This window comes from Quercus lobata, chromosome 3, assembly GCF_001633185.2.
Source record: "Quercus lobata isolate SW786 chromosome 3, ValleyOak3.0 Primary Assembly, whole genome shotgun sequence".
NCBI classification, from domain to species: domain Eukaryota; kingdom Viridiplantae; phylum Streptophyta; class Magnoliopsida; order Fagales; family Fagaceae; genus Quercus; species Quercus lobata.
The window spans coordinates 10594163-10661136 of record NC_044906.1 but is presented as its reverse complement, the minus strand read 5'-3'; the positions used below and the strand labels follow the sequence as shown (position 1 = coordinate 10661136).

Genomic DNA, 66974 nt, shown 5'->3' with positions numbered 1-66974 from the left:
TCATATTTTGAAAATCTAGCCGTTGGATTACATTTTCTATATGTTCTTAACATGCATGCCAATTTTCATGCCAATCGGATGTAGTTTACAATTTGATCTTTAAACTCTATTTTTATGCATTATTTTAAACTACAAAAACTTGAATTTAAACAATTGACTGATGACATGACTATTAATCTTCGATCACCTTGAAATTTTGTAAGCATGAAAAATATATGAAGATAATGTAATCTAACGACAGATTTGTCAAAATTCACATCGAACTAAGAAATATAGGGCTGGGTTTAAGTTACACCTGATATAACTCTAAAAAATGTTATACCACCCAATAACTTATTATTGAATTCATATTTTGAAAATCTGGCCGTTGGATTACATTTTCTATATGTTCTTAACATGCATGCCAATTTTCATGCCAATCGGATGTAGTTTACAACTTGATCTTTAAACTCTATTTTTATGCATTATTTTAAACTACAAAAACTTGAATTTAAACAATTGGTTGATGACATGACTATTAATCTTCGATCACCTTGAAATTTTGTAAGCATGAAAATTATATGAAGATAATGTAATCTAACGGCAGATTTGTCAAAATTCACATCAAACTAAGAAATATAGGGCTGAGTTGAAGTTACACCTGATATAACTCTAAAAAATGTTATACCACCCAATAACTTATTATTGAATTCATATTTTGAAAATCTGACCATTGGATTATATTTTCTATATGTTCTTAATATGCATGCCAATTTTCATGCCAATCGGATGTAGTTTACCATTTGATCTTTAAATTCATCTTTTATGCATTATTTTAAACTACAAAAACTTGAATTTAGACAATTGATTGATGACATGCCTATTAATCTTTGATCACCTTGAAATTTTGTAATCATGAAAAATTTATGAAGATAATGTAATCTAACGGTAGATTTGTCAAAACTCACATCGAATTAATAAATATAGGACTAGGTACAAGTTACATCTGATGTAACTCTAAAAAATGTTACACCACCCAATAACTTATTATTGGATTCATATTTTGAAAATCTAATCGTTGGATTATATTTTCTATATGTTCTTAATATGCATGCCAATTTTCATGCCAGTCGAATGTAGTTTACCATTTAATCTTTAAACTCATATTTTATACGTTATTTTAAACTACAAAAACTTGAATTTAGACAATTGGTTGATGACATACCTATTAATATTTGATCACCTTGAAATTTTGTAAGCATGAAAAATATATGAAGATAATGTAATCTAACAGTAGATTTGTCAAAATTCACATCAAATTAAGAAATATAGGGCTGGGTTTAAGTTACACCTGCTGTAACTCTAAAAAATGTTACACCACCCAATAACTTATTATTCAATTCATATTTTGAAAATATAACTGCTGCTATATGTTCTTAACATGGATGCCAATTTTCATGCCAATCGGATGTAGTTTACCATTTGATCTTTAAACTCATCTTTTATGCGTTATTTTAGACTACAAAAACTTGAATTTAGAAAATTGATTGTTAACATAACTATTAATCTTTGATCGCCTTGAAATTTTGTACACATAAAAAATATATAAATATAATGTAATCTAACGGTAGATTTGTCAAAATTCACATCGAATTAAGAAATATAGGGCTTAGTTCAAGTTACACCTGACGTAACTCTAAAAAATGTTACACCATCCAATAACTTATTATTCAATTCATATCTTGAAAATCTAACCATTGGATTACATTTTCTATATATTCTTAACATGCATGTCAATTTTCATGCCAATCGGATGTAGTTTACCATTTGATCTTTAAACTCATCTTTTATGAATTATTTTAGACTACAAAAACTTGAATTTAAATAAATTGATCGATACCATAACTATTAATCTTTGATCACCTTGAAATTTTGTAAGCATAAAAAATATGTGAAGATAATGTAACCTAACGGTAGATTTGTCAAAATTCACATCGAATTAATAAATATAGGGCTTGGTTCAAGTTACACCTGAAGTAACTCTAAAAAATGGTACACTATCCAGTAACTTATTATTAAATTCATATTTTGAAAATCTATCCGTTGGATTACATTTTCTATACGTTCTTAACATGCATGCCAATTTTCCTGCCAATCGGATGTAGTTTACCATTTGATCTTTAAACTCATCTTGTATGCGTTATTTTAAACTACCAAAACTTGAATTTAAACAATTGATTGATGACATGATTATTAATCTTTGATCACTTTGAAATTTTGTAAACATGAAAAATATATAATGATAATGTAATCTAACGGTAAATTTGTCAAAATTCACATCGAATTAAAAAGCATAGGGCTTGGTTCACATGTTATTGAATTCCTAATATAACTCTAAAAAATGTTACATCATCCAATAACTTATTATTGAATTCGTATTTTGAAAATCCAACCATTGGATCACATGTTTAATATGTTTTTAACATGCATGTCAATTTTCATACCAATCCAATGTAATTTACCCATTATTATCCATTTAACTAATTAAATCTTATCCAAACCTAACTCAACCAAATTATTATGATTAAACCCCAACCAACCCAATTACCCAATAATCAAAATTACCAAATTGCCACTAAAACTTGCAAATAACCAAAGTACTCCTAAAATCCTCTAGAATTGCCGAAATGCACCCTAAACCTAAAAAATGATAGAAATATCTCTAAAATCATAAAATTACCAAAATACCCCTTAAACTTAAAATATTACCAAAATATCCCCGGAAACTATAAAAATACCAAAATACCCCATAAACCTAGAAAATAACCGAAATACCCCCGAAACCATTAAAATGACCGAAATACCCCTCAAAACTTAAAAATGACAAAAAATACGTCCTAAACCTAAGAAATGACTGAAATACTCCCCAAAACCTAAAAAGTACCAAAATGCCCATGAAACCTAACAATGACCAAAATACCCTCGAAATATTAACATTAACAAAATACCCCCCCTAAACATAAAAAATAACTGAAAATACCCTCAAAACCTTAAAAAATGACCAAAATACCCCTTAAACCTAAAAAATGACCAAAATAGCCTGAAATTATGAAAATGAGTATTTTGGTCATTTAGGGGTATTTTGATCATTTTTAGGTTTAAGGGTATTTTGATCATCTTTTAGGTTTAAGTTATATTTTTATCACCATATAGGTTTTAGGGCCATTTTTGTAATTTTATAAGTTTCAGGGGTATTTTAGTCATTTTTTAGGGTTTGGGGGGGTATTTTGGTCATTTTTTTAGGATTAGGGGTATTTTGGTAATTTTCAAGCATCAAGGCTATTTCGGTCAGTTTTTTTTTTTGGAGGTATTTTGGTATTTTTTTTTTTTTTGTTTCGAGGGTATTTTGACCAAATTTTAGGTTTTAGGGGTATTTTGGTCATTTTTTAAGTTTCGTGTGTACTTTGGTCATTTTTTAAGATTTGGGGGTTTTGGTCATTTATTAGGTTTAGGGGATATTTTGGTAATTTTTAGCGGTTTTTGAGCATATTTGGTAATTTTAGGGGTATTTTGGTCATTTTTGAGGTTATTTCATGGGTATTTTGCTCATTTTAGAGATTTTGGGATATTTTGGTCTATTTAGTGGTTTTTTTTTAGCATAATTGGTGATTTTAGAGATTGTAGGAGTATTTTGGTCATTTTAAAGGTTTCATGAGTATTTTTCTTATTTTAGAGATTTTGAAGATATATTGGTCATTTTAGTGGTTTTTGAAAATATTTGGATATTTTATAAAAATTGGCTTTGGGTAGAGTATGGATATCTATGGATAAACAGACCGGGTAACAATTGGGTATGAATACTAATTGGGTAAGGTAATCAGATATCCATGGATAAATTAATTGGGTCGGGTATATATGGGTATACCTTGCCCATGACCATCCTTAATAGGTGATGAACACTTATTTCTTCACCAAAAACACCTCCGTCTTAATATTGGATGATAAATTTGGAATTTTGTCACCCTCCAGTTAGTCTTTGGTTAAACAATAGGTGACCAAAATTTAATTCATCACCAAACACACCTACATCCTAATATTAGGTGACGAATTTAGAATTTCGTCACCTTTGGTAAGTCTTTGGTGACATGAATATTTCGTCACCCTATGTTTGCCTTTTTTTTCATGACCTATAGTGACGAAATAAATATTTCATCACCAATTTGTGCATCTTTGGTGATGAAATATTGATTTCGTCACCAATTGGTACATCTTTGGTGACAAAATATTGATTTCGTCACCAATTTTAAAATTTTTATAATATTTGGTGACGAATTCTTCTTTTCCTCACTAAATGTTATCATTTGGTGACGAAATTGTTTATCCTCACTAGATTTCGTCACCATAGCCCACTTTTGTTGTAGTGTACTTATACTTCTATGCATATATCAAAGGCATTCCTTTGTACAATTTGATACACAATTCAACATTTAGTCTTTTCATTGTATAAGAGTCTGGGCTCTAGAAAAATTTTCTTCCATCTCTCTGATGTTTTGCCATGTCAAGCACTGCCATCGCCATTCCCATGGTCGTTGTTCCAATTATATATAGACTAATTCAAGCCAATCGTGTATTGATTTGATTGAACAACCACTCGAATCAACAAATTGGAGAATAACAAACCCAACCACATCGGAATCACCCAAAAAGGCTTTAGTTTTTTTAAAAAAAATAAAGATGTATTTTATTCAAATCAGCAATGTAGCTTTAGTATTATTCAAACTAGACCGAATGGACCTAATTGAACTGGAGTGGATCGAAGTAAACCAAAATGGACTGAAGTAGAATGAATTAGACCAAAGTGGATGAAGTGAACCCAAATAGACCAAAATGAACTGAATGTCGATCTGTAATTAGCATAGCCAAGATTGTGTTTGGATATAAACTCAAATTCTTACTTCCAAAATTATCAAGTATTAACTTAAAAATAAATAAATAAATCAAACCTAAGAGAGAGAGAGAGAGAGAGAGAGAGAGAGATACTACTTGTATATGGGGAACTAAAAAATACAACACCAAAACATATGAACCCAAATTAGAGATTATAAATCACAATGATTCATCAGTATAAAGTAGAATTGCAAGAAAGAATTTATTATTATTTTTTTAAAATCAAGAGAGAAAGAATAGTTACTTTTTCAAGAGAGAATAATAAGAAATCTACAGAAAATAATATGAGAAGAAAAAGGTAAAAATAAAAATATATATATAGTAATAAACACTAAATTATCCAAATCAGGTTATGTTATGTAATGAAATAGCATTATATTCTTATATACTATATTTATAATGCAATATGATAACACCCCTCTATGAAATCAGAGAGAAGAAAAAAGAAAACAACTTAAAAATACAACTTAATCAAATCAACCCAAATTAGAATTCCAAATAATACAAAATTTCATTAACCTAAAGTAGAGAATCTAGAGAGGCAAGAAAATTATAAAAAAAAAAAAAAAAATCCACCGAAAAATGGAAAACAAAATTTTGAGAGAGAGAAAGAGGGAGACAACATTTTGTCTGTAGGAAAACTATATATAGAATGAGAGAGATAATTGTAAATTTATAGTAAGAAAAAGGGAATAAGATAAAGCCAAAAATAAATGAAGGTAAAGGGAAGGTAAAGGGATAGAGGAAAAGTGATATCAATGGTCCGTTTGGATACCGCTTATTTTGCTAAAAATTGAAAACTGAAAACACTATAACAAAATAATTTTTAAATGAGTAAATAATGCTGTGGGACTCATTTTTAATGAAAGTTTTGTTGAAAAAATAGGTTTGTGGGTCCCGTGAACAGTGTACGGGACCCATTGGAACTCAATTAACGCTATTCTCATCAACAACAACAAAAAAAAAAAAAAAAAAAAGGTGAAACGCTAAGCGTGGAACGCAAATACAGTATCCAAATAGGTAATAAGGTAGATAGTAATAGGAAGATGAAAATGTAAAAGGGAGGGAAAAAGTTAGAGAAAGTATAACAATAATTTGGGAAATTAATATGAAAAAAAAAAAAAAGAAAAAAAAAAAGAGAGAATATGTTGAAAATGGGTGGATAATGTTGCTGTTGATTTTACTCAACAGGAGCATAGCAACAATAAATACTAAACTTCAGCTTTTAGACGTATATAGATAGATAAATATATATTTTTTTAAAAAAAATTTACTTGGTTTTTTCTTAAAATAATTAGTGACAAATGCAAATGTAAAACCCTTTATCTGTGGGAAAGTTTCATTAATGGAGTAACTATTTTGAAACTCACTTTGACCCACTCAGGTCATGGTTATCCCAAAGCTATCTTAACATTCCTCGAAAAGCCTTTTATCCCTTACTATCATAACCCTAATCACACCACCAGCTCCCTCTGGTCCAAGGCCTTACAAGGAAGAAACACGAGCTTAGGATGTGTACTACTTTATATTCCTATCACTAGTAAGAGGAAGGTTTTCTCAAAACCAATTTCTAGACTCCAAGGAATGAAACTCCATTATAGCATGTCATAAAATTTCACAAAACCAATCTTGATCGACATTTGGACTTGCTTCCCATGAATTTCACAACAGCCTTTTGGAATATACAATGTTATCTATTGCTCTTCTGCCGAAGATGAAGCTCGCCTGAAATGGATTAATGAGTTCATATGGGAAAGGCTTCATATGTCTGGCCAACAGCTTAGTAACAGCGTTGTAAAGCATGTTTAATTAACCAATAGGCCAAAAGCGTCCAACATTTTCTGCTTTCTCTTTTACGTACTTATCAACTAATAATATAGAAATACAAATTATTTTATAAAAAATTTTACAAACTGCTGATATAGTAAGTAATCATTGGTAAATAAAAAAGTTATATTAATTGTGGACCTTAATGAAAACTAATAAGATATCAACATTTTGTAAAAATATTGCCAATTAGTTTATCACTATAGCATTACTCCTTATCAAATTTTACATGTTGGAAAAAATCAAAGAAAAGTCTATATACAGTGGAGAGAATATTAATCCAAAAATTCCTTTATTACAGTTCAGAAATTTCTACTCTTCCACAAAAAAGAAATAGGAATGCATAATGAAATCTTTTTACAACTCAAATTAAACAAAACTTCTAAATTATTTCAACAAATATTAATCCTCATGGCCTATAAGCATCTCTACTACCTGGTTCATGCTAGGTCTCTCATCCCTGTCCTCTGCCACACATTGCAAGGCCACTTTGACCAAAAGTTCCATCTTAACCTTGTCATATTTGCCAGACATCATGGGATCTATAATTTCTTCGATCCATGACTTCCTTGTTGCAGCTCCAATGTTTATATACTCTTTTACCAAAGTGACCAACCTCTTATGCTCTCTTGTCTCTCCACTGTTAGAGGTATGCATGCCACCTGGGCTCTTTCCAGTCACCATTTCCAACAACACAATTCCATAGCTATAAACATCTACTTTAGAAGTAATGGGAAGATTATAAACCCACTCAGGAGCCATGTAACCTCTAGTTCCCCTCATCCTTGAGAAGCTTGAATGATCACTCATACTTCTACTTACTAGTTTAGACAAGCCAAAATCTGCGACTTTTGGTTGAAAATTCGAATCTAGCAATATATTCTGAGGCTTTACATCACAATGTAAAACCCACTCTAAGCACTCTTCATGCAAATAAGCTAGGCCTTTTGCAGTGCCCACTGCTATTTCAAACCTCTTCTTCCAATCAAGTGTATTAGAGGTAATATTTTCAGCCAAAGATCCATGTTCCATGTACTCGTACACCAGAAGCTTATGCTTTCCCTCTGCACAATATCCCCACATCTCTATCAAGTACATGTGGTTCAACATCCCAATGGTGCTTACTTCAGCTAGAAATTCTGCTTCTCCTTGTTTAGCTTCATCAAGTCGCTTGATTGCTGCAACCCGCTGATCAGGCAGTACACCTTTATATACTGTCCCTCCTGCTCCTCGCCCAATCACTTCTTTGAATCCCCGCGTTGCCTTTCTAAGCTCATCAAAGGTGAATCGCTTAAATTTAGTTGTGAGGAGATATCCTTGTGAAGTAGGATCTGGGTTAGGATGTTTACTAGTTCTTAACAAGAATAACCAGACCAGAAAAACACAAGTCGCCTCCAAGCCTCCCACTGCTGTGGCAAACCAAAGCAAAAGCCTTACCGTCTTATTTTCATACGTTCTTATGATTTGCTTGGATAGTTTGGCAGAACATTGTAACTTGAATTCTTCACCAGGAGTCTTGCTATGAAAAATACCTGCTTTTGGTAGTCTTAAATAAAAATCTCCAACAAAATTTGGTGATTGGTGTCCGTTCATTAGTAGATACTTGGGGTAACAATTATAGTAACCACTACCCTCATCGAATTTATATTGGAAGCCATTGCAATCACACCTATTCAGGCACTGTTCTTGACAAAATTGAAAGGTAACATTCTGATAGAAGAAGATATCTGAGCCATAGAATTCAGCATGAGCAAGTTGGACAAAGCTAGACTCATCTGTATGGTTGCAAAGGATGCTGAATTCTGGTTCGCACCCATAAGACCAATCAGTCTGATCTAAAGTCTTGAAGCCCTGCAAGCAAGAGCATCTCCTGCCAGAAACATGATCATAACTGCAAAGACTGTTAGGTCCACATATGCCATGAATCCTGCATGGGTCAGAGAAGGCTTGCCATGTTACATCCCAACTCCCATTCATCTTTTGTAGGCTGTATAATCGAAGGTTGCCATCAGGGTCAAGTGTTAATCGTCTGTGAGTTACCACACCAAAATCTGTTGCATTGAATTGAAAATGATCAGATGACTCAAAATAACCCGAGTCGTGTAGTAGTGCACGTCTACTAGTATTGTACATAGACCTTCCAGCTTGTCCAGGGTTTTCAAGCCATGGATCCGGCCAGTAGAGACTGGACATTGTTGGACCTTGGAAAAGCAGGTGGAGCACATTATCATTGTCAAAAAAGAGCTTATAGTTGCCAGAAGAATAGTCATCTTGGCCTTTTCTTGAGATAAGGCTCGACATCATGGTGAGTGCTTGTTGAGGTAGAAGCGTATCTGATGGTGAATCAAAGCTTTGCCAGATGACATCTTTGGAATTATGAAGAACGAGATTGCCTGTGTTTTGGAGCTGTAGTTGCAAATTGGTGACCTCTGGCTCTAATGAGGTCAAGTCTGCTGCTTTAGTTGTCCAAATGGTGATACCAAGTGAATTGGTTAGTATAAGCTGGCCGTCTGCCAAAATAGAAAGCACTGAACCTCTTCCATTAACAGGTTCATCTCGGTTTGCCATCCAAACAACTGTGGGAGTTGAGGACTTGTTTAGCCATATGGCAAAGCAAAATGCATTATCTCCAACAGGGAAAAACCCCGCAGAGAATTCACCATTTTCTGAAACCAATTTGTCACTTGGTTTCTCAACTGATAGAGATGTGCCTTTAAGAGTGTCTAATGTATTAGATGAAGATAGAGGAAGAGTTTGTAGCAGACATAAAAGAAGGAAGAAAATTGAGATATCCATAAGGAAATGCAAGAGGTATTGCACGATCGAGATCTTTCTTCTTCATCATATATAATTGAAGAACGAAATCTGAACTGCCCACTTGTTGAAATAATCTTTCTACTTGTTTGCCTGCCCACTAGTTGCGCACACCAAGACTTTTTATGATGTATTGCCAAGAAAATATAAACAAAAAATAAATAAATAAATAAAAAAAGGCAAAGGACTCTGCATATGGACCAACTTCTAAATGAAGATTTTCTATACGTGATTTAAATAAATAAATAAATAAAACTCTAGTTTCTGCATACCGTTTTTTTTTTTTTTCTTTTTTCTTGAATATTTTCTGCAAACCGTTCATTATGATGGCTGATTGTATTCACATTCCAGCAAACATTTAATATTGATTTGTTGACTCGTTACATGCTTGGTCCAATTTGGATAAGCAGCCTGAGGACATTGTTTTATATACCAAAATAGTATATAAATACCTCTCCAAGTTCTCTTTCTGCAGTCTCTTTGACTCCTTTTTTTTTTTTTTTTAAATCAATATGATGATATAATGCAGTATATATTAGTATGTACCATTGATATGGAAAAGGCCTTGAGGGATTTTTTTTTTTTTTTCCCTTTTTAATTCTTGAGACTTTTAGATTCAGAGTTAATAATTTCTGGAGTGTTGCTCACAATGATGACAATGGTACTATCTTATCAATGTAGGATGAAGTTTCCATCAACCATAAGAAGAGTTGAAAATGAGACGTGTTAGTAATTTAGTATTATTATTCCTCTAAATGCATTTATCTTCAATTTTTTATGATATTTTTTCCAGCCAAAAAAAAAAAAGAAAAAGACAGTATTGACCACATATATTTGACCCTTTTCGCTAAATGATTTTCTTCCTCAGTTGGTGAATAATGAAAAGCTTGTAGGTGCAAATGACATAAATTTTCTCTAGTTTTAAAAAAAATTAATTAAAACAATAAATTTTCTAATTCATTTGTGAATATTTTCATATATGTTTGTGAGAGAGACATTTCAAGGTTGCAGTATTTTATGAAAAGATGCATTATTGTTTTGACATCTCTTCCTCCTTTGTGACAATCCGAACTCATTCCGAAATAATATATTAAATTATTTTTTTTTAAAGGAAATAATATATTAATTTTGCCAATATTTTATAGTCCAATATGGTTGGCTAGCTAGTTCCTCCAAGTAGCAGCCGGAGGATAATACAAAGAAGGATCTTTTTTTTTTTTAGTATAAAATATTATCCACTTGGGATTCATGGGGGGACCCAAAAAACTTGGTGGGAAGATTCAGAAGGTTAGAATGCAACTCAACAAGATTTCACGTGGGGAAATAAAAATAATAGGGAGGGACCCAAAAGACTTGGTGGGAATGGACACAAATATAGGTTGGAATGCAACTCAACAAGATTTCACGTGTGTTGACTAATTGAATATTTCTAGATTTAGCGTGTGTATATTAGGAAAGAGCTCTATTTTAGAGAATAGTATCTTACAGATGGTTTTATTTGTAAATGGTAAGACTTTTTTTTATCACGTTGAGTTCAACAATCGAATCACCCAATAGCATAACAAAGTCTTCGTTATTAATAATAGTTATGCAATGTTTGTTTACACTTTCTAGTTTCCATCTTGTGTTTTGGGTTCCTGAAATCTTATTGATTCTCGTAAGAGTTCGACCTGAACACTGTCAAACAATATTCACTAGAACCAATTAAAAAAAAAAAAAAACAGATAAATAAAACCAAACCATATATTTTATTTAAACAACGCCATATGTCTCATCTTCTTCTTCTCCCTCCCAAGCTAACTCTTCCACTGAAAAGTAACAGTGGAAAAAGTAAATATTGAAGTAAGTTGCAAGGACAAGATCTACAAGAAATTTGGTCTTTAGCGACGGCATATAGTCATCACTAATGCTTTAAATATCGTCGCTAATTATATTGGCGACGAAAAATGTCGTCGCTAACTTTCGTTAAACGAATTTGGTTACAAAAAAGTTTTTTAGTGACGATAATAATGTCGTCACAAATACAATACTATTAACGACAACAAAGTTGTCGCTAATAGTGACAGTTGTCGTCATAAATAACTCGAGACCACAAGACGAAATGTCGTCACTACTATCTCATTAGTAGTGACAAATTTTTTTGTCGTTGCTAATAGATTATTATTAATGACGACATGTTTGTGGTCATTGATATATCTTTACTAGCGACAACGCTTGTTGTCGTCACAGATAACGATATATAAGTGATCACAAACATGTCATCACTAAAAATTTCATATTAACGATGATATTGTTTGTCATCACTAATGATATGATAAAATATTAGTGATGACAATGTCGTCGCTAATAATATTTTACATTTTTTTTTCTTTAAAATTTACATTCTGAAATTTACATGGGTACCTAATGAGAAATAATAAAAAATCATAAACCACAATCCCACACATCACAAATCTTCAATCACAAATACTCATGTAAGCTTAACAATGGCTCAATCAATAACTACTAATAAGGAAAAACAATACCCAAGCTCAATATCATATACATAATTTAAATTCAAATCTACCATCTCAAATACAAATCAAATAATAACAAATTCTTCAAGAAGATATACAAACAAGCTTGCAATGAAATGTATCTCCCCTCAAAATCACCAGTAGCCCAAGGCATGCGACATTTTAACCTGAAATAAAAAGAATAAACAAATGTAAAGGTCAACTAAAGTAAATGACAAAAATGCATACAAAATAGTTTTAATATCCAAATAAAACTTTAACATTTTTATTTTTCAAAAAATACCATAGTTGAGAAGATATGAAATCTTTATGTATTTAACAAAACTTAACTTGCATCAAAACTCAACTTAATCTTCATCCCAAAGATCTCCAATAGATTCATCATTGCTAGATAAATCTTTTTCCTAATTTGAGCTTAAAACATCATCATCACTATATATTTCTTCTTCATGGTTGGAGTTTGTATCTCATTCCTCATTAGACAAGTTATCATTGATGAACATACTTTCATCAAGTTGTACATATATATCATCAACAACTATTAAGGCCCCCAAATTTATTGCTGTCACATCATCTCTACGTAACAGAGTTGAGTCTTCATCATTTTCTTGTTGAATTATTACATTAACCCTAATAAATTCACTTTCTTGATATACCTCATCACTATTATCTTCTTTATTTTGTTCATGCATCCAACTTTATTTTATCCATTTTTATGTTCCTATCATAATTTCAACAAACACTTTTTTAATTGAGAAGAAGTGGGTCAATGAGTTAAACAAGTTCTCTAACAATTGAATTTAGTAAGTTATTCTAGAGAATTTTCCATCATTCAAGTATTATCAACAAGAGAGTTTACATGCATTAATATTTCATGTTGTAACAATTAAAACAACTAATAAGATTATTAAAAAGCTAAATGATAATTCATAGATGTAATAGAAGTGAACTACTTACCAAGTATAACCCAACTTTCTTCACAAGGTTGCTACTTCTTGTAAACTAGCCCGCTTTATAGGAATACCAGCAATAGCTTTGAGTTGAATACAAATCCAAGCATCAAATGAAAAAGTGGGACAAAATAAAGGATAGAGAACTCTATGGTAGCTCCAAGAACCCAACAGTGAGTTAAAAATATAATATTTTTTAAAAGAAAAATTAAAAAAATAAATGATCAAATGACTAAGCAATGAGAAGTGAAAATGAATGATGAAGTTTGGAATTTTTGGACCACAAGATTTTCAATTCAGACATACCCATTATTAAAAAAAAAAAAAATGTCAAGGTAAATAAGCCAATGCCAAGCATCATAAGGACTTATAATAACTACTGAGTATCCCAACCCCAACGCATACGTGGATTTCAAACAAATTAAAATAAAATTATATACTAGTTGCTATACAATGCTCTAGTTAATTAATTTATTTGAGACTTTCGATTATATTTTACACATCTAGGAACAAAGTTGTAACACCATAAAAATGACTTCTTTTATAGAATTAATACACATGTAGTAACAAAGTTTTAACACCATGAAAATGATTTCTTTAATAAAATTAATTTTGAGAGAAACATGATCATACCAAATTGAGATAGTCAAGATGAAGGTAACGGCAAGAATGAGATTTAGCTATAGCTGAAAAATGTTGCAGATGTCAATGCCAAGCTCTTATAATGTATAAATTTCATAAAATAAAAAAAAAATGTATAAATTTTGAGCTTATAATCCCCTGCAATATTAGTATGTCACTATTTTAGATCCTCATGTAAGTGTGAATTAATTAGGGGAATCAATATAAAAAGAGGATGTATCCAATTACTACCTTAATAGTGCACACAAAGACAATTGGAAGAGTACTGCCCAGGTCAGCTATGGAATGCTTTTCCTGCCAATAGTCAAACTATATATTTATTGTTAGGTGCATCATAGCACCATGGGTCCAGCCCACACCTTATCAAAGCTCTAAATGAGCTTGTCTTGCAAGCTTGTAGAAAAGTCAGCCTTCATTAAATGAGACATGACTTGAGGTGGGACACGTTGGTTTTTGGCTGAAGCAAACAAAGGCCACTTGGCCAGAGTGTGAGAAGAAACACACTGAGAGAGAGAGAGCTGAAGTATTGTGAGTTCCACAGAGCAAGCAAGAAACACATAGAGATATTCAGCCATTTGAGGTGCAGTCTGAATGAGAAATATAGAGATACACAGTGAGAATATGAGAGAGTGAAAAAGAAAAATGTGATATTTTTCTTTGCTCAAGCTACACACACATAAGGAAGAAAAATTGGTAGAGTTTTCTTGGAGTTTTTGAGTTCTACAATTAGGGAGAGTGGGAGTATTCAAAGGAAGATTTGGCTATTGATTTTGTGGTGAGATTGTATTTATCCTTGAGATTATTTGTCATATATCCAATTTATTGTAGACTCGAGCTTAGCACAAACTTGAGAGTTGTAATTTCTATTTCACAATGAATATTTTTCAGAGTTGTCCCGTGATTTTTCCCTCCACACTAGGGTATTTCACGTAAAATTTGGTATTCTTTGGTGGATGTGTTTACGTGGTATTTGCTAGAATTTTTTTTGTTTCCATAATATTGCTATTACTTAATAGTCACTCATTTTCACACATAGACATTAAGGGGATTTAAAAAAATTTCCCCAACATTTACATTAAGGGTTTTAGATAGTACAAAGGCAGAAACTTAAGTCAAAAAATTGTGCCTTTTTTTATAAATAGTTATCAAATTCTGGAGTTTCTTGAAATTTCCACACAATGATGAATACAAACACATTTTAAAGGACCCAAACACGTTTTAAATGACCCTGTCAAACAACTTTTTTTTCTTTTTTTTGGGGTGCAATTGTCAAATATATAAGCAATTGTTTTTTCAGAGTCAATGAAATATATAAGCAGAAGGATTCAGTGACTTGTCTAGGCTTAAGTTGGAATGAAGCACATATTCGTAGTACCATAAGCATTAATTACCAAAAAAAAAAAAGAAAAAAATCATTAGCAATTAAGGCATGTAGTACGGTAGCTAAATCCCAACTCTATCTTTGATTTATTATATTATATATTTATTAATTTAATGACAAAAATAAAACAAAAAAAGAAAAGTCATACCTAAGGTCCCACTGATTGGAGCAAACTTTAATATGAAATCTGTAAAAAAATTGAAAAGCGAGCCAACATTACTAACACTAATACGAACAAGAAGTGAAGGAAAAAAAAACGAAAACACAAATGAGAGAAGAGAGAATGAGACAATACCTGGAAAGTGGCTAAGAGATGGTCAGCGGTAGTGGATCTACAGGTTCTGCAGGTGTTAAAGAGATGGTTCGCAGTAGGCCTATAGGTTCAGTGGGTGTGTGAGAGGGATGGAGAGAGATGATGAGTGATAAGTGGGTAATTGGGTACTGACCGAGAAAGAGTTGGAGATCATGGCTCATGGGACTTTAATTCAGTTACTTTATTATTATTATTTTTATTTACATTTCATGAGTTATTGTGACAAAAAAACTATATCTTGTGACATTAACTTGTCACAATAGGCCATCTTTTTTTTTTTTTTTTTTTTTTTTTTTTTTTTTGAGGAACTATCACAATAGGCCATCTATTGTGAGAGACTTAGGTTGCCTTCGTTAAAACACAATGTGGGGCCCAAATGATTTATGGGCCAGGCCTATCTACCCGGGGAGAATCCGAAGGCCTAAGCCGAGGAGGGTTATGGCCCAAGCTCGACAAAATAGCCTATGGATACCGCCGAGGACAGCTCAGTCCTCGGCAGACCCAAAGTTCCCCCCCTGAAAGAGAGGTAAAGACGGTATAGGACTGAAATTTGGAAGAAAGATCTAAAAATATCCAGGGAAAGCTGCTGTTACTGCCATTTAATGCTCTGAACCTGACAGAGCCGCATTCTTTGGCTTTTACAACCATCCCTAACGACTTTGAGTATGGACTGATGGGACAAGTATCAATCTTGGAAAGTTTAACCCTACGCGTGGACGAAGGACAGTGGACGCGAGCTAGTATAAAAGGAAAAGTAAGTAATCTATAGAGAGGGGTGGGAAAATGGCCAAAAACCAGAGCCTCCCAGCCCACCTCCAGGAGAAAGTCTCCAGGGGTGAAGGAAAACTTAAACTCGTACGAACAACGCGAAAACCCGCCGCCTGTCAATCAAGGCCTAGCCTTCCAAACCCACGCTCTACAAATGATATTGTTAGGGGCCTTTTTACGTGCGAACCCGACACTGTTACGGTCCGCCACGAATCGCGTCCTTACAATTGGCGTCGTCTGTGGGAAAGGCTTGTGTGTTGGTATAGGATGTGGGTCGATAGAGTTTCTTCGTTATTTCTAACCGTTGGTTATAGAGTTCTAGTATAAAGTTCTGCTAGGGGCTACGTTTCTTGACTAGGGGCTTGGCTGAGGAGCTAACTCCCTTAAAGCCAAGGTCTCCCGTAAAGAGCAAATTAGGCACTTGATAGCGTTAATCGTATGGATAAACTCTAGGGGCTTGGTTGAGGAGCTAACTCCCCTAAAGCCAAGATCCCACACGATGAGAAAACTAGGTTTTGGACAGAACCAGGGCATTGTATGGTCCACGGACTCAAGCCTATGGGGAAACCAACTACCTGGATGAGGAAAACTAGGTTTTGGACAGAACCAGGGCATTGTAAAGTCCTCGGACTCAAGCCTATGGGGAAACCAACTACTTGGATGATGGAAAACTAGGTTTTGGACAGAACCAGGGCATTGTAAAGTCCTCGAACTCAAGCCTATGGGGAAACCAACTACCTGGATGATGGAAAACTAGGTTTTGGACAGAACCAGGGCATTGTAAAGTCCTCGGACTCAAGCCTATGGGGAAACCAACTACTTGGATGATGGAAAACTAGGTTTTGGACAGAACCAGGGCATTGTATGGTCCACGGACTCAAGCCTATGGGGAAACCAACTACTTGGATGATGGAAAACTAGGTTTTGGACAGAACCAGGGCATTGTATGGTCCACGGACTCAAGCCTATGGGGAAACCAACTACTTGGATGATGGAAAACTAGGTTTTGGACAGAACCAGGGCATTGTAAAGTCCTCGGACTCAAGCCAATGGGGAAACCAACTACCTGGATGATGGAAAACTAGTTTTGGACAGAACCAGGGCATTATATGGTCCACGGACTCAAGCCTATGGGGAAACCAACTACTTGGATGATGGAAAACTAGGTTTTGGACAGAACCAGGGCATTGTAAAGTCCTCGGACTCAAGCCAATGGGGAAACCAACTACCTGGATGATGGAAAACTAGGTTTTGGACAGAACCAGGGCATTGTATGGTCCACGGACTCAAGCCTATGGGGAAACCAACTACCTGGATGAGGAAACTAGGTTTTGGACAGAACCAGGGCATTGTAAAGTCCTCGGACTCAAGCCTATGGGGAAACCAACTACTTGGATGATGGAAAACTAGGTTTTGGACAGAACCAGGGCATTGTATGGTCCACGGACTCAAGCCTATGGGGAAACCAACTACTTGGATGATGGAAAACTAGGTTTTGGACAGAACCAGGGCATTGTAAAGTCCTGGGACTCAAGCCAATGGGGAAACCAACTACCTGGATGATGGAAAACTAGGTTTTGGACAGAACCAGGGCATTGTATGGTCCACGGACTCAAGCCTATGGGGAAACCAACTACCTGGATGATGGAAAACTAGGTTTTGGACAGAATCAGGGCATTGTATGGTCCACGGACTCAAGCCTATGGGGAAACCAACTACTTGGAGGAGGAAAGCTAAGTTTTGGACATTGGTCTAGCGTGCATCGCGCAGCACTCAGCAGTTATCCCGGTTAGTTCTAAAAGTTTAATTTACTGAGGATTACCATTGTTATACTTGATAATACTTGTGAGTTTAAACCAATAGGAATCTATGTTAAAGCCTTTTTCTGCCCGGAGTATCATTAAGGGCAAGCTTATATTTAATATTCATGCATAAAGTAGTTGTTACGGAGAAGAAAGATATGTATAGAGAAATAGACGCATATTTTATTAAGACAAAGGAACAGTACAGTGTACAATGAAAAGCTGAAACAAAGCCTACACTGAAGCTAACTACGTATGTAACGAAAAATACAAGAGAGTGAAGATAAAGCCGAGGAGGTAGTACAGAGGAGAAGTTGGCTACTGCCTCGAGACCTTATTCCTCCTCAATGCCTTTGCACGCCCATAACTCAGGCAGCAAAAGAACCCAACTCGGGGCCTGCACCGGTGGAGAAAAGGTGCAGGGAACCTGACCTCAGGCTAACACCATCTACAGAAAGGGTGCAGGGAGTCGGAAGTTGGGGAGCCCCCGCAAAAATTTGCCTGCCACAGGGCAGACGGCGCTGATCGCGGAAATTCCTTTTTCTGACCTACCAAAAATCTGGCGTGACCAGAACCTGCTTCGGATTTTGACTAAAAGAAAGAGGAATACCATCTTCCTCCTGTCAAGACGGAGGACTGGCTTGAATCTGTGCCATCCTTGTCCGTACCATATCACCTTGAGGATTCGGTGCCTTTGGAGCGTGCGGAGACCTTTCATCCCCATCTGCGCCTCAAACATCTTGCTTTGAGGCAGTGGCACTAGAAAGAGAGATCGCGGATATGGAAGAAATATGGTTCTGAAGGGAACAGGAGAGGTCATGTGCAAGGGAAGTGATCCTCTATCCCATTTATACCCAGAAGTAAACCGGTGGCATTTAATTCACGCAGCGTCCCAAGGAACGCTACAGACAAAACGTCTCTGACTCGATTTCCCACGTCGTCTGCAACCCTGAGGTTAAAGGAGTCTCGAGAAGGCGCACCTCGAACACTGGAACGCCAAAAAGTACCGCGTGATCTAAGACTACGGAAATACCTCTCAATTCGTGGGCCCAGTAAATTCGCGGCCCAGGCCCGTTCAGCATATGGGCCCAGGGACAGAACCAAGGTCTTGCATGGTCCTCGGACTCAAGCCTATGGGGAAACCAAGTACAAAAAAGAAAAAATCACAAGTTTTGGACAGAACCAAGGCCTTGTATGGTCCTCGGACCCAAGCCAATGGGGAAACCAAATACTTGGATAAGAAAGGGTTTGAATTTCGTAAGATGAGTTACTTGATAAAAATGTCAGGTCACTTCATCCACGGCTTAAACACCATAAAAGGTTAAGACTAACAAAGTTGTAAGGAAGGTGGTGGAACGCCCCAGCATTTAGTCGTATAAGAAGGCTGTTCATTTGGTGGGTGATATATCTTCAAAGGGTTATTCCTCACACGGCATCAAACCTTCGTTTTACTCCTCGGCTAGCATGGGGTAAGTATTACTTTTCACTGGTCGGCCTTATTGTGCCAAGCATTTCTATTAAAGTTATGGCGACATCTTTTTATTATCAAGTATTTTGGTCTTAGTCGTCATTGATTTAGATGCTATATTATGGTGCCGAGCAGCGTTTGTAAATTTAAAAAAAAAGGCATAGAGACAAAACATGCGAAATAAAATAACAACAATTTTTATTAATACGAAAAATTATTACAACGTACAAAGAGGGGCTCAAACGAGCCTATACAAAATGTGAACTGCCTAAGCAACAATTACATCCGTAGTACAGATAAGTAAACTGTCAGGCGTCTTTTAAACTCGTCTTCAAAGTCTCTCCAATCTCTGCCTCAATACTGCTCATATTACGATAAGAACCTTCTTTGGGAAAAAATGAAGGAGAAGGAAATAGTAAGGAAGAAATCAATGAAGAAGATGGAGGAGATGAATGAAGAAGATGGAGGACATGAGTAAAGAAGGAGGAGAAGAAGAGAGAAGAGATGAAAAGAAAGAAAAAGGAGCAAAAGAGGGAGAAGTGAAAGCACCAGGATGGATCTGGTGCTGGGAAGACTAAGAAAGGGAGACAGAGGATAGCACCAGTGAAGGAAGAGAGGAAGAAGTAGAGACACTTAGTCCCTGCCTCGATCCTGACTCCCAACACACTGGAGCCATACTAGGTATGCTCATAGGAGAGCGGTTGGTACTGATGATGGGTGTCCTCGACTCGGTCATGCCAAAAGTTTGACGTGACGAGTCCCTACTTCGGATTTTGATTGAAAGAAGGATGAGGTTGATTTTGAGTCTTCGCCATCCCTGTCCCGATCGAGCCATAATGAGCTTTACTGGAACATGGCGTTTATGGGAGGGGTCTGGCTTCCGCATCACTCGTTGTTATGATAAAGAATACCACGATTTAGTTTGTGAACCAGTGGGTAAAATGAACCCTAGGGGAGGCCAAGTATTTCAAATCTCAGAAGGATGAGAAGGAATTCTTTACGAAAACAATAACCTCCTCCTTTCCTTCTTATACAGAGGGTGGAGCGGGAGACATTTAATAGGTTCAGATCTCCAAAGGAATCTGCCAACACCAACATGCCGGTTCCATTTCTCCACCCCACCAAAACAAACCGCCGAATTAAAGTGGTCTCGTAAATAGTGGTCATTAAAAGCACGTTTTGGGAAACCCAAACGATAAGAGCGCATCAAGCGCGAAGTCAAAAACTGTCTCATAGACCGGCGCATTTCTTGGACAGATGAAGAGCCGCCAGCATTATTAATGGGCCAAATTGATTGGGCCGTAGGAAGAGGTTCGGCATCACCAAAACCCCCCTTTCCAACCAAGAGGTTGGACAGCCGGGTTTTGAGGGGCTATTGTGGGGCCCAAATGATTTATGGGCCAAGCCTATCTACCCGGGGAGAATCCGAAGGCCCAAGCCGAGGAGGGTTATGGCCCAAGCTCGACAAAATAGCCTATGGATACCACCGAGGACAGCTCAGTCCTCGGCAGACCCAAAGTTCCCCCCCTGAAAGAGAGGTAAAGACGGTATAGGACTAAAACTTGGAAGAAAGATCTAAAAATATCCAGGGAAAGCTGCTGTTACTGCCATTTAATGCTCTGAACCTGACAGAGCCGCATTCTTTGGCTTTTACAACCATCCCTAACGACTTTGAGTATGGACTGATGGGACAAGTATCAATCTTGGAAAGTTTAACCCTACACGTGGACAAAGGACAGTGGACGCGAGCTAGTATAAAAGGAAAAGTAAGTAATCTATAGAGAGGGGTGGGAAAAATGGCCAAAAACCAGAGCCTCCCAGCCCACCTCCAGGAGAAAGTCTCCAGGGGTAAAGGAAAACTTAAACTCGTACGAACAACGCGAAAACCCGCCGCCTGTCAATCAAGGCCTAGCCTTCCAAACCCACGCTCTACAAATGATATTGTTAGGGGCCTTTTTACGTGCGAACCTGACACTGTTACGGTCCGCCACGAATCGCGTCCTTACACACAATATTGTGACAAACTATTTTGTTTAGTCACAATATAGTTTTATATTTTACTAATAAAATTTTTGGTGGAGATACAATAATTTATAAATTGACAAAATTGTCCAAACTAATAAATTTTATTTTACTCTTGAAAATAACTTAAAATTTAAAAAACCAAGAAACCTCTAAAATACCCCGAAACTACTCAAATGAAAAAAATATATATATTTGGAACAACCAAAATGACTAAAATGTACTGAGAATGTCTAAAATACCCCTAAAACCTTCAAAATGACCACAATACCCCCAATTTTTTTTAAATGACCAAAAAAACCCAAAATCACTAAAATGACCAAAATACTACCAAAATTTCTAAAATGACCAAAAATACTCTCGAAACTTCTAAAATGACCAAAATAACCGCAAAAATCTAAAATGACCAAAATACTCCTAAACCTTTAAAAGGACCAAAATACTCCTGAAACATAAAAAATAATCAAAATACCTCCAAAACCTCTAAAATAAGCAAAAATACATTGAAACTTCTAAATACCTCAAAACCACTAAAATGACCAAAATACCCTTGGAACCACAAAAATGACTAAAATGTACTATGAATGTAAAAAAAAACTCCTGAAACCTCCAAAATGACCAAAATACTTTGGAAACAACTAGAATGACCAAAATGCACACAAAACTACTAGAATACCCCTAAACCTAAAAATTTACTAAAATAACCTCAAAACTTCTAAAATATCCAAAATACCCTAAAACCTCTAAAGTGACAAAAATGCCACTGAAACCTCTAAAATGAAAATTTTGGCCTTTTAAGAGTTTAAGGAGTATTTTGTTCATTTAGTAAATTTTGGTCATTTTAGATATTTCAAGGGTATTTGGGTCATTTTAGATATTTCAAGGTTTCAGGGTATTTCAGTCATTTTAAAGATTTCGAGAGTTTTTTTTTTTTTTGGTGTCAGTTTAGAGGTTTTAGGGTATTTTTAGTCATTTTAGAGATATCAAGAGTATTTTGGTTATTTTAGAGGTTTGGGGGTATTTGGGTCATTTTAGATGTTTTGAGAGTATTTTGGTCATTCTAGTTGTTTTGGGGATATTTTGATCATTTTAGAATATACTTATATAGCCTTGGGGGCATATGTCTCATTATATCTTACATGCATCAAGAATAAGACGTGTTTAGATTGATGGTTTTGATTTTAGAGGATAAAAACAAAAATAACTTTAGTTTGAAAACCATTTGAAGACCCCACAATTAGTAAGGGTTAAAGTCAAGATAAATTGGAAATCTCATGTTTGATCCAAGGGAGAACCTACTAGTATCTTCCCTTAAAAAATGAATTTTTGAAAATTAGTATTTTTTATGGAAAATATAATTTAAAAGGTAGTGCTTTGAACTAATACTTCTGTCACTCCAATATGTGATTCAAGGGAAAACATAACTTTAAAGGAAGTAATTTGGGGAACATAGTTTCAATTGGATGTTAAATTATGAGAACAAGGATAACTGAATCTTCATAGGACCACATGGCATGTGACCATCATGCTCCAATTCATATTCAAATCTTGATCATTGGATTTCAAGAGTATGATGGTGACATATTGGTGTTGGTAAAATTTGAGACCAATTGGATGGTTAGATTAAGATAACAAAGCCATACAAGTATGCAACACATGTCCATCATGCACCATAATTAGATCTAGAATTTGATTGTTGGATTTGAAAAGTGTAATGAAAGGTTAATTCTAGCAAATTATGGTCACAATCGAATAGTTGGATTTAGAGAAAGATGCGGTCAAAGTTTAGTTAAACTTGGTTAAACTTGGTCAAACTTAATAGATGGTCCTGAGATCGTTGGAAATTTTGACGGTATTTTGGTCATTTTAGAGGTTTGGGGAACATAATTTTAATCGAATGGTTAAATTATGAGAACAAGGATGACTGAATCCTCATGGGGCCATATGGCATGTGACCATCATGCTCCAATTCATATTCAAATCTTGATCAATGTATTTCAAGAGTATGGTGACATATTGGTGTTGATGAAATTTGAGAATAATTGGATGGTCAGATTGAAAGAACATAACCATACAAGTACACAACATATATCCATCACGCGCCATACTTAGATTTGAAATCTAACTATTGGATTCGAAGAGTGCAATGAAAGGTTAATTCTAGTAAATTATAGTCACAATCAAATGGTTGGATTTAGAAAAATGTGTGGTCAAAGTTTAGTTAAAGTTGGTCAAACCTGGTCAAACCCGGTCAAACTAAATAGATGGTCCCGAGACCACTGGACTTAGTGAAATTCATATTCGAATCTTAATCATTGGGATTGTAGAGTATGGTGACATATTGGTGTTGGTGAAATTTGAGAACAATTAGATGGTAGATTGAGAGATTATAGCCATATAGGTACACAACACATGTCCATCACAATCCATCCTTAGATTTGAAATCTAACCGTTGGATTAAAAGAGTGCAATGAAAGGTTAATTTTAGTAAATTATGATCACAATCAAACGGTTGGATTTAGAGAAATGCACGGTCAAAGTTTAGTTAAAGTTGGTCAAACTTTATAGATGGTCCCGATACCACTGGACTTGGTGAAATTCATATTCGAATCTTGATCATTAGGATTGAAGAGTATGGTGACATATTGATGTTGATGAAATTTGAGAACAATTGGATGGTCAGATTGAGAGATCATAGCCATAAATGTACACAACATATGTTCATCACATGCCATCCTTAGATTTGAAATCTAACCGGTGGATTCAAAGAGTGTAATGAAAGGTTAATTCTAGTAAATTATAATCACAATCAAACGGCTAGATTTAGAGAAAGAGGCAGTCAAAATTTAGTTAAAGTTGGTCAAACCCGATTAAACTTATTAGATGGTCCTGTGACCACTGGACTTGGTGAAATTTATATTCAAATCTTGATCATTAGGATTGAAGAGTATGGTGACATATTGGTGTTGGTGAAATTTGAGACCAATTGAATGGTCAGATTGAGAGAACATAGCCATACAGATACACAATACATATCCATCTCACGCCATACTTAGATTTGAAATCTAACCGTTGGATTTGAAGAGTGTAATGAAAGGTTAATTCTAGTAAATTATGGTCACAATCAAACAGTTGGATTTAGAAAAATGTGCGGTCAAAATTTAGTTAAAGTTGGTTAAACCCAGTCAAACTAAATAGATGGTCCCGAGACCACTGGACTTAGTGAAATTCATATTCGAATCTTAATCATTGGGATTGTAGAGTATGGTGACATATTGGTGTTGGTGAAATTTGAGAACAATTAGATGGTAAATTGAGAGATTATAGCCATATAGGTACACAACACATGTCCATCACACACCATCCTTAGATTTGAAATTTAACTGTTGGATTCGAAGAGTGCAATGAAAGGTTAATTCTAGTAAATTATGGTCACAATCAAACGGTTGGATTTAGAGAAATGCACGGTCAAAGTTTAGTTAAAGTTGGTCAAACCTGGTCAAACTTAATAGATGGTTCCGATACCACTGGACTTGGTGAAATTCATATTCAAATCTTGATCATTAAGATTGAAGAGTATGGTGACATATTGATGTTGATGAAATTTGAGAACAATTGGATGGTCAGATTGAGAGATCATAGCCATAAATGTACACAACATATGTTCATCACACGCCATCCTTAGATTTGAAACCTAACCGTTGGATTCAAAGAGTGTAATGAAAGGTTAATTCTAGTAAATTATAATCACAATCAAACGGCTGGATTTAGAGAAAAAGGCGGTCAAAGTTTAGTTAAATTTGGTCAAACCCGGTTAAACTTAATAGATGGTCCTGTGACCACTGGACTTGGTGAAATTTATATTCAAATCTTGATCATTAGGATTGAAGAGTATGGTGACATATTGGTGTTGGTGAAATTTGAGACCAATTGAATGGTCAGATTAAGAGAACATAGTCATACAAATACACAACACATATCCATCTCACGCCATACTTAGATTTGAAATCTAACCGTTGGACTTGAAGAGTGTAATGAAAGGTTAATTCTAGTAAATTATGGTCACAATCAAACTATTAGATTTATAAAAAGGCATAGTTAAAGTTGGTCAAACCCGATCAAACTTAATAGATAGTCTCGAAACCACTAGACTTTGTGAAATTAGGTTTTCAGTGGATTATTGGGTATTGGAGTAGTTGTTAGAAAATGTTAATAAAGAGATAATTTTGAAAATGATGAACATCTTGTTAACATTGACTTAGATAAAATTGATTAGGCAAAATGATGAAAAAATTTATTATTTTGGCTCATATATCATTTATTATCACTTCTGATTTTAATTAATATGAATATGTATGTTATAAATATATTTTAATTTGATTTATTTACTTACTTTTGGTAAATATCATTACATAATTGATGATTGAATTAGTTATTAGTTGAATATATTATGAATTTATAATGAATATACCTTTCATATATTTATAATGAATTTATTAGTTTGGTAAATATTGACTAATACCTTTCTTATGACACATGATATAGAAAAATAAAAAATTGATTCACGATACGATTCACATTTTGATAACTATGAGAATTAGTTAGTATTTTGAGTGGAATCAGAACTTAATTTTTATTATTTTTATCGACTTCAAGTTTCAAATGGGCAACATTATGATTTGAGAGTATATTGAAGCAACAAGCCCTCCGTTGTCTCATATTTTCTTCTTCTTTTTTTAATAGATTTGAAAGTTTTAAATTACTTTGAAGGCTTCAAGTTTATTTTGGTCATTATATAAGTTTAGGGGTATTTTGGTCATTTTGACGAGGTTAATGGTATTTTAATCATTTCAAACATTTTAAAGGAATTTATGTCATTTTAAATATTTTAAGAGGCATTTGGAGGATTTGATTAAAAAAAAAAATCATATTATATCAAAATTGTTTTGGCCACATATTAGTGATGACAATCTTTGTCTTCATTAAAAGATCCATTATAGCGACAACCTAATTCGTTGCTAATATAAAATCTGCTTCCCTCCAATAATTCCCACCATTTTTGAGAGTGAAAATTTTACCCTCCATTATATTTAGGTAGATATATTTGCAATGACATGTTGTGTCATCACTAATAGCCTTCTAATAGTGACCACCAATGTGTCATCACTGATAAATAAAGCATATATATAACATATTTACTATGAATTTTTGGCCACATAATTGTGATGAAACATAAGGTCGTCACTAAAGATGATTATTAGCGATGATAGATGTCGTCGTTAAAATAGACCTTATTTTAGCAGCGTAAATGTCGTCACAACAAAATTTATTGTCGTTGCTAAAATTTTCCCTCCATTTTCCAAAAGTGAATAAAATTCCCTCCATGGCGTTAGCGACGACTTATTAGTGACTACCTTAGTGTTGTCGCTACAATACACTTATTAGCGATGACCATATATTTTTGTCGCTAATGTATGCCTAATAGTGACGATTTTTTGGTCGTCGCTAAAACATTGGTCGCAAAAGACCAAAATTCTTGTAGTGAGACCTGTGTGAAGAACAATAAAATTTGCAGAGTCTAACTAGCATTATAAATGCTCTTGCTTCTGCCTCTGATTTCTTCTCTTGAAGATTAAAAGGGTCTCCTTTTTTCTTTTACTTAGTTTAGAATCTGAAGAGGGTAAAAATCTAGGTTGACGGATCTTCATGAAATGGGCCTGACGGATCCACGTCCGAGGGCCGATAGAGCGCGAGCCCAACTTGTGCAAAGGCCTGTTATGGGCAGATCTTGCATAAACAGATGCGACAAGAACAGATCAAGCACCCACATCACAGCCAGAAACCCTAGATGGAAAGTACTTGCGACACACACTTAACCACCATAGAATCCCTAGGTAAATGGAATCCAAGCACGAAGAGGATTCCGAAAGATGCGCGCATTAATGAAGATCCTCTCTATAAGGAAATGTCTTGTCCATCACGTTTGGGACTATTTAAGAGGATTCCTATAAGGAAAAGACTTCTACACTAAGGAAGAGATGTCAACCTTCTACTACTATAAAAACCCCAATACCTTCACAAATCAAGGTACGCATAATTTACCCTTCTTTAGCACTCTAGAGTTGTGAGAATAGTTTTAACTTGACCTTCGGAGGGTATTCAGCCGGCACCACATCGGTGCTCTCTGTTAAGTCTTCTTTCTTTGCTATGCAGGTATCGTTACGAGCGTCCGAAAATGATGTGGCTCACTGGTGATATTTACGGCATCATCAGAATTTATTTGTTTGAGTTAATACTTGATTATTTTGGAAGTAAGAATTTTAGTTAATATCATAACACAATCCTGGCTATGCTAATTACAGATGAGCGCTCAGTCTATTTCAATCCACTCATCTATTTGGTCCAGTTCAGTCTATTTTAGTTTAGCTCGATCCAATTTGGTCTACCTCGGTCTAATTTGGTCTACTTTGGTCCATTTCAATTCAATTAGATTCATTCAATCTACTTCGGTCAATTCATTCTAATTCGGTTCATTTGGTTCACTTCGGTACATTTTGGTCCATTCAGTCTACTTCGATCTCACTCAGTCTACTTTACTCCATTCTGTCCAATTCGGTGCAATTAGGTGTATTAGGTCCAATTTGTTCCACTGTGGTCTACTTAGTTCAATTTAGTCCATTCAATCCAATTTGGTTTATTCGGTCCACTTCGAACCACTTGGTCTATTTCAAATCACTTCTACCCAATTCGGTGTACTTACCTAAGAATGGAAAAATGCAAGTTTAGGTTGAGAGTCATACTATCAATTATTTAAGTAATATCAATTGTAATTATATGATAAGTTTTGGTTATCATAATAATCTCCTTAAGAGAATGAGAAATTTGAATAATAGCTTTGAAACTTAAAAATTTTAATTGTACCAAAAAAAATAGAAAAATATAATGCATAATAAAAATAGTTAGAAGAAAATGGAACATTTCAAAAAATAATAATATCAATTAAAAACATCAAAAATGATAAAATTATATATTTGTAAAAATAGAGTGATGGAAATTACTTTTTAAAATTGTTTAATTTTTAGGGAGAACTACTTATCTATAATAAAATTTAGAGAATAAATTATACATATTCAGTATGATAACCAAAACTTAACATATAATTAGAAAATAAAATTTTGGTTATCATAATAATCTATTTTGAGAAAGTGAACAATTTGAATAATTAATTTAAATAAAAATTATACATACATACATACATACATACATACATACATATATATATATATATATATTTCTTAGAGGTATAATAAACCACATGCAATTCATTTAGAAGTAATGACTTTAAAACAAATGAGTTACTACCCTTAAGATTAAATTTGTATATCCATAGCCTTCATATTTAGAAAGACTTTCACTTAAATTTAACTAGACCAAAGTGGTGGGTCAACAAAATTATAGCGACAATAAATGTCACGCTTAAGATTTTAGATATTACGAGTTTGGGATTTATATATATTTTTTAATAAATTTAGATTTAGAATAGGTGTTCTCAACCTAAACATGTTTTTTCCCTATATGTATGTGCACAAAAATGGACCAAAGTGGTCCGAATGGAGTGTAGTTGACACAAATGGATTGAATTGGACCAAATGAAATGAAGTGAATAGAATGGACAAAATAGGATCGAATGGGAACAGGGTGAACCAAACTGGACCAAATAGGATTGAAGCTGACTGTATAGGACCGAAGTGGACCGTATAAGACCGAAGTGGATAGAATAAAACATGGTGGACTAATGTGGACTGAAAAGGATTGAAAGGGACTGAATAAGAACAAATGGATAGATTAGGGCCAAAGTGGACATAATGGACCAAATAGGAACATATATGACCAAATAGGACTGAATAGAACCGAATAGGACCAATGTCGATAGAATAGGACCAAAGTGGACAGAATGAACCGAATAAGACCAATGTAGACCAAATTGAACTAAAGTGGACTGAGGAGAACATAATGGACTGAATAGGATGGAAGTGAACTGGATAAAACTTTTGAATATTTAATTTTTATTGCATTTTTAGGGCTCATATTTCTAATTTCTAATGTATATTTTATTTGTATTTTTTAACTCAAAACTAAAATTTTTAGCCCAAATATAAGAAAATTTCATAAACATGTTTTTTCCCTATATGTATGTGCACAAAAATGGACCAAATTGGACCTAAATAGACCTAATTGGATTGAATGGGACTGGTGTAGATCCAATTGGACTGAATAGAAATTGATTAATTTTTAGGGTGAACAAATTATCTTCAACAAATTTTGGAGAAAAATTATAAATTATATATACAATTACAAAACAATTATTTATTCTCACACATCACATAGGTCTGCGACTAATTTTTATTACAAAAGGCCGTAGGAACGTGAAAGGGCACAAGTTAGTTTCTCCTTTCATCAACCAGTTACCGTAGACACTTTCAATCTCTTGATATATATAATATATCTGAAAATTCATGTGAGATTTAACAATTTCTTTATATTATGTTAACTAGGGTTTGCATAAGAGATGTTTGGAACACCTAACTGACCTTATACTACCAGTATATAAGTTACAATTTACATCCATATGCCTTTTCCTATGTACGTGGATATGGGCTAACGTCTCTAATCTTTATCAAGTAAGAGGCAAATCATTGGGAACAACCAATATAGGTTTTTGATACATCTTTTCGGCGAAATGGGCAAAAGTCCATTTTTGCCTCATAGGCCGAAATGGGCATTTACCTCTTTCGTCCATCTACTCTTTCAATCTCGTGTTATCCAGCGAATTCCCATTTCTGAAGTATGGCTGGTGCTCTACTTTCTGCTATCGTGGAGCGGCTTGGTTCTTTCATTTCTTCAGAGTTCAAGTTGACAGTAACTGTTAAGGAAGAAGTCCAAGAGCTTGAAACCAAATTCCGTACCATTCAGGCAGTGCTCAATGATGCTGAGAAGAGGCAGCTGAAGGAGGAAGATGTGAAGCTTTGGTTAGATAAGCTCGAAGGCGTATCGTACGAGATCGACTACATGTTGGATGAGTGGAACACTGTCATGATCAAAGCAGAGATTGAGAAACAACAAAAAGAATTCGAAGAAAAAGAAAAAGCTGAAACTAGTACTGCTAAGAAGAGGAAGGTATGGCCCCTCATCTCCTACTTCAATTTCTCAGTTCCTAATCTTTTACCGCATCGTGATATTGCTCATAAGATACAAGAACTTAACGAAAATTTAGATGAGACTTACAAAGAGAGGGAGATGTACGGGTTTGAATTGAGTAGGCCCATTCAAGAAGTAATTGAGAGACCAAAAACTACTTCTTATGTTGATGTGTCTGAAATTCTTGGTCGTGATAAGGTTAAGAATGATCTAGTGAGCGCCAGGGGCGGAGCTATAGCGATGCTTAGGGGGGCCATGGTCCCCCCAAATTTAAAAAAATTCTTTTATATTATATGTAAGTATTAAATTTTTAAAATATTTAGCTACAAAAATAGAATTTGACCCTCCAAATGTTTGAGTTAGTCCAATGATGTTCATAAAAACCAATAAAATTTTTCAATCGATCTAGTAATTATAGAAATAAGGTAGTTTTTGTTTTCTCAAATTCGTTTTTTTACATGTTTGATATCAAATTAGACAGCTTTTGTATACTCGTTAGAACTTAAAAGATGATAAGTTCTCCTAAAAATTATCTTGCAAAAATACATATGTGAAAGTTTTTCCAATACCGTCCATCTACTCTTTCAATCTCTAGTGAGCGCCCTATTGGGCAAGGGTACTGAAAAAGATAAACACCCCCATGTAATCTCTTTGGTGGGCATGGGCGGTATTGGAAAAACTACTCTTGCCCAATTAGCCTACAATGATCAGGAGGTGCAAGCCCATTTTGAGATAAAAGTGTGGGTTTGTGTTTCGAATCCTTTCGATCAGTGCAAGGTTGCCAAAGAAATCCTTGAATCTATTGAACGTCGATCCTCCAACTTGACTGCATTGCAAAGTCTATTGGATAGAATTTGTGATAAAGTTGGGTGAAAGAAGTTTTTTCTTGTCTTTGATGATGTGTGGACTAAAGACTTTGTAATGTGGAAGCCATTCAGAGATGCACTCAAAAATTGTGGTTCCCAAAGTAGTAGAATTCTAGTCACCACACGTAAAGACCAAGTTGCAAAGATGATGGAAAGTGCAAATACAATCCAGTTGGAGGACTTGTCTGAGGAAGATTGTTGGTTGGTGTTTAGTAAAATAGCATTTTCTGATAAGGATCGTCAGCAATGTGAGCAACTAGAAGACTTTGGCAAACAAATATCAAAGAAGTGCAAAGGCTTGCCCCTTGCAGCAAGGACTCTAGGGAGTCTCATGCGCTTAAAGAAAAGTAAAGAAGATTGGAAGAATGTTTTGAATAGCAATTTGTGGGAATTAGAAGTTGTTGAAAAAGGTCTTTTTGCACCATTGTTATTGAGTTACTATGATTTATCATCACCACTGAAATGGTGTTTCTCATATTGTGTTGTCTTTCCAAAAACTCATGTTTTTTATGTTGATGAGTTGGTATATATGTGGACAGCACATGGATTTGTTGAGTCAAGGGAAAATATGGAGGTGGAAATCATGGCACGAGAATACTTAGAAAATTTAGTCATTCGCTCTTTCTTCCAAGAATGCAAGGAATATAAACGGTTTGGCACAAGATACAAAATGCATGATATAGTGCATGACTTTGCACAATCAATTACTGAAGCTCACCATTTGGGATATTCAAGAAGGTCCCAATTTCCTCCGTCTACTAATAGATCCAAAAATCTACGCACTGTCATCTTTTTTAATCATAATGATTATAATATATCCAATTTAGTCCAGAATTTTAGCCGTTTACAGGTATTAACTTTGCACTGCATGATGGAACTTCCGGATACAATAGGAAATTTAATACATTTAAGGTATCTTGATTTGTATGAGTGCAAAGAATATGTTTCTTTTCGCAAATGTGAAATGCCTGAAACTATATGTAATCTATGCAATTTACAATTTTTGAGGCTTGGTGAGTCTATGAGTTCACCCAAAATATTACCACAGGAAATAGGAAAATTAATTAACTTAAGACTTCTTATTGTATATAATTTAGTGATTCCAAGAGGGATTGGAAGATTGACTTCTCTTAGAACATTAAATAGTGTCCTCATAAGTGATGAGGATAGCAAAGGAAGTAAACTTGAAGAATTAAAAAATTTGAACCATCTTCGTGATTTGTATCTATCTTTTAATGAAGGGTTTGATCCGATTGCCTTAGCTCCGAATGATAGAAGAATTGTGAGTAATGTATTAAGTTTAAATGCGTTAAAGCCACCTCAAGAATTGTGAGATGTTACGCATTAGTTATTACCGGGGCACCACAATGTCTCCTATTTGGTTGGCATCTTTAACCAATTTGAAAGAGCTTTGTCTCTATTACGCCACAGAGTTAATGAGTTTGCCTTCTTTGGGGATGATTCCGTGCCTCGAATCATTAACTATATCGTTCGCGCAGAGATTGAAAAAAGTTGGAGTTGATTTTTTGGGAATAGAATCTGAAAACAAGAAAGAAGACATGAAAATATTCCCAAATTTGAAATATCTCGAATTCTTTGGTTTGGGCGAGTGGGAAGAATGGATTGGAGGAACGAGAGAAGGAGGAAAAGAAGACGAAGACTGTATTACTATAATGCCGCGTCTTCAAAAGTTGACAATTCACTACTGCAGAAAGTTAAAGTCGTTGCTGGATTTCCTGCGTACAACTCCATTGAAGGAATTGGAGATTGGTGACTGTCCAATTATCAAGAAACGTTGTCGAAGAGAGACATGAGAGGACTGGCGCAACATTTCTCACATCCCAATCATCAAATTAACTGACACTCCATTCCCTACGTTGCGGTAACTAGTTCGGCTTCTTCTTTTATTTTGAAAACAAATACTATCAATTAAATATTCTCATTTTCTGGTTAAAATTCCGACGGAAAATAAATTACTAACAACGTAGATTTATGAAATTTAACATATTCATATAAATTTGAATTAGCGCAGTTTATTGTTGTTGCTTAGATTCAAAATAAATTTAACATATTCACAAATAATTTAAAAAAAAAAAATAGAAGTTTGGGATTTTAGATAGACTAATCAAATGAACAAAGTCACAAAATTTTAACTCATTTGCATTTAAAAGTAAACAACTAAATTCAAATGCCTACCTCTTTCTATTTCATTTGTGGTTTAATATTTTATATGGGTCTTGCTCATTTTCTTGATTTCAGGTAAACAAACAATGACCTTCCGTAATATTATCAAATTCTGGCAAAACTCACAACGACACTGTCAGCAATGGTTTTCTGAAGGGTAACTTCTTCCTCTTCTGCTACTTCTGTCATTTGGCTGAAACATCAATTTATTATTTTAATTATCTCTCAGAAACTCCCACCAAAGAAATTACTAGCAACTTTGTCAAATTTAGGCCAAACTCACAATGACCAATTATTCTATCTCGTAAGACCACTATTTGCAACATTACCGGATGCATGTGTGAATGTAAGGAAGAATTTTTGTTTTTATTTTTTAAAAAGAACCCAAACTGAATGGTGCTGAAACTTTACTAGTAGATTTTTATTATTGGCATATGTGTGGCCTTGTTATTTAATATTTCTATTTTTACCATTTATAACTTATGCAACCTTCTATCCTTAATTTTGAGGGCTTGAGTGTCTAGTTGCTAATCTTCAGGCTTTGATGTTACAACTTTAAAAGTTTGAATCTGGATGCATATAGATTTCTTGTCTTAGTTATGTGTTTCTTGTCAATGAAGATGGGGAAGAGTGGGATGTTACCACCAAGTGTAGAGGGGAGAATTTGATAAGCACTTGCTATTTGTTGCAATCCATAGTTGCCCATTTTGAAAAGGACACCATAAAAAGTGGAGAGGAGAAGTAGGACCAGTCCAAACTTGATCTAGGCACTTAAATTTTGTTTCTTGAATATGTTACTCTATCCTTTCTACTTTTTTTTTCTCTAATTTATTTCCGCATTTGTTTTTTGTTCCATGGTCAATCATTATTATTTTTTTAACCTAATAAAATACCCTAGGAATTTTTTGCTCTCCTTCAGTCTAGACATTATGTAAAATATTTCTCAATCTTAACATCATATCATAGTGCTTTTTGTAGAAAGCTCTGTTATGACTTCAAAGATGCTAGTAACATTTGTACATAATCTTTTATCTTTCTTTATCAATGCTAGGAAATTATTATTTCTTCATTCTATGAGTAATATTAGAAGGCAAACCATGGTGCAATGGTAAGTGCCCTCCACCCAAACCATGTGTAGTTAGGGCAAAGGCATGGCATTGGGTATAACAACTCTATGAGTAATACTACCATAAAGAAGAGAGAGGGGCATATAAAGCTTTAAAATGTTATTGGTAGTTATCAAGTTTTAAAGTTATAGGGTCAGGTACTCGCAAGTTATCTATTTATAAAGTAATATTGTATACTTATTTCTTGTCTCAGAGTTTGAAGTATTTTGTTACATGGAAGTGTGTGAAGTGCACAAGGTGACCATCAGGGTTTTAGGCAAGAAGAGGAGACAAAATACCTTGGATTATGTACTCTTCTACTGTAAGGCATATCTCAATATTTCTGCTTAACCATCTTTCTGTTGCTACTTATAATTTTCTCCATCTATAAAAACCTCATTCTGGATCTCTTTTGGCCTTATTTCAACCAAACATCAGATTTGGGGAAGTACATTTTGTGATGAAGCAAAGTTTCAGTCATGGATGCACATTTTAGAAAGTGCTACAAAAGATACTCCTTTATCAATTCATTCTGCAGCAAGGAAGTGTATCACGGCCATCTCCTGAGTAATCGATATTATATGGGGGCTGATGAGGTAAATGACCAATTTTCAACTTATGTAATTTCTACTATTACTTGTTAGGGTATGAAATGTAGTGTGCTAATTTTCTTGGCTTAGTGTTACAGATTTAGGAGATCTAGTACAAAGGTGTGTAGAGTGTGGGGGAGAATGGAATGTTACCACCAAGAATAGAGGGAATGAGCTGAGAAATGCCTCTCTTTTTTTTTTTCCCATCAACAATTGCCCAATTTTGGAATAACATTCAAAAATAGACAAACCCCAATTAGTAAGTAATATGTTCAACAAAAAAGAAGAAGGCAATGAAGCCATATTACAATTGTTTTCTTTGGGCCATTCAATTCTAATTCACATATAGGTAACTTTATGTTCTTCTTTTGACGCTATTGCATTTGCTTTTTAATCCATGGTCAATATTTTTTATTTCCGACCCTTAAGGTGCCAGGAATGTTTTGGTCTTATCCATTCAGAACATCATGCAAAATGTTTTGTTCTCATTTGGCCTCATTCATTGTAAACATTATGCAAGCTCAAAACTGAGATAGGTAGGTAGTGAGTGAAATAGATAATTCAGAGATGGAGAAAGAGAAATTGGAAAGGCTTCACGTACAAAAAACCCAATGCTTATAAAAAAAAAAAAAAAAAATGCCCTGTTATCCATTCAAAGATGCTGCAAACAAGTTTAACCTGAAATCTGGTTTTCTTTAGCAATCCATCTTAAATGGTGACATATGATAAGCAAACTATTTAAATTTTTAATAGCTCTACTCAGTCTTCCATTTATCATTTAGTTTTGGAAGCCTTTTTTCATTCAACTGGTAATAATTGTTTTTTTAAAGAAGAAAGTGGGATGCCCTCATAGCTCAAACCTATACTTGTTAATCATCTAGTCTTGATGTTATAGGGTTATGTACTTGCTATCTATCAAGTTCCTAAGTAAATATTTCGTGCTTTTTGCTTTTGTCAGAGGCTTAAATGTTTCATGGGCATGGGAGAGTGCAATGTATGAGAAGAGAGTGCAAAGTATGAGAAGCGACCACCAGTAGATATGCAGATGTTACAAATACTTTGGCTTCATTTATTGGTTTAAGTAACCATCACAATCCCTTTGGAACTAAAATCAAGATATGCTTGTGATTTTTATTTTGAGTATTGGACACAGACACAATCCCTTTTGTTTGTTTGATTTTCAAATCCATACTTTTTGTTGTTTCTTTGCATAAAGTCTTTGATAGCTCTGTTTTGTTGTAGGAATTGGAATTATTCTTTTTGGGTTATTTTTATGCTCCTCATCTTGTATAGGAGTTGAATAAGTTGCTGCTTTTTGTTGATTCTAATGTTTGTAAGTGGGTTTTCAACATATAATACATAGTAGTGAAGTCCACTGTAGGAATTGAAATTCTTTTGTTTCTATATGGTCTGTATAGCAAGGATTCTGAACTGCCTAGGAAGTAAGTATTCCCACTTTACATACTAATATGTGCAGTGACAAAATGTTCTCAGTGTACTTTAAATATTGATCTGATTCTGCATTAGATTCTTTATTTGACATGCAATTTTTTATTTTCTTTTGTCTTTCTTTTGCCGAATTAATCTGTTGGTATGATACTATGGTTCAAATCATAGACAAGGGTAATTAACATAGTAAAACAACTCATGATAGAACTTACAAGCATGGAGAATGGTGTTGTCCACTATAGCAGTGGGTTTTATAGTGATGATGATTTGAAAGATCGACCTCCAATTTTGTCCTTTTGAGCCTTTAGGTCCTCTGTTTTCTGCCCATCATCAGGAAGGTTTGTCTACTAATATGTCCTCTATTATATTAAAATTTCCAAGCAGTTGTAGCATCAGTGTTCTTGGTAGGAGAATTAAGTCAAAAATATATATACTTTTATCATTGACTTTTTTGTACTCAACATATAATAGTACCTCCAAATTGAAATTGCAACTCTCATTTACTTATCTGTTTTTTTTTTTTTTTTTTTTTGAGATGAACAACGTTTGGTATTTGCAAAGAAATCTGAAAATCAAAATTTAAATTTCTTGCTATTGTTTCAAAACATCAAAATTGATGGTGACTATGTGCATAAAGAGTTAAAGACCTCTGTTGTTTAGTTATCTTGTCTTTCTTTTGCAGTTCAAATGCCTATACTATTTCCTGAGTTCGTGGCTTCAGCCTTCCTGCACATTCAGCAACTTATTTTCCAAGTACATGAACCAAATAAGCTTTGGGTTCTGGTAGACTGGTACTGCATATCTCATCTCAACAGGTACGTATTAAGTCTTATTTTCTCATAATGTGCTTTTCTGTTGGCCTTTTCATATTATCTGAGAAGTAGAACAATATAATTATGTAATTATCATTACGAATTTTGTATCATTACTATAAATATTGCTCAATGGCATTCTGCTGTGTTTATGTGAGTTTAAATTCATAGTGAACGAATAGCAACTTACTGGGGATTAGAGGTCTAGTCCAAGCCTGCTTTTACATAGTGTTCATATAAATAGTTGTCTTACATAAAATGTTTCATTGAAATAATGGTCTTATATCGCATGCAAAAAAACTTTCTAAAATTTTCAATATATTGTACACTTTATCGAGAAATTGCTAGAAGCCTAGAATTCATGGGTGGGGAATCAAACACCGGATTAATGTTGGGATGGATGGAGGTTAGAAAAGCTTAATCATTGCAAGTATAATTGTTCTTTTCTAGAAAAGGCCAATAGAAGTGAAGTTGGCCCATTATTGTCCATTGATAAAATCATTTTGTTTTCAAAAGTAAAAAATCTCCATTTGATCAGCAATAATAAACCTATAGTTGAAACTTTTCATTTCTCAGGCTTTACTCATAAGTATGTTTTCTGTTTTCTCCCCTTCATCCTAAGTCAATGACCTCATTTGTAGAACTTATGCAGTCTAAGCCTATTGGAGAAGAGTTGTCTATACTGTTGAAAATTGTTGGGCAAGGATGCACCTCAAAATGGAATGCACTGAACCTCTTTCATCAACAGGTTCGTCTTGGTTTGCCATCCAAACAACTGTGGGAGTTGAGGACTTGTTTAACCATATGGAAAAGCAAAAGGCATTATCTCCAACAGGGAAACCCTGGCAGAGAATTCACCATTTGCTGAAACCAATTTGTCAGTTGGTTTCTCAACTGATAGAGATGTGCCTCTAAGAATGTCTAGTGTACTAGATGAAGATGGAGGAAGAGTTGTAGCAGACATAGAACAAGGAAGAAAATTGAGATATCCATAAGAAATGCAAGAGGTATTGCACGATTGAGATCTTTCTACTTGTTAAATATTCTTCATTATATATAATTGAAGAAGGAAATGTTCTGCCCACTTCTTAAATAATCTTTCTACTTGTTTGCCTGCCCACTAGTTTCGCACACCAAGACTTTTTATGTGATGTATAACCAAGAAAATATAATAAAAAAATAAATGAAAAAACAAGAGAAAAGACAATGCATATGGACCAACTTCTAAATGAAGATTTAAGATTTTGCATAGGTGATTCTATAATTCATGATCAAGCGCTAGTTTCTGCATGCCATTCATTATGATGGCTGATTGTATTCACATTCCAGCAAACATTTAATATTGATCTGTTGACTCGCTACACGCTTGGTTCAATTTAGACAACTTGAAGACATTGTTTTATATCCCAAAAATGGTAAATTTATTCAAGCAAGCATGGCATTGGAAAATTCCTCATTGGGAGGGCAAATCAGCACAAGCAAAGCCTTGTCCAAGTACTGAGTATATATTAAGCTCAATTATGGCCTTGTTTGGCGGGGAAATTGGGGGCCAAGTTCTCTTTATGCAGTCTGATTTATTTTTTAAAATCAATATGATGATATAATGCAGTATATATTAGTATGTGCCATTGATATGCTAAAGGCTTGAGGGATTTTTTGTTTTACGTTTAATTGTTGAGACCATTAATGAAAATTTTGGATCCAAAGCTAATACTTTCTTGAGTGTTGCTCATAATGATCACAATGGTATTATCTTATCTAATTGGGATGATGTTTCCATCAACCATAAGAAGAGTTGAAAATGAGAGGTTTAGTATTATTATTCCTTTAATACATGCATCTTCAATGTTTGATGACATTATTTCCAGCAAAACCATTGTTGACCACTCATATATAACAGCCTTTGACACTTTCGCCTTGAATGATTTTCTTCTTTAGTTGGTGATTAATGAAAAATCTTGTTGGCATAAGTTACATAAATTTTCTCTAATTTTGATTTAAACCATAAATTTTTCTAATACTCTTCTCACGTACCAACATTTGTGTATATGAGAAAGAAATTTAAGGTTTTAGTATTTTGTGATAAGATATATTCTTGTTGTGACATTTCTTCCTCATTTTTCGTGACAATCCTAACTCATTTGGAAATAATAGTATATTATTTGCCAATATTAAATCCCAAGATGGTTGACTAGTTCCTCCTAGTAGCAGCTGGAGGGTAATACAAGTCAAACAAGTGGAATCTCACTTGAGATAGGGAGCAACCCAAAAACCTTGGTGGGAATGGACACACACTAACTAATATCAGTTGCACAATCTAAAAGGATATGCTTACAGATCCAGAAGCTTGGCATGCAACTCAACTTCTATAGTGACATATTGGATTCAAAGTACAAATCAATTTATTGCAGGTTCTCAAGATTTCATTTTCATGTATTGACTATTGAATATGTATTGATTTAGGGTGTGTGCATTAGTGCTCTATATTTTGGAAAAGTATCTTATGAGACTGTTTTATGAGAATTTTCTCTCAAAACACGTGTGAGTCCCATTTATCACTTAATACCATAACAAAAACAAAGACTTAGTTCATTCAAAGTTTGTTTACACTTTCTAGTTTTCATCTTGTGTTTGAGTCCCTCAAGTCTTCTATTTGAAGCCTATCAAACTATTGAATGTTGTAAGAGTTTGATTTGGACCCTTTCAAATTATTGAATATGTTATTTGAACACTATCAAACAATTGAATCTCAAAAGTCATATCAAATATGTTGCTTCTTTAAAAGCAGATAATCTATATTATATCTAAAAGCAATTTTAGAATAGGTACTCTCAACCATTTATAAAGATTATGTTGCATTTTCTTTATATATGGTTGCATTTTGTTTGATTTCGTAATGGATTGTCTCAAAATGAGCAAGTTATTATTTTTTGAGTAAAAACAATTTTTTGCTACAATGTACCAATTGTAGCAAAAAATATATGTAAAGTGTGTGAAAAGCTGCGAGATGACATAGAAAATCTAAACAATGTCACTCTTACCCAACATCATAACGGCTTAATGGGGACTATCACCTAAAAATTTACACTGTATAACTCCCACATCTTCTAAATGTCATTTTCAATCATTTTTACATGTGCATACTTATTAGAGGTTTGACGCTTTAAGCATAGAGCACAACTTTAAAGTTTCCTTTTATTTACCCTAATAGATGTGCAATGCATGACCTTTTACCTAGTTTTGTGGCACCAGCATTTTCTATAAGCACTTAGGGTTTGTTTTTATTGACAAATACTAGGGGTGAGATGTATATTTAGAAAATCACCTCACTTCCATAGAAACTAAGCCCACTTCCACACTTATATATATATATATATATATATATATATATATATAGATGAAATTTGTAAAGGGTGCTCTTCTAATTTTGACACCCCATTCATTAGTGCTATAAATCTCATCAAGAATTTTTTAAATAACTCAACCTCCCCAACACTACAAGGTAAATGCACTAACATCATATGAATACGTAGAAAAAATAAACTAGATTAGAACTTCTAACATCTATAGCCAATAAAAAAAGTAGTTTTTTTATAAAAATAAAAATTCACTCTTGCCCTTGGTCGATAAAAAACACAACATTTACTTCCCAGATCTTAATCACTAGTCCCAAATACAAGATGGGTAATTATTGTCAATCTTTTCTAATGTCTTATATATGTGTGGCAAGAGACGTAATTGTATTATCGTCTATTTGTAGTCAAAGTCTTTCATCTCTACTAGGAACCATTCTTAGGAACTAAAACTTTGTTGTTTTACAAATTTATGGGACTTGAATAATCTAATAATCTCGGCACCATCGTACCATTCAGAATGCCCACACATCCTCATTTTCTTCTCTCCACAAATATAAATGTATACTTTAAACAAATTAAGGCATAATTGTATCATTATTATTCAATAGGAATGCATCTTGATACAAAACCATTTTTCTCACTTAACAATAAGAGTTTCTTTAGTGACATTTTTGTTCATATTCTTCTTGAGTTGTGCGGTCTCAGCCCCATATACATTTACCAAGCTTCCCTAGCAATGTATTTCAAGACACATGTGAAGGTTCTTCAACTTGATCATCAGGCAATACACCCAAATCAATCCTGCGTGCACTTCTCATCATCTCTGCAACTTTACGTTTGCGTGTGGTGATTAGAATTCTACTGCCTTGCACACCATATTTGAGTGCAATTCTGAACGGCTCCCACATTGTGAAGTCTTCTGTCCACACATCATCTAAAACAAGAAAAAACTTTTTTCCCTTAATTTTGTCACAAATTCCATCCAATAGACCTTGCAATGTAGTCATGTTAGGTGTTTGCCGATCAATAGATTCAAGGATTGCTTTGGCAAGCTTGCATTGATCAAAAGGATCAGAAACACAAACCCATATTTTTATTTGAAAATGAGCTTGCACCTCGCGATCATTGTAGGCTACTTGGGCAAGAGCCGTTTTTCCAATACCACCCGGGCCCACTAAAGAGATGATGTGGGGGTTTCTTTCTTCTTCACTACCCCTGCCCAATAGGATGCTCACTAATTCATCCTTAACCTCACCACGACCCGGAATTTCAGACACATCAACAAAGGAAGTAGATTTTGGTCGTTCAACTTCTTCAATGCTCCTTGTCAATTCAAACCCGTACATCTCCCTCTCTTTGTTAATCTCATCTAATTTTTCGTTCAGTTCTTTTATCTTATGAGCAATATCACGATGCTGAAGAAGACTAGTAACTGAAAAATCAAAGTTGAAAAGGGGCCATACCTTCCTCCTCTTAGCAGTACCTGTTGCAGCTTCTTTTTTCTCATTATCTTCTACGATCTTGGTGGCCGTCTTCCACTCATCCAACACGTTCTTCATCTGGTCGGATACCTCTTTGAGCTTATCTAACCAAAGCTTCACAGCTTCCTCCTTCACTCGCCTTCTCTCTGCATCGTTGAGCACTGCCTGATTGGTACGGAATTTGCTTTCAAGCTTTGGGACCTCTTCCTTAACATTTGCAATCAACTTGAACTCTGAAGTAATCATTGAAAAAAGCTGTGTCTTAATTTCTGAAACTTGTTGAACCCAATCCGCCCAATCCATAATTGGAAATTGATTTTTTTTTTTTTTTTTTTTGGGAGAAGAATTGGATATTGAAGTTTGATGGATAAAACAAGAGACTGAAAGAGTTAAAAGGATGATGAAAGGAGAAACCAAATAGAAGCTGCTCATATGGTCAATGTAGTCCACGCGGTTCATGACCTGTTCACACTGATGACTTCTTTTTCATTTTCTAAAAAAAAAAAAAAAAGAGGAAACTTCTCATCAACCCACGGACAACAAAATTTAAAATATGTTACGTTTGGTTTGATCTCCTAATTAATTTTTTTTTTAATTAAATGTTTCTATATTAGCGAGTATTTTATATTCTATTTTTCTTTTGGTGCATTGTCACATTTCCTTTACGAGGACACTTTTATGAGTCCAATTGTTACATCATTATCTATTAGTTTGTTTATATTAACTTTGATTTTTTTTTTTTTTTGTGTATTTTGTTAAGCATTTCTAAATTGGCATGTGTTTTGTATTTCATTTTCTTTTGATGCATTGTCAGTTGTAAAGTTTCTTCTATAACACTTTGCAAGGGCAACTTTATTTATTTGAAATTAAGTGAAATATTATATATTTAATTTTTTTAATTTAAAATAAAAAATGGAAAGAAAACATAAATAAAAAAATAAAATATGACACAGTGAATGAAGTAGTGCAACAGAAGCATAACAACATTATATGCTATGCTATATATATAGATAGATAAGGTTTGATTTAAATTTAAAGAGAAAATTTTAAATAAAAATTACGGTGACTATTATACTGCTGCTATGCAGTAACTATAAGTAAAAGTTATGTTATGTTAATAAACTTTAATGGACATAACAAAGCTCTTGAACAAGTTTAATTTCAAGTTTCAACAAAATTTTTTTTTTTTTAAATCAAGTTTGAAAATAAAAATTGAGCTTTGTGTTACGCTTGATTCTTATAACAAAGTAAACAAATCAAATTTGAGTACTATAGTTATTACTTATGATCATAACTGTCAGTGCTCTAATTTCAACCAAATTAAAAAATCCTCAAAAATAATTTTCACCAAAAAGAAATTGCAACTGCCTTTCTCCAAGAAACCCCCAAGAAACCTCTAAGTATCTATAAGGAAGATGAGAGCGCAGTCTTGTTCTCTGTGTGAACTGTGTCCAAATACTTTATGAACCTTCTAGTACCATACTTTAGCTTTTTACATTGCAACAATATCATGGAAAAATAACTCAAAAGCTTTGCGGTCAAGCTTTTCACTTGTTTCTATCTTCACAGTCAAAAAAAAAAAAAAGCTTTTCACTTGCAAAATCTCAAAAGCTTTGCTGAAACCAAAAATGTCTTCGTCAAACTTTTAATATTTTAATTAAAAATTGGCAAATTTATTGTAGAGACAATAAGTTAGCCAAATGTAGAATCTTACATTGATAAGGAGAGAGACTCCTTAATTATTTATATGTATAATTATCTAAAATATATAGTAGTATCATAAACACAATTCAATATATAATACGTGTTTTTTTTTTTTTTTTGTGATACATATATATAATACAATTAAGTGGATTAATTTATAATACATATATAGTTTTTAATTTGCGTATCGACCTAGGTTTTCAATTTAAATTATAACACATTAATTATAATGATTAAGATAAAAGAATATTATTAATAGGTTAAAAGATGGATAAAATTAGACAACAATTATTGAAATGCATAAAAATAAATTGAATCAAAATATCTAGTAAAATATTATCAATTAAAAAAATAAAGAATAGATGAAGACAACTTTATTATTTTACAACTTTTTACCACAACTTTATTATATTTCTCTACTAATCACACTTGGCTACATCTTGTAACACAAAAGTTGTAAAATAAGTTGTGATAATATATTTTTTTCCATACCACTCCTGAGAGTAAACTAAACTACTAAAGTGATATATTAAGTTTGCTTTTGAGGTGTATGTTTTTGAACCATACATGTAGTCCTTTCTTAATAGCTTTATTGTATTGGAATGGAATTAGAGAAATTAGTATAGAAGTCTTTGGAGTCTGTAAATTGTATAGCACGAATCTAAGTATCAAATTTGAGTATTATAGTTTTTACTTTTCATTACAATTGTCTCTAATTCCAACAAAATAAAAACATTCTCAAAAATAATTTTCACCAAAAAGAAACTGTCACTGCCTTCCTCCAAGAAACCTCTGAGAAACCTAGTATTTGTAAGGAAGATGAGACTTAAGTGCAGTCTTGCTCTCTGTGTGGACTGTGTCTAGATACTTTTTGAACCTTCTAGGTACCATACTTTAGCTTTATACACTGCAACAATATCATGGAAAAATAACTCTTTGAACTTTCTAAGAACCATACCGCCAATCATTGCTTTGCGGTGAAGCTTTTCACATTGCAAAATCTCAACAGCTTTGCTGAAACCAAAAATGTTTTTGTCAAACTTTTAATATTTTAATTAAAAGTTGGCAAATTTATTGTAAAAATAATAAGCTAGCCAAATGTAAAATCTCATAGTGATAAGGAGAGAGATTCCTTAATTATTTATAAGTGCAGTAATTAATGGGCTAAAATTTATTGGAGTAAAAATTAGGCCAACTACATGGAGGTAGTGCCAAATCAAAATAAATAATCTACCATTGGTGAGTTAATGGGCTATTTATGCATTATGTCCAACATTAATATTAAAACTCCCACTAAATTAGATTAATAGACCTAATTAATTAGATTAATTTGGGTGATGAAATTTGTGCACCGAAAAACAGTTTTGTCATGTGTCAATCAAGGGCTTGAATTTTCTTAAAGAGAGTAAGTGTCACACCTAGGAATGGAGCGAGTCATGGACTCCCTCCCCCCCCCCACCCCCAATTTTTTTATAAAAAATATATTACCATGTACATAGGTACTAATTTCAGCAATTTTATTACATAAAAGTACACTTTGTCCCCCTTTAGCAATATCGTTACTTCTTTTAAGAGAATGTTATAACCACAAACTTCCCTAAAATAAATATTAAAAGTTGGCAAATTTATTGTAAAGATAATAAGCTAGCCAAATGTAAAATCTCATAGTGATAAGGAGAGAGATTCCTTAATTATTTATAAGTGCAGTAATTAATGGGCTAAAATTTATTGGAGTAAAAATTAGGCCAACTACATGGAGGTGGTGCCAAATCAAAATAAATAATCTACCATTGGTGAGTTAATGGGCTATTTATGCATTATGTCCAACATTAATATTAAAACTCCCACTAAATTAGATTAATAGACCTAATTAATTAGATTAATTTGGGTGATGAAATTTGTGCACCGAAAAACAGTTTTGTCATGTGTCAATCAAGGGCTTGAATTTTCTTAAAGAGAGTAAGTGTCACACCTAGGAATGGAGTGAGTCATGGACTCCCTCCCCCCCCCCCCCAATTTTTTTATAAAAAATATATTACCATGTACATAGGTACTAATTTCAGCAATTTTATTAAATAAAAGTACACTTTGTCCCCCTTTAGCAATATCGTTACTTCTTTTAAGAGAATGTTATAACCACAAACTTCCCTAAAATATTTTTACAAATTGCTGAGCTAACAAATTCTTATTGGTTTCGATCTGAACCCACGACTTACATTATTTTTTTTTATTTACCAATAACCACTTACCACATCAATAATTTGTAAAAAAAAAAAAAAAAAATATAACTCTAGAATTTTCCTCTTTTTAAAGATCATAAAAAAATTTATAGACTATAATTTAAATCAAAATATACAAGCTCAAAAAAATTAGCTCAACAACAAAAATTACCAATAGTAAAGCTAAAAAACATTTAGTTCAATTAACATATTTTACCCAAAGCAAACAACCGGCCCTTTAAAAAAATTTTAACAAAATAATTTTATCCTTACCCAACAACAAATGCATGCAACAAAAAATATCAATTAATTAATTAAAATAAATAAATCTCAGTGGTTAAGCAACAGAGTTGGAGATCGAAGTTGCCGCATGCAATTAGTAGCTAACTCTAAGTCCTGGCTTCATCCTTGGTTGCACCTCAATCCAATTTTTTTTTTTGTGTGTGTATTTTTTTTCTATATTATATATCTCCAATTTTTGTTTTGCTCTAATTTTTAATTTTGTGTGATTTTATTATATTTTAGTGTATTATCACTAACAACGATTATAACTAAAATCAATTCAACTTTATAATTGAAATCATGTTGTGAGATAGAGTGTGTATGGCAATATATAACGTAGCGTATGTAAATATAATTAACTTATAATTCTGAGAAAAATAAATAGTAAATAATTAATTTAAAATCATATAAATTTTCACAATTAGTGAAAAATCCTTCAAACTTTCTCTTTATCTTTTTCTTATATATGAATTTTGAAAATCTAACAATTGGATTATATGTTCTTATTATATCTTCTATATTTGCAAAATTTTATAAAAATATAAAATCAATAGTTATATCATTAGTCAAATGTTTAAATTTTAAAGTTTAAATTTTTGTAAATCAAAATTTTGCATAAAAAATAAGTTTATTGATTAAATGATAAATAATATATAATTTGAAAAAAATTTGTGTATTAAAATCATTTAAAAAAAAAGTACAATCCAATAGTTAAAATTTTAAAATTTACATTAAATAGAGAGACATACAAAAAATAAGAAGAGTTTGTCTTCGGAGAAGAAACCTTTTCCTTTTTCCCTTCACCATGACACTTGACTAGTACAAGAACTTTAAAAAGTTCATTACTTTGTAAATTAGTGAAGAAATTCACTTTGTAAATAGATCAGTGTAAACTGATGACGTATGGTTTAGACTTAGAGCCAATTTGAAAACAATTTATTTAATTGAAATTGAAAATTTTTTATTAAAAAAAATTAAAAATTAGTTGAATAATACAATAAAATGTATGAATAATATCAAAAAAATTACAATATAACTCATAAATAGTAAAAATAAAAAGCTAAAAAAATAAAGAAAAATGTTACTAATCAGTATTAATAAAGTTGAAAAAAATCAAATAAAGGTATAAAAAAGGCAAAAAAAAAAAAAAAATTAAAAGTTATTACCGGTAAACACAACCCAAAATAACTAAAATAAGCAAAAAGAAATAAGCTCACGTCAGACTCATCCTTCGTTGATAACAGCTGGCCCTGCTTTTTGGATTATAGGGTGGATTCTAATTGAGCTGGCTCTGGTTTTTAGATTATAGAGTGGATTCCAGTATGAACTGGTGATGTAGAATGTGGACTTATTCGTTGATTGACCAGAGCAGAGCTGGCCTTGTTTTCGAGATATAAGAACGTGGGCCCTCAACTTCATTATTGCATGCACTTTGAGCAGCTACACTCTTTGCCATCTGGTTTCTCCTTGTTCATTTCACCATCTACCTACGTACTCTTTTACAGCAAATTTCCATTTCCAAAGTATGGCTGCTAGCCTGCTGCTCTACTTTCTGCTATTGTGGAGGGGCTTGGTTCTTTAATTTCTTCACAGTTCACGTTGACTATAACTGTTAAGGAAGACCTAATTTAAAATTTAAAATATTGTTATGATCTTTTTTATTTCCTAATTCCTAGTAGAGTTCTTCTGGGGTATTATTTTGTGTAACACAACTTTTATTGGCATTTTTTTTTTTTTTTTTGAGAATCAACTTTTTCTGCAATTAGTTGAATATATAAATATATTAGGTAATGTGGTATAATATATAAAAAATAACAATTATTTTGTCTATTTTTTAAATAAAAAAATTTACAAATTTTTTTATTTATTTTTTTATCTCTGCAATTATATAATTCTATTATTTTTTGTGTGTTTGATTAATATTTTTTTAAGATGAATCATATTCTTCTAACTTTTATTATTGTGTGTTATAACTTTTTTAATATACAACTAAACTTTATAAGTCTCAAATTTATCATTCAAGTTTCCCATCTCTTAAAGAATAAGGAGATTATCATGGTAATCAAAACTCATCACAAAATTATAAAATTATCTTAACCAAAAATTAAAATGAAACTAAAGGAATAAAAAATAGACTTTACAATAATTTATTACTTAAATAATTGGTAGGCATATTCAAATTCATAACTATATAGATTATGTTTTGATATAAACTCAAATTCCTATTTTAAAAAAATCTAAGTACAGATCCAAACCAAAATTTAATTAAAGTTATAAAATTGAGGGACAAGACTCTGTGGTGGGAAATGAAAGAAACATAATACCTGTGGGTCCGAGAGGTTTGCAATCCGGCCCAAACTCTATCTGGGCCCAGGGCCTGTGCCGAGGAGGTTTCTTGCCGAAGACGAATGGTCAGTGGCCGAGGTAGCAAGGGGAACGGCAGAGAACTTACCCTGTCCTCGGCATTCCAGAGCTTCGATGGAAAGATCAACACCATGGTGTAGGCAATCCCCAAACAGCCCCCCCCAAGGGGATGTGAACGGAATGGGGCCCATAGGGAAGCGGGGTGTGAAATTGGACCAAGGAAAATGCGTCCCCTCTTCAGTAAATGCACCTGCCGACACCCAGAGCTGATTAATGAGAAAAGACGTTTGGACGGTGTAAACCTCGATCCACGCAACTAATAGAAAGTTAGATGGGACGGTTGATAGGATGGATACAGAAATAAGCTCCTGCCTGACCTACAAGTGGAGGGTCAGGATCGACCAAGACGGACTATATAATAAAAAGGAAGGTGCACCAACAGGGGGGCTGGGAAAAATGGCCAAAAACGAGAGCCTCCCAGCCCACCTCCAGGAGAAGTACTCTAGGGGTGACGATCGTTTAACCTTGTATGAACGCCATGAAAAACCCATCGCCTATCGATCAAGGTCTAGCCTTTCAAACCCACGCTCTACAAATGATATTGTTAGGGCCATTTTACGTGCGAACCCGACACTGTTACGGTCCGCCACGAATCGTGACCCTACAATTGGCGCCGTCTGTGGGAAAGGCTTGCGTGTTGGCGCAGGTGGTAGGTTGAAACAGTTCCTCTGTTATTTCTAACCGTTGGTTATAGAGTTCAGGTATAAAATCTCACTAGGGGCTACGTTTCTTGACGAGGGGCTTGGCTGAGGAGCTAATTCCCCTAAAAGCTAAAGCTCCTCGTAAAGAACAAACTAGGCGCTTGGTAACGTTAACCGTATAGATAAACTCAAGGGGCTTGGCTGAGTAGCTAACTCTCCTAAAGCTAAAGGCCAGCCAAGGCCCCGTGCAAAGAGAAAACTAGGTTTTGGACAGAACCAGGGCATTGTATGGTCCACGGACTCAAGCCTCTGGGGAAACCAACTACTTGGATGATGGAAAACTAGGTTTTGGACAGAACCAAGGCATTGTATGGTCCACGGACTCAAGCCTCTGGGGAAACCAACTACTTGGATGATGGAAAACTAGGTTTTGGACAGAACCAAGGCATTGTATGGTCCACGGACTCAAGCCTCTGGGGAAACCAACTACTTGGATGATGGAAAACTAGGTTTTGGACAGAACCAAGGCATTGTATGGTCCACGGACTCAAGCCTCTGGGGAAATCAACTACTTGGATGATGGAAAACTAGGTTTTGGACAAACCAAGGCATTGCATAGTCCTCGGACTCAAGCCTCTGGGGAAACCAACTACCTGGATGATGGAAAACTAGGTTTTGGACAGAACCAAGGCATTGCATAGTCCTCGGACTCAAGCCTCTGGGGAAACCAACCACCTGGATGATGGAAAACTAGGTTTTGGACAGAACCAAGGCATTGCATAGTCCTCGGACTCAAGCCTCTGGGGAAACCAACCACCTGGATGATGGAAAACTAGGTTTTGGACAGAACCAAGGCATTGTATGGTCCACGGACTCAAGCCTATGGGGAAACCAACTACTTGGATGAGGAAAACCAGGCACTAAGCGAGATTTAGCTATTATGCGTAACGTCGAAAATGGTGCTTATATCTTCGCAAGACGAAGGTTAGAAATGAATCTAAGGCCTCTGAGTATAAGTAAATTAGGGTTTGGGGAACATGATGGTGAATGTATTGCATGCATAGCTATTTATACATGTTAAAGCAAATCAGGGCAGAGTTCATAAGCAAATAGTGCGCATCAACGAGGGCGGTTAACGATGTAATCAGAAGGAAAAAGGAAAAACAAGATTTCATATATACATGTTCAAATGCTTGTAAACCATCAATAAATTAGGAAGTTTGTGAAAGGGAAAAGAAACAAGTTAATCGTTCAAATAGAAACGAGTACAAAAGCCCAACCAAGGCTTCTAGTTTTCTGTTTTTTTGTCGGTGACATCTTGGGAGATGGGAACAAGATCAGCTTCGATGCCCGGAATGACGGTTCCTTCTGGGGAAGGCTGAACGGGGCCAACACTGGTGCTCTGAGGGACCACAGCAAGGGGAACGGCCTGTGGCGGCTGTGCAAGTGTCGTAGGCTCCTCTGTACTAGGCACCTGAACGCCAACCACGGGCTCCGTAACCTTTTTAGGGGCCTCAAGATCTGTATGCTGGGGTATCACTGTCACGTCCTGAAGTTCTCCTTCTTTGGGCGCCTTGCTGGAAGAACCGCAGGCCTGCAAGTCTTCTGACGAGGTGATCTCTTCCTCGGGTCGATCATCCGTAACCGCGGAGTTGGTAGGAGCGACCTCGCGGATGGCCGCCGGGTAGAATATGCTCTCTGCCTTCCACAAATCTGATGAAGCGTCCACCCCAGCTCACTTCAATGCTTCTTCCCAGACCTGGGAGCAATAAAACCTGCACACTCCAGGAATTTGCGCCTTAAGGGTGGCTTGGGTTTCGGCTACTCCCATGTTGTAACCATCGTCCTCGGCCGTATTCTTGGCAGCCTCTGCCTCATTCCTGGCAAACTCGGCCTCCTGCTTTGCCCTTACGGCTTCATCACGGGCATATTCTGCCACTCCTTTCTCATGCAGAGCCGCGGCCAGCTGCTTATTTAAATCCTCGATCAAATCTCTGGCTGTTCGCAGCTGGTCCTCGGCTTCGATTGCTCGCTTGGTTTGGTCTTTGGCCTGTTTTTGGGCACTAGCAAGGCCCACCGAGACGTTATCCCTCTCGCGGGTAGTCATTGTTAAGTCATCCTTGACTTTGGCAAGTTCGTTTTCAGAAGCTTCGAGAGTCTTTGAGGTCGTTATGCGCTTCTTGCGTTCGTTCTCGGCCGCCTTACTCCTGTCGTGCACTTCTTCCTCCATCCTATAGGTTGCCTGGAGAGCCTGTCAAGAAAGATAAACGTGTAGTGAGTGACAAACCGGTGACAAGAGTTAATAAAGTGTAAGATTTCAAGAAACCTTACCATGCCCAAGTATCTTTTAGTACTGAGAAAAACCTTCTGCATCCTCATTCTCTTCAGCTCATCCATGTCATTAGGAAGTAACATGGTTCTCCCTAATGCATCCGCCACGTATCCACCCTCGCCGTCTCCAAAGTCCCTCAGAGAGGCCGTTTCCAGTAATGGACCCCCGTGAAGCATTGGGGCAGGAAGCCAGGCGCTCGGCAGGGGTTGTGAATCAATTCCTTTTCCCTTGCCTTGAGAGGTTTGAACTGCGGGACCTTTGCCTTTGCTTTGGGGTCCGATCTTCAGTTGTTTTGTGCGCGGAGTCTCATCCTTCTCCTTAGGAGGTTGGGATTTTCCCTCGTCCACGATGTCCTTGCCCTTAGGGCTCCTCTTTCTCTTGGAATCAGCAACTTCAGGCCGAGGAGACCGAGCTGGTTGGGAGGAGGTGGGAGGCTCGGGGCGGGTGGATTGTGGCTGAGACTTGGTGGAGGATGACCTGGTTTGGATTGTAAGGGGCCGAGGTGGTGGAGGAGGAGCAGTGGGTTGCGGTGCCTCCTGGGTATCCTTCCCTGGTTGGTCCTCGAGGAGTTGAAGAAGGGGGGTTAAAGGTATTCTCTTGACTCCCATCTCGGCTTGGGAAGAGGTGCCTATTAATGACAATTCCGCCTCGGACAAGGCTGGGTCACCTAGGTCACCGGGAGGGTCCTCGGATTGGTAGACTAAGTCGAATACCCCGAACCCTTCCCCCAGCTGATCTGGCTCACCTTCGTCCTCTGCTGCTTGATGAGACGAAGAGGGGCCCACCAGGGGGATGTTCTTGGGGACAGCTGGCTCCTGCGAGATTAAAAATCCCTTCTCTACCATGGTAATTTTTGGAAGCCAAGGACGGTGGGCACTGATCACGTGCTTTGCGTCCCCAAAGGACTTCTGAACCGGAGGGTACCCTAGTATTTTGTGAGCTGCACGGACTTGGCCATCACTGTCATTCACAAAAACCGCCGCTTGTAAAACAGTCTCCAAGTCTGCCCGGTTGACTAAATGAAAATGCCGTGTATAGGCGTGTTCATCTACAAAAACAACAAACATATATGCATGGTTAGTTATCGGCAGACGTTAGGTCAGAATGGTTTAAAGGGTTATCCCTCTTCCATTCCTAATACCCCACCTGGTTCTCCTTCTACTACGGGGCATGGATCGCCATCATGCCACTCCCCAGAGACGATAAGAAAATCCTTGTTCAGTCCCTTGTTGGAATTAGGGAGGCACTGGATCAACCGAACCCTATCATCCCTCGACCTCATGTAGTAGGTTTTTCCTTTCAATTTCTGGAGGTTATAGCACCAGTTTACATCATGGTGGGTCAGTCTTAAACCCATCTTCTCGTTTAAAGCGTCCACGCAACCCAAAATCCTAAGAACGTTGTCGGCGCACTGGGTAGGGGTTAAACGGAAATGCCTGAGGTAACCCCTCGTCACTGGTCCCATAGGGATTCTCATTCCTCCCTCTACAAAGGCGAGGACGGGAATTACAACCGCGCCCGTTCCCCTCTTAATGTGCCATTCCCCCATCTTACAGTGCTCCAGACTTACGTTGGGGGGAATCCTATAATCAACGATGAACTTATTCATCGCTTCCTCAGTATCAATTTAGCCGCCTTTGTCATTTGCTAAAACAAACCTAACCCGCGATGGAAAAGAAAGGGTGCCAAAGAGAAATAAACTCAGAAAAGAAAAAAACGCGAGTTAATGGAGATAGGGAACTTACATAAAAGGAGAGTTACGCTTCGGATGGACTATATGTGCTTGAGATAGACTTGAATTTGGGCGGAAGTTCGGATGGACCCTGGATACATGCACTAAAACTCTTAAGTACAGAACTGGAGAGACGGATCCATCTCCAAAAAATCTTTTATACTTTCTAGGGTAAACCGCACGCCCTTTTTCCCGCCCAGAGAGGCCAGGAGATCACCACCGTTCGATATCCATCACACCGTTAAACGTGGGGAGCACCAAGCCGCCCGTATTTAATGAGACCACGTTTCGTCTTCCAACGGCTCTAGGGACGTGCCTTGGGCAGGTGAAAAACCTCGGGAATCGATAGATGACAAGAATTGATAGGCATTGGCAGATCCCTGACGTCATCAAAACCCTCCTATCCGTCCGAGTGGACGGATAGCAGGATTTTGAGGGGCTATTGTGGGTCCGAGAGGTTTGCAATCCTGCCCAAACTCTATCTGGGCCCAGGGCCTGTGCCGAGGAGGTTTCTTGCCGAAGACGAATGGTCAGTGGCCGAGGTAGCAAGGGGAACGGCAGAGAACTTACCCTGTCCTCGGCATTCCAGAGCTTCGATGGAAAGATCAATACCATGGTGTAGGCAATCCCCAAACAGCCCCCCCCAAGGGGATGTGAATGGAATGGGGCCCATAGGGAAGCGGGGTGTGAAATTGGACCAAGGAAAATGCGTCCCCTCTTCAGTAAATGCACCTGCAGACACCCAGAGCTGATTAATGAGAAAAGACGTTTGGACGGTGTAAACTTCGATCCACGCAACTAATAGAAAGTTAGATGGGACGGTTGATAGGATGGATACAGAAATAAGCTCCTACCTGACCTACAAGTGGAGGGTCAGGATCAACCAAGACGGACTATATAATAAAAAGGAAGGTGCACCAACAGGGGGGCTGGGAAAAATGGCCAAAAACGAGAGCCTCCCAGCCCACCTCCAGGAGAAGTACTCTAGGGGTGACGATCGTTTAACCTTGTATGAACGCCATGAAAAACCCATCGCCTATTGATCAAGGCCTAGCCTTTCAAACCCACGCTCTACAAATGATATTGTTAGGGCCGTTTTACGTGCGAACCCGACACTGTCACGGTCCGCCACGAATCGTGACCCTACAATACCAAAACAAAATCTAAAAAATAATATATGACATGACAAATAAGGTGACGCAATAAAAGTATAGCAATATTAAATATTATCTCGATATATATATATATATATATATATATATATAGAGAGAGAGAGAGAGAGAGATTTTGATTTTCCATTTTTTGATTTGGTTATTTGTGAATCTAATTTAAAAGTAATATTTTCTGTGATTAATTAATATGTGTAATTTTAAATTTAAAGAAAAAATTTTAAATAAAAATTACAGTAATTATTATGCTGTTACTGTGCAATAACTATAAGTAAAAGTTATGTTTGTTAAATAAACATTAATGGACATAACAAAGCTCTTGAACAAGTTTAATTTCAACTAAGAATTTTCTATAAAAAAATTCAAGTTTGAAAATAAAATTCGGGCTTTGTGTTAAGCTTGATTTTGATATATACAAAGTAAATAAACCAAATTTGAGTAATATAGTTATTACTTTTTATCACAATTGTCAAATTCCAACAAAATAAAAACATCCTCAAAAATAATTTCACCCTAAATTAATTTAAAACTTTTATAAAAAGTAATAATAAAATCCACAATTTCAATGAAAAGAAACTGCAAGTGCAACAGCCTTCCTCCAAGAAACCTCTAATTATCTGTAAGGGAGGAAGAAGAGACTTAAGTGTAGTCTTGCTTTATGTGTGAACTCTGACAAGTTACTTTTTGAAACTTCTAGGTACCAGTCACGCTCTTTATTACATTGCATCAATATCATGGAAATAACTCTTTCACATTGCAAAATCTCATAAGCTTTGATGGAAACCAAAAATCTCTTTGTTAAACTTTTAATTAAAAGTTGGCAAATTTATTGGGAAGATAATGTGTGTGCTTGTTTTTCTTAAAAAAAATTTAAAAATGTGGGACCCACTGAATTTAGAGTTGTTGTCTAAACTCCAAGCTCAAAATTTTGGGTCCGTTTAGATTAAGTTTATTTTTGCTGAAATTGAAAATTGAAACTGAAAACACTGTAGTAAAATAATTTTTAAATATGTAAATAGTATCATAAGACCCATTTTTAATGAAAAAGTTGTTAAAAAGTGAAATTTATGGATCCATAAATAGTATACGAATATACTGTTTATAGTTGATTTAGTCAAAATGTGCGGTTAAAAAAAAAAAAAAAATTCAGAAAACGCAGCTTGGATGCAGCAGAAAACGCTGAATCCAAACGGCCTCTTTGAGTGAGATTAACGGAAAGTCGGAAACTGAGTTCAGGGATCTGAGGCTGTTTTCAATTTTTAAGATATGAGTTTGGGTGGTATGTTTGTAATTTTAGATGCAAGAATGTGGGGCCCAAGTCGTTGACTTGTCAAACCCAAGCTCAATTGCAAGCTTTTTCTTCTTTGGGTTTACCTCCAACTTCACAGGTTCTCTTAAGTAGAGAGTAGAGACACCCATCTCCCTCTGATTTTTTTTCTAGAGCCATTATAACTCCAGCCACCTCATTTACTCATCTCACCCACCTCTACTTTTGATTTTCTCTAGAGCCATTACAAATTTACAACTCCAATACCACCTACTTACCTTATCTCACCCACCTCTCTGAACCTAAAATAAATATCCTCCGAGCCGAATATGGAATATCACATTGTTGAGAGAAACTCCTTAATTATTTATGCGTATGGTGATTAATAAACTAAAATTTATTAGAGTAGAAATTGGGTCAGATACGTGGAGGTGGTGTCAAACCTTATTATAACTTATAATTCACGAGCAAGTGATGAAATCTTCAATTTACAATTTGCATGTTTTGCATTTTCGAATACGTGAATCTAGGCTTATCTCTATAAACATTAGTAAGAGGTGATGACTTTTTCAAATGAGGATCACTGATTTATTAGGGAAGGAAAAGATAAAATTTCCCATTAAAGATGGAATAATATATATAATTGGAGAAAAATTTTAAAATCCAAACTGAAAAATAAAAAGATCTCCGAAGTTTTTCTTACCGACAAGAAATTAATGGTATTTCCATTACTGGGTTCTAAACTTGTAATGTCTTTTAGTTGGGGTCCCATGCATCAGCGTGAGTGAAATAAGTGTGAAAATTCATTCTACTTGTCGGTGGCTTGAAGAAAAGATCAGTGTGAGTGTGAGTGTGAGTTGTGGACTGATAATGCACCGCGTGGATTCATTGACTAGGCCCTCAGGCTTTGGAGACAGTGGGTTCCACTTCCAAGGGCAACTTCCTTCCTCCAAGAAACCCCCAAGAAACCTCTAAGTATCTAAAAGGAAGATGATACTTAAGCGCAGTCTTGCTCTCTGTGTGAATTGTGTCTAGATACTTTTGGAACCTTCTAGGTACCATACTTAAGCTTTTTACAATGGAACAATATCATGGAAAAATAACTCTTTGAACTTTCTAAAGAACCATGCCGACGGTCATGCTTTGCAGTCGAGCTTTTCACGTTGCAAAATCTCAAAAGCTTCTTTTTTTTTTTTTTTTTTTTTTTGCTGAATAAATTATGTCATAAATAAAATCTCAAAAGCTTTGCTGAATCCAAAAATGTCTTCGTCAAATTTTAATATTTTAATTAGAAGTTGGCAAATTTATTGTAAAGAGAATAAGTTAAAGCCGTGTAAGGGCAGTTTTTGGAGCCCAGGCCCAGCAAGCAGACGGTTCTGGTCCAAAAAACCTTTAATAATGAATTTGTAGAGAGTGGGTCACAAAACTAGGTCTTGACAGAATAAACGTAATTATTAGTAAGTCATGCAACAAATTGAACGTGGGGATATTTCATTAAGTTTCATGGGATAATAGTCCGAGGAGCTGTATGAGTGCTTCTTATGCTCTGTTTACAGAATTCTTTTCTCTCTTTCTCTCTTCCTTCCTTTTTCTCTCAATTTTCCGATCCCCTCTTCATGGGGATTTTCTTCTCTTATATAGCATCCTTCAATTGATAGTGGCCTTACACTTGTTAACCATTTGGGCCTCCACTTGAGTGTCTGTCCCATCGGATATCCCCCTTCTTTTTCTGTGAGTTGCACTGGCCAAGATAACACTATTCACCTGTCTTCTCTACATTAATACGGCTGGAAAAGTAACTTCATTACATTTAATGCGGCAGTTGTGGTTGCCTCCTGAATGTCTAGCATTTTCCTTCTACTTGGGACGATTTCTCACCGTGTACAGGGCGTGCGTTGGACTCCCATTTGGTGCGTCCGAGGAGACACTCCTCCTCGGACGCCCATTAAACAGGTCCGGCCCAACAGGATTGGGCTGAAAGTCTTTCGGCCCTGTTTTCACTTCCTGTTATGGCTGGGCTCCGCACGGGTCCCAAGGCCCACTGTTGACTGATGAATTTTACCCCCACAATAGCCCATCAAAATTCCAGCTCTTTCTCCTTGCTCCGAGGAGGAAAGGCGGGATTTTGATACCTACAGGATAGTTTATTGTGGATTCCTACTTCACCTGTGCGGGGGTGTGCCCCCACGTGCCTCTTTAATGCTGAGGGCATTTAATGACCCAGAGGGAGTTAGTTGCGGCTTTTGGAGTTTTACGCTCCTTTAATCCAACGGTTGGAGACCAGATCAATGGTTGACAATATTTTATTTGCTTTAGGCGGGAGTATGTCTGTCCAACTCCCTCTGAGTATATAAGGTTTTGAAGGCGTTCATTCCTCACTTTTGACGAACACTCCTGTACTCAGAACATCTCAGTGCCTTCTCCTTCAACATGCTCATACCTTCGCCGTCGTTCTCTTGAAGATTCCGTCGAGTTTCCTACCCATAAGTGCTCGCTTCTTCTTCGTTACTCTTCTTTAAGCAAACCGCCTTCACGTTGTTTAGGATTAGGGGGGATGGGTAAGCTTGAAAAAATGGTAGACTCTCCGACTGGTATGGTGGGCTTCAGGTCGAAGTATCGTATTCCACCGGAGATAGGTTTAGAGTATTGCCACCAGGAGGAAATTTTGCTCAAGAGGAGGACAGGGCAGGTCGCCATTCCAATGATAGCCTTCGTGGAAGGAGGAATGATGATTCCAATGAGGAGAATAACTAGGGATTACTTGATTGGTCATAGGTTGGCCCCCCACCAGTGCACCGTGAACCTGTTCCGGATCCTGGGATGCACAAACGCCCTAAACGATCAGATGAACCTCGGCCTTTCATGGCACGACGTGGTTCATCTCTATGAATGCCCTAAGCTCGGCGACTCATACTACTTAAAGTCCAAGTCCGACAAAGTGAGGTTGATATCCTGCCTTCCCAAGTCCAGCAAAGGCTTGAAGGACGACCATTTGATTGTCTCCGGACCATGGCACGACGGCATTCACTGTCCGACTAGGGCAGGAACGCCAGGTGGGGTGTCATAGAACTAGATTCCGTGGAAGGGACCTTAGTTTTGAGCTCTCCCCCCTTCTCTTTTTTTTTTATTTTTTATTATTATTATTGGTTTGGTTGCATGCCTCCTCGGACTAACGTAACCCTTTCTATGGTCTTTGCAGACAAGGAGTGAACATCCCCTCGACTGAGCTTGGTCAACGTCCCGGCTCTAAATTACCTCCTGAGATCTGAGATTTTCGTAAACGAGGACGGACAATTACGGGTGGCTCCCTTGATTTTGGACTATGTTCCCCTTACACGATCCTTGGCGGACGCCGGTCAAGCTATAAAGGCTAGTAGTCCAAGATTGGCATGTATTGACATATCCATACTGGCGTTTCTTGCTTCTACAGACTTACCTCTCGTTCAGCTGCCTGCCCAGCGCGCCCTTCCCGCAACGGTTGTCTCGGAAAAGGAGGCTGGTTCTTCGCACTCATCCTTAGAGGAACAAATAGATCAGTTCCAATTTGCCGAGGAGGGAGAGGTGTTGGCCAAGGTAGTAGAGCTCTCGGACTCCGACACAGATTTAAACCGTGCCTCAACAGACCCTAACCTTGGTTTAGTCATCGCGCAAGTTGATACCAGCCAAGAGACTAAGGAAGAAGGAATGGACTTGAAACCAAGGTCTGGCCTTAGGGGCCTTCTATCCAACAGGAACAAAGGGCAATCCTCTAAGGACGTCCCTAAGGAACAACCTGCCCCTAAGGCTCCTACTTCTCCTCTCCCTCCCACATCAGATGCGGCGCTACAGCCTATGCCAAATTTGAGGCAAAAAAGGCCTGTAGAAGAAACGGAGGAGGGAGAGGTTGGCTGCGAAAAGGCCCGGCCTCAGAAGAAGGGCAAGGAGATGAAAGAGTCCCGAGAGAAGATGACTAGGTCCGTCGATAGCCGAGATAAGGTGGCCATTCGGAGGGAACAACGAACATGGTCGCCGCGGCTCGAATTAGACGGCGCTCCGATCTCCTGGGATGCGACCCTGTGGGAATCCCAACGAGGGCAGGCATCATTCTTGGCTGAGGCCTTGCAGCAGCCTCTTCTCTTGCCTCGTGATATGGAGGATCTCAGGAGTACTCGGCAACTAGACCTCTTCATGTCACTGAAGAGGGACATGGCTATGGTAAATGGAATCTTCTATCTCGTCCTCATATTATGTATCTACTTATCGTCATCTTTTAACAAGGTCTTTATTTTTTTGGCGCAAGTCACTCAACAAATTTACATTGCTGAGGAATGGGCCAAGAAGGCTCGTGAGGACTTGCATAGGGAGGCTCAATCCCGCTGTGCTGCCGAGAAGACCGCTGGCGATCTCAAGCAGGATTTTGATCGCCTGAATAATGAAGTAAAGGAGGTGAAGAAGGCTCATGCGCGAGCGGAGGCTAGCCTTAAGAATGCCACTAAGCAGGTTAACGATCTGCGCATACAGCTCCGCCAATCTGAGGAAAAACTTACGACAGAGAAGCAGGCAATTTCAACGCTCAAGGCCGAGCTCGCGAGAATGAAGGAGAAGGCCGGTTTGGCTAGGGAGGCTGCCGAGAAGGCTGTGGCAGCCTCATATGATCGTGAAGTCCGTGATACTGAGGTCAAGCTGATCGAGGAAGTGGCCGCCATTTGCAGGGATTACATCACCATGTCCTGGGGTGTAGCCTTGGATCGGGCAGTTGTCCCGGCGGACTCCGACCTCAGGAAGGTTGAGAACATATTTTTCCCGGAGGACATACGTGAGATTCCTGATGTGGTTGCCTTCGAAGAGCCTCTTCCAATGGACTCCTCCATTCCCGAAGTTGGGGGTATGCAGCAGGCCGCGCAGGGCAAGTTACCCGAGGACAACCTTTGTATTAGTGAGATCATTGCACAGGTCAAGGAGACTGCCCCGGGGACCCAAGCAGCAGATGATTAGCCCACTCCTACTAAGGGTTCTTAGGAAAGTAGTGTAGGATTTTATTTGTTTTACCTTTTGTATTTTGTTTTGTTTTGCCTTGCTAACGTTTGTAAACAGAACCGCTTTTGGGTTTTAATGATAAGAGTTATTTCCCTTCAAATATCATTGTTTTCTTCTCCTCTGTTTTCATCATGAATGGATGTCTATTCTATCACTAACTGTTGAAAACCAAGCATAAGTGAATGAATACGCAAAAAGAACGATAGTTAATAATTAGGAAAAATGGCTACGAGTTTAATTTCCACCATGTCTATGGTCTGAGGAGCCAGGTAGGACTTGTGTTCTGTTTAACACTTAGTGAGAATGGTTTAGCGGTTAATTTCCCCCAAGTCTGTGGTCCGAGGAGTCATGCAGGACTTAGGTTCTGCTTAACACTTAGTGAGAATCGCTTCGCGGTTAATTTCCCCCAAGTCTGTGGTCCGAGGAGCCATGCAGGACTTGGGTTCTGTTTAACACTCAGTGAGAATCGCTTCGCAGTTAATTTCCCCCAAGTCTATGGTCCGAGGAGCCATGCAGGACTTGGGTTCTGTTTAACACTTAGTGAGAATCGCTTCGCGGTTAATTTCCCCCAAGTCTGTGGTCCGAGGAGCTATGCAGGATTTGGGTTCTATTTAACACTTAGTGAGAATCGCTTCGCAGTTAATTTCCCCTAAGTCTGTGGTCCGAGGAGCCATGCAGAACTTGGGTTCTGTTTAACACTTAGTTTAAGTAGCTGCGCAGTAATACGGCATCAAGAATTATATCTTTTATTAATAACAGTACCTTTTCAGGTTGTTTACATTCCAAGGGTGTGACACTACATGTTCATCCAAATCTTCCAAAAAGTAGGCTCCTATGCCGGCTACGGAAGAGATACGATACAGGCCTTCCCAGTTTGGTCCGAGCTTTCCCCATGCAGGGTTCCTCGCGGTGCCAGGACCTTCCTCAGTACTAGATCCCCTAGCGCCAATGGTCTGGACTTTACCTTGGCGACGTAACCTTACTTGAGCTTCTGCTGATAGTAAGCTAGATGGACCATCGCGCCTTCCCTTCTTTCGTCGATGAGGTCCAAGCTTTTTTCCAGAAGTTTGTCATTAGCAGTGGGGCAGAAAGTGGTGGTCCTTTGTGTTGGGATGTTCACCTCTAGTGGAATGACAGCCTCAACTCCATAGGTCATTGAAAAAGGGGTTTCCCCTGTGAACCTACGAGGTGTAGTGCAGTATGTCCACAAGACATGGGCTAACTCCTCAACCCATCTTCCTTTCGCGTTATCTAGTCTCTTTTTCAGTCCATTCACAATGGTTTTATTGACGGCTTCCGCTTGTCCATTACCCTGTGGGTAAGCTGGTGTGGAGTACCGGTTGACAATTCCCAGCTCACTATAGTACCTTCTGAAGGCTTTGCTGTCAAACTGGAGCCCGTTGTCCGACACCAGGGTGTGTGGGGTGCCGAACTTGGTGACAATGTTTTTCCAAAGAAACTTCTTGACATCGACGTCTCTAATGTTCGCCAGTGCCTCAGCTTCCACCCATTTGGTGAAGTAGTCAGTGCCGACGAGAAGAAATTTCCTGTTCCCTGTTGCCTTGGGGAATGGACCAAGTATGTCCAGGCCCCATTGTGCAAATGGCCAGGAGCTAGACAATGGGTTAAGCTCTCCGCCAGGCTGGTGTATGTTTGGGGCGAACCTTTGGCATTGGTCGCACTTCTTCACATATTCCAAGGCTTCTTTATGCATGCTCGGCCACCAGTAACCCAGCGTTAGGGCCCTGTGGGACGAGGACCTACCCTCCGTATGACTCCCGCAAATTCCTTCGTGCAACTCCTCCAGGACGAGTTCAGTAGCCTCTGGGTGCACACACAGTAAATACGGCCCCGAGATTGCGTCTGTAAAGCTTGGAGTCCTCGGACAACCAGAATCGAGTAGCTTTTCGTCTAATTTTGTCAGCCTCAGCCTTATCATCTGTAAGGTGTCGTGCTTTAAGAACAACACTATAGGATCCATCCAGCTTGGTCCTGCCCTGACGTTATGCACTCGAATTCCGTTGGCCCTCTCCGTTAATGGATGGATGAGATCTTCTACCAAAATGACTCGAGGAAAAGGTTGAGTCGAGGAGGTAGCCAACGTCGTGAGAGAATCAGCATGAGTTTTCCCACTTCTCGGTACGTGCGTCAAGCGGAAGTGATGAAAATGGGTTTGTAGGTGCTTAACCTGAACCAGATACCCTTGCATTCTTTTGTCCTTTGCTTCCAAGTCTCCATTTACTTGTCCCACAATGAGTCTTGAATTCGAGAACATGTCCATGGATTTCCCCCCCATTTTTCGAATCATTGACATTCCCTCCAATAGCGCCTCATACTCGGCTTCGTTATTCGTGACTGAAAACCCGAGTCTCAATGACTTCTCTATGGTTATCCCTTCGGGTGAGAGCAGAACGAGTCCTACCCCTGAGCCCCTTTGATTTGCTGCGCCATCGATGTGTGCTCTCCACCAAATGGGGTCATGCTGAGAAATTGTGATGACCCCTTTTCTCATCAGCCCCTAGTGATCCTGACACTTCTTGTCCTTCTAGTGTGGGCTCCGCAAATTCTGCTACTAGGTCGGCGAGGACCTGGCCCTTTACAACAGTACGAGACATGTATCTAATATCGAAAGCTCCCAGGATCGTTCCCCATTTCGCAATTCTGCTTGTGTAATTGACACTGCGTAGGACGGACTTTAAGGGGAGTTGTGTTAGCACCACTACAATGTGTGCTTGAAGTAGTGGGGAAGCTTTCGTGTGGCCTGTATGACGGCTAAGATAGCCTTTTCAAGGGGGAGATAACGTGTTTCTGCCTCCTGTAATGATTTGCTCACGTAATAAACCGGTCGTTATGTGCTGTTGTCTTCTCAGATTAGCACTAAGCTCACTGCATGAGGGGCCACTAGGAATGTAGGCGAACAACACCTCGTCGGCGTCGGGACTGGACATAATCGGTGGTCGGGCGAGGTATTCCTTTAGCTGTTGGAAGAATATAGTACACTCCTCATTCCACTCAAAACCCTTCCACTTGTGTAATAGGAGAAAAAATGGTCTGCATCGGTCTGCTGAGCGCGAGATGAAACGGTTTAAAGCAGCTACCACACCAGTAAGCTTCTGGACCTCTTTAGGATTCCGAGGAGGCTGCAGGCTATGGATGGCTCTTATTTGGTCAAGGTTAACCTCTATACCTCTATGGGTCACCATATAACCCAAGAATTTTCCTGATCCTACCCCAAATGAACATTTGGTCGCGTTCAATCGTAGTTTGTACTTTCTCATTATTTGAAAAACGTTGCCGAGGTCCCCAATATGGTCGGGCGCCAACTTGCTTTTAACCACCATGTCATCCATGTACACTTCAATGCTCTTACCCATCTGTTTTTCAAACATCCTGGTCATCATTCTTTGACAGGTTGACCCGGCATTCTTCACGCCAAAGGGCATCATCTTATAATGATAATTTCCAACTAGGGTGACAAAAGCAGTCTTCTCCTAGTCTTCGGTAGCCAAGGGTATCTGATGGTAGCCCTGAAAGGCATCTAGAAAACTCATTCGAGGGTGTCCGACAGTTGAATCTACCAACCGATCTATCCGTGGTATAGGGAAGGGATCCTTCGGGCACGCCTTGTTTAGGTCTGTGAAGTCTACGCAGACCCGCCATTTCCCGCTCTTCTTCCTTACCACGACCATGTTGGCTAACCACTCGGGGTAGAAGACCTCTTTGATAACCCCTGCTCTTTTCCATCTTGCGACCTCTTCTCTCACGGCATCGGTATGTTCTTTTGACGGTCGCCGAGGAGCCTACTTCTTAGGTGTTATAGCCGGGTTCACATTAAGGTGGTGGCAGATTAAATTTGGGTCGACCCCGGGGGCCTCACAGGGGTCCCAAGCAAACACATCTACATTCTGTTGGAGAAAGTTAATCAGTGCTGACTTCTCCTGGGGCGGTAATTCTGAACCAATCTAAAAAAACCTCTCAGGGTCTGATCCGACGAGTACTTTCTCCAGATCCTCACAGCTTACCTCCATGGCTGGTCCTTGATTACTTGCGGTTGGGATCGGGTTCATTAATTGCTATAACCCATTCTCTGCTGAAGCGGAAGGTTCATTGTTTTGTCGTCCTCAGATTGCCGACACCATGCATTACCTAGCCATTCCTTGGCTCCCTATTATTTCTTTGACTTGACCTCCTGACGGATATTTGACTTTTTGGTGCAAGGTTGATGGCATAGCCCCTAGGGCATAAAGCCACAGTCGGGCCACGATAGCTGTGTAGGGGGAATACGCATCTACAACAATGAAGTTCACTTCCACCACATCTGAGTCCGTCTGCACAGGCAGCCTAATCATGCCTTTAGGTGTGATGGTTATTCCTTCAAAGCTAACAAAAGGGGAATCGTACGGTGACAGGTCTTCTGGCCTCAAGTTCAACCCCTTATACAGGTCGAGGTACATTACCTCCATAGCACTACCTTGATCAACCAACACCCTTTTCAGGTCATAACCTCCAATTCTGAGCGTGACGACTAGGGCATCATCGTGGGGTTGAAGGGTACCTTGCTTGTCCTCCTCCGAGAACCCGATCAAGGGCGTAGCGCCTACTCTGGCCCTCTTAGATTCCCTGTCGTCTGGCTCGATCGGGTACCTACTCACTGACATTACTCTGAAAGGGGCGGAGCCTGTCCTTCCTGGCGCGGCGAGAATGACATTAATTGTGCCAATGGGTGGCCTCAATGTACTTTGTCTGGTTTCAATGTTCGACTGTTCCTACCATCCTTCAGGGCGTTGCAACAAATGCCTCAGCTTCCCTTCTCGGACAAGCCGATCTAAATGGTTCTTCAGATTCCTACAATCATCGATGGTGTGTCCTGGCTCCTGGTGGTATGCGCAATACAGGTTCTGATTGCATTTCAAAGGATCGCCAGCCATCTTGTTCGGCCACTGAAAGAAAGGTTCGTACTTCACCTTCTCGAGGATCTTGTGAAGTGGTTCTTGGAACACCGCATGGACTGCCTGAGCCCAGTACATCTGGACTGTTCTACATAGTCTCTTCTCGGCCTGTTACTGCTATTAAATCGTTCCGACCTGAAGTCCCTCCTCTCCTGAAGGACAACCTTCGCTTTACCTTTCCCCATCTGCTAGTCCTCCTCGACCCTTTTGTACTACTCAATCATGTCCATGAGTTGACGCACGCTGGTGACTGGCTTCCCAGTGAGGGACTTTCTTAGGTCATGCTCTGTTGGCAGGCCCCTCTTAAACGTGCTAATGGCGACTTCATCATAATTCCCTTCTATCTCGTTATACATTTCTCAGTACCTGTCTGAGTAGGCTTTCAACGTCTCTCATTCTCGCATGGACAAGGATAGGAGAGAATCTAAGGGCCAAGGGACTCTACTACTGGTTATGAAGCAAGATCCAAAAGCCTGTGTCAGCTATTTAAAGGAGTCAATGGAATTCGGTTGGAGGGCATCAAACCATCTCATTGCCATAAGTCCCAAGCTGGATGGAAACACCTTACACATTAGCGCCTCATCCCTGGAATGGACGGCCATCCTCTAATTAAATTGGCTTACATGCTCTACTGGGTCAATCCGACCATTGTATATGGCGAATGCTGGTTGATGGAACCGCCGAGGAAGCATTGCCCTCTCTATTCTACGCGTGAAAGGTGATTGGGATATGCGATCCAAGGCCTTGCTCATGGCATCGTTAGCCGTG

The 66974-nt window shown here is 36.9% G+C and overlaps 3 protein-coding genes and 2 long non-coding RNA genes across 7 annotated transcripts; 2 read left to right on the top strand and 3 right to left on the bottom strand.

Moving 5' to 3' along the window:
- Nucleotides 1–7084: 7084 nt before the first annotated feature.
- Nucleotides 7085–9549, bottom strand: LOC115980307 (putative receptor protein kinase ZmPK1). Its single transcript, XM_031102569.1, has one exon. The coding sequence runs from the start codon at nt 9547–9549 to the stop codon at nt 7156–7158; it is 2394 nt and encodes a 797-aa protein (XP_030958429.1). The 3' UTR covers nt 7085–7155.
- A 2639-nt stretch (nt 9550–12188) lies between these two features.
- LOC115979837 lies at nt 12189–15419 on the bottom strand. The gene is made up of 4 exons (XR_004089204.1): nt 15352–15419; nt 15205–15243; nt 13041–13116; nt 12189–12250 (listed from the first exon to the last, which is right to left on the bottom strand). It is a non-coding gene; the product is annotated as an uncharacterized LOC115979837 (long non-coding RNA).
- A 14834-nt stretch (nt 15420–30253) lies between these two features.
- Nucleotides 30254–33835, top strand: LOC115978975 (putative disease resistance protein RGA3). 3 transcript variants are annotated; one of them, XM_031100909.1, is made up of 3 exons: nt 30254–30849; nt 31231–33375; nt 33753–33835. In XM_031100909.1, exons 1-2 carry the CDS (start codon nt 30277–30279, stop codon nt 31498–31500), a joined length of 843 nt encoding a protein of 280 aa, XP_030956769.1. In that variant the 5' UTR covers nt 30254–30276; the 3' UTR covers nt 31501–33375; nt 33753–33835. The 3 variants fall into 3 exon arrangements, with proteins under 3 accessions (XP_030956769.1, XP_030956770.1, XP_030956768.1); XM_031100910.1 differs by lacking the exon at nt 31231–33375 and having other exon boundaries at nt 30254–30606; XM_031100908.1 differs by lacking the exon at nt 30254–30849.
- A 1042-nt stretch (nt 33836–34877) lies between these two features.
- Nucleotides 34878–38718, top strand: LOC115978976. The gene is made up of 6 exons (XR_004088909.1): nt 34878–35105; nt 35222–35379; nt 35472–35722; nt 36332–36815; nt 37505–37637; nt 38287–38718. It is a non-coding gene; the product is annotated as an uncharacterized LOC115978976 (long non-coding RNA).
- Nucleotides 38719–41733: 3015 nt separating this feature from the next.
- LOC115980306 (putative disease resistance protein RGA3) lies at nt 41734–42774 on the bottom strand. Its single transcript, XM_031102568.1, has one exon. The coding sequence runs from the start codon at nt 42772–42774 to the stop codon at nt 41734–41736; it is 1041 nt and encodes a 346-aa protein (XP_030958428.1).
- Nucleotides 42775–66974: the final 24200 nt, after the last annotated feature.

Bases quoted from the DNA above. Each gene is read 5' to 3' on its own strand.
- LOC115980307 (XM_031102569.1), bottom strand. From the start codon at position 9,549: ATGGATATCTCAATTTTCTTCCTTCTTTTATGTCTGCTACAAACTCTT.
- LOC115978975 (XM_031100908.1), top strand. From the start codon at position 31,549: ATGTGGAAGCCATTCAGAGATGCACTCAAAAATTGTGGTTCCCAAAGT.
- LOC115980306 (XM_031102568.1), bottom strand. From the start codon at position 42,774: ATGGATTGGGCGGATTGGGTTCAACAAGTTTCAGAAATTAAGACACAG.